This window comes from Thermobia domestica, chromosome 8 (genome assembly GCF_964235325.1).
Source record: "Thermobia domestica chromosome 8, izTheDome1.hap1.1, whole genome shotgun sequence".
NCBI classification, from domain to species: Eukaryota; Metazoa; Arthropoda; class Insecta; order Zygentoma; family Lepismatidae; genus Thermobia; species Thermobia domestica.
This window is the reverse complement of record NC_137461.1, coordinates 1,208,447-1,280,535: the sequence shown is the minus strand read 5'-3', so window position 1 is coordinate 1,280,535 and position 72,089 is coordinate 1,208,447. Positions and strand designations below refer to the sequence as shown.

The 72,089-nt window shown below is 36.7% G+C and overlaps 1 protein-coding gene across 1 annotated transcript; it reads right to left on the bottom strand.

Annotated features, from left to right (window-relative positions):
• Positions 1 to 33,066: 33,066 nt before the first annotated feature.
• Positions 33,067 to 53,536, bottom strand: LOC145691526 (phospholipase A2-like). Its single transcript, XM_081766936.1, has 5 exons — positions 53,392 to 53,536; positions 47,671 to 47,929; positions 43,036 to 43,195; positions 41,297 to 41,452; positions 33,067 to 33,416 (listed from the first exon to the last, which is right to left on the bottom strand). The coding sequence occupies exons 2-5, from the start codon at positions 47,909 to 47,911 to the stop codon at positions 33,332 to 33,334; spliced, it is 642 nt and encodes a 213-aa protein (XP_081623062.1). The 5' UTR covers positions 47,912 to 47,929; positions 53,392 to 53,536; the 3' UTR covers positions 33,067 to 33,331.
• Positions 53,537 to 72,089: the final 18,553 nt, after the last annotated feature.

Sequence of the window (72,089 nt, the reverse complement as noted above, 5' to 3'; positions counted from 1 at the left end):
TATGAGTACATAGTTACAGTCGCTATAAAATAAAGAAACAATTAATAAAAAAAAGTACACGGAGCTTGTAACCATATGTGTTCTGAGAATTTTCAATCTGGACCAATTTCTGGTCGGTTAACATGCATCAGATCTTTCTTTATATTTTCTACTTACCTTAAAAATATAATAACAAACAAACATCCAATTATGAGGGGTTCAGCATAAGTTTTAAACACTATTTTTCTAGACCTACACGTTTGGAATGTAAGGTGTGATGCCGATGGTACTAAATAAAAATTTTCCAGAATTATTTAAATATCCGATAATAAATAAACTGACACTTAACGTAACCTCCAAATGCATAAAACACAAAATCTGTGATATCTGGGGAAACATTTCACTTTCAACGTTTGACATATTTTAACATATTATTTACCTAATTGCTTGCTTTTTCTGTTTCCGTAGTTTCATTCATTGGAATCTTTTTAAAACATATACAAGTGTTTCTTTTACTCTGATGTTTGTAATCCGGAAGTTAACAAGTCACTGTTTTCGCTTTGTACTTAGGTTCTAAGGCCATGTTCTTTAGAAAATAAAACTACGATCACCATAGCAACGAGACGGATGTGACGTCACACCATTTCAGTCTATAAATGTATTTTTGTCACTCAAAGATTCGATGCTTTTTGAACATACCTCGTATAACTTAAGTTCTGTTCGAAAAGTGGAAGCTAGCAATGACGCAATCTTTATTTTTTCTTCATTCAATTATAAGGATAATTATTTTTGTGTTGTTTTTGAAATGAAACGGAATTTAATGTTTTGATTTTTACACATTTCTTCCTCAGATTTCTTTAAATGTCTCTTAACAAAAATTAAATTTTGTTCTATATAGTTTAATATTTAAACCAATTTTAAATAACACTAAATTTATATAAAATGTAATTTTATCTTAAAAAAACAAAAACAAATATTTAAGCCTACTTGCGAAAAAAAATCAGTAAAATCACATTTTTTTTAAAAAAAAACTCGTTCATTTAAATGCATGAATAACACTACTAAAGAATGTCGTAATAAACAGGAAGCATATGAAGTTCTGCAAGAAACGAAAATTCTAATTTTTGCTCAAGTTCATCGCCAAATTTCCAGTTGTGCATCATTCACGTCCAAACACTTTAGCAGTCTTTTTCTTAAACTGATAATTGTGTACTGACGGTACTCTTCCGTGATATTTACAATCATATCGCTTATCTTGTCCTTCTGGTCGTCCAGATTAGACAGTTCTTGTGCATACACCTCTGTCTTTAGATGTTCCAACGATCAGTCGTCACAAGGTGTAGAGGCTGGTTACCTTTTATGTCAACATGTGGATCTTCTTTCGTCAACCCATCTCTTCCGAAATTATTCGTTAAGAAACTGCCGAACCTCAAGGGCAAAATGTAGTTGTGTTCTATCTTCTTACATGTAGAACTCATTGATAATCCCTAACTTCTCAAGTTCTGGAATAAGGAATACCTATACCATTTTCAGATAGTTGTTGCTATTTACTATATCTTTCTCGAAGAAAAATGGGCCAATGATGTGGTCCACTGAAATCGTGCATCACGTATTGATTTTGGGACTACTCCAGTTATACTTCTCGAAACCATGTAGACTTTCAACTCCCTAAATTTGGCGGTTGTGTTTGCTCACTTTTCCCGAAACACAAAACGTAGAAGCTGAAAAAAATGCGAGACAGAAGGTTTGTAAAGAGTAAGTATTAATTTACAAAGTTCCATTTCTATAACACAGTCTTCGTCTTTGAGACCGTGCGACCGTGAACCTTTTTGCGAACAATGTTATGCAACGTTGACCTTGGCATTCTCAGTTCCAAGGATCTTCATTTAAGGGATTTTATAGGACTCCATTCCACGGTTTCCTCTTTGCGTTACGTGATGAATCACATTACTAGTCGTTCTGGTTTTCCACTGCATAGCAAAGCTAAGACGCTTCCCGTAATCTTGAACTTGTCTCATCGTATCTTGATAATGTCTCTGCTGGAGATGGTTAACCCTTTGATACTTTCTTCGGATTGAAACGCGAGGTTTTAACTCTGCAGACCACAGCATGTTCCGTACCTTATCCTGGGTAGATACCATCTCGAGTTACCTGATCGCCAGTGCAAGCACTCTGAGCAATGACAGAACAAAACTTAACCGGAGATGTGGTCAATCCTCCTGATTATCCGAAAATGTATTCTTAAGCATAACAGTTATAGCGTTATTCAGATTTAGTTTTCTGCATGACTTCATGTATTCTCTGTATTAAGTACTAAAGCGAATCCTTTCAATTTGTGATAGACAATTACGAACTTACATGTTATTAGTACATACTTCATTGGAACTGGCAGATAATTAAACCAATAAAAACTAGGCATTATCAAAAGTATAAACTATCTCTACTTCCCCAGAAGAATCGCGTTTGCATACATCAAATTGTTTATTGTTTAGTACTTTAAAAGCTTTGAAAATTCTCGATGAAGATCAAAAAAACAATTTAGGTATTATTTCTGACTGGAGTTCATCGTCTCTTTAATTTAAAGAACTTCCTATTTTCCTTACGATGCTGGGTCAACGCTGCAAATTATTTTCTCACATGAAACTTGGAACTGCCCGCATCGCGCATCAACCATTCTGATACTCGGGAGCAGGGCTGGTCGTTGGAAGTGCGGGGTCCAATCGGGAACAGTTTTATTCGACCTAGGTTCACTACCTACTTGCAATATGTTGTTGCTTGCACGTTATAAGCCGAGAGTATATTAAACATCGACACTACTGCCGCCACGAGGCTTTAAAACCTTAGTAGTTCAGCCTCTAATTAAGGTAGGAAGAAAATTTTGGTACCAATGTATTCCTGAGGTACGAAGCTTCCCGCCAGTATGCATTTCATGGATGTGAGAAGTACAATGGTCGAAGGGGAAGAGTCAAGTTCGTTTTTTTCATCATGTTTTGGGGCCTATTCCTTTCTCTCTGTGGTACTCCCATAAAAATTGGTATTCTATTGCAGCAATAGCTACCATTTTTAAAAATATTGTCAAAAGTGTCTGTCCTACATATTAGCATCATTTTGTAGGCGTAGGCAGGGCTCCACAAAGTCAATTTTTTCATGTTTTTAAAGATTTTTTGTTTTTATTCTTCTACTTCTACGATTATGGCCAGAATTGCACAAGTGTTACCTCATTGGAATCTGTGGTCTATAAGCTTTCCAATGGTGTATAAATGATGATAACCCCTTTATTTCATGATGTATAAATGATGTGATAATTACGGGGCTTACCTAGTGATGGGTAAATTTCCGGGAAGATATTTTTCGGGAATATTCCTTGGAAATATTCCCGGGAAGATTCCCAAAATGGGAATTTTTCCGGGAATGTATGTGCAATCACAAAGAAAATTGCATTCTATTACTATAAAATTTCAAATTTAAATTCTTTTTTTTTTAATCGCAGTATATTATTAGAGTTGTCTCTAGAGGATTTTTTAAACTGTATATTCTGAACGGTGCTATGTTACTTTATTAATATTTTATTATATTTCGAGAGTACGCATAAATGTATATTTACTTAGAATATGTTCTATGCAAGTAAATATGTGGGGAAAATGGTATAGTAAGACCACATATTTTAACACCGCTAAACAGTTTAAATTTATAAGTAAGTGGATTTTCTATACTTGACTCTACTACTGATATTATAAACATATTAAATTTTTAAATGTTATAAACAAGTTAGATTTGGTAACTGCCAGAAGATACATGTCTCACCAATTTATCAACATTTGCGCATACATATTTATGTCCACAATATTTGCAAGATACTGACTTATCTTTATAATTTAGCACGTGACATCGCCACACACGACTTTTCTTCCTACCTATTTCTCGAAATTTCATGCGTTAATTCACATGTAAGAGAAGTCCGAGTACCTCTTCAGAAATTCGAGTCAGAGACAGGAGACAGACCGGCTTCTATTACTAACGATGGTTCGGGGTGTATTAATTGTACTGCATGTCTATTTCTACATGATTCTTAGATTACTTTACAAAATGGTTCCTTTTCATCATTTGTAAATTAGTACTTTGCTACTTTTAGTGCAAATGGAAATGGAAATAATAAATCATGTGATTAGTTATATGAAGTACAGTAAACGGATTTGATTTTTTTAACCTCCAAATTATTTAAAGCCTAGAAGTAAATCATAATAGATGAAAATAAAGTTATTAGACATACGGTTCTTATAATTTGGAAGATAAAATAGATTACTGAAAATAAAATCCTTCCCGGGAATTTATATGCCAGGGAAAAAAACCCGGGAATATTCCCACAGCCCATCACTAGGCTCACCAGAGCTCCCAACGCGAGAGCCTATGATTTTGTTAAAATCCCTGGCGGGCGTCTAAAGGTTAAATATTTGAGCTATTTTCTTGTAATCTCTAAAAATTTGAATTACGTGCATCCCTTGGTTGGTTGCTTTCATTGGAGTTAAGCGCCTCTCTCCAGTGCCCAGGCTATTTGAGATGTGGACCTGCAGTTTGAGATGAAATCGGATTCATTATAGTAATGCGTTCAAATTTCAAACCCCTTTCACCAGGAATATTAGGTTTAGTAATAATGATAGTCATGGGCGCCCGAAGCGGAAGACAGGGTGGGGCCTTCCCCTGGCTCACGAAAATGTATATGTAATATAGCAAACAAGGGCGGATCCGGGGAGGGGGCGATCGCTGCCCCACCGCCCCCCAGAAGCCCGTCCTTGATCTGCCCCTGATAGCAGAAATACAAGACATAATATAGCAACCATGGAGATGGGCCCCCTCTAGAATTTTTTTTTCCCGGTACACCTAGTAATAGTAAATAATTTTGAGAATAGCTCCTCTACTAAGTTTACTAAACAGTATTTTTACGTTTGGTATGACACTGGTGATCTATTAAAACATTCAACAATTAAAAACGAACGTTTTTTTCAATGTAATATATGATTAGTTTCTATATGAACAACATTTTTATAAAAAAATATTTCATATAGGAAGTCGTGTTGTGAGTTTACATTCTTCTTTTATTTTTAATAATTTTAAATAATGTTGTTTTAAAAACTAGATAAAAATATAATCGTATATTCGACTAAATCATGCACACTAATATAAATAGAACTGTATTTGGTAGAATCCAAAATTAGGCTGCTTTCAAATGTATTGATTGTGCCAGTGGTCGAAATGAGACGGTATTCAGTGCTATTCCATACCGCCTTTTGTTTTTAGTGATCAAGACATACCGTCACTGGAGAGTAGAAGCTAAATACCTTTAATAAATCCGTTTTATGCACAGCAATTGGCAAATAGCTTTGCAGGTTGAAGATTTTATTTCTTATGTAGAAACATTTTTAATTTGACAACACCAACATTTTTGTTACCTTTTTCTCATCTTTTGTTTTTAAAATAAGGTGTCTTCAAATAAATTCATCTAGTTTATATTTTGATCTGTTATATTGAATTTTCTTTCTTATATATGCCTTATTATCTCTCCGTCGAGTGAGGTGTCCGAGAGTTTTCCCACAGGAAATTAATATAAAAACACAGTTTTAGAGAATTTTCGTGTTTAATTCTCCATAATAGAACATAAAAAGATGTTTTTTTAAAAATATTTTTTTCAGAAAGTTGTTGGCGGGAGATCTAAATCTGTATGTTCCCCTCCCCCGTAATTACAGAGAAGCTCTCCAATGATTTTCAGTCGTTATTTAAATATAAATGCAATCTTTTAGGCAACACCACTGTATTTCAGCATTTAGATAACAGGTATGTCGAGTCAAAATCGTAATAAAACGTAACGACTCTGCTTTTTTTTTTCCACTTCGAACACTGGATTGAGCTATTTTTCTTCCTATGCACACCTTATATCTACGTAGATACAGTAGTAGACCTCCTGGGAATTTCAAGTTGCATCAAATTGTCTGCATTAAAAATGATCTACAAAAATATTTTAATAAAAACAATAATATTATTCTTAATTATGATAAATAATCTGCTTTACACTGTAATGACTCTCCTTTATATAGGAGTGTCTTGGGTTCGTGCCTAAGTCATCAAGCGAATGATGAGACGGTACTTTATAATGAAAACTCTTGTAACTAGTATTTTCCAACACATTCATTCTCATTTTGCATTGTTAGTTCATTCCAGTTGTATTAATCTTTTCAAAAAAAGAAAAATGCTGGAATTCTGTTATATTAATATTGCATCAGATGTGAGTTTTTGCTGTCCCGAGACATTGTAACGTGTGTGCTGTTGTTAAAGTAGCCGACATGAAGAAAACATTCAAACTACCGGAGATCTTTTGTCCTACTTCACTACACGGAGAAAAATGCATAAGCCAGTCGGCATGTAAATGCTGTTTTTACCAGGTTACGCGCGTCACCACATTAAGTAATGTTGTTTCATCAGTAGTACAATCTACACCACCGTCCAGCGAAAACTTTCTATTGTGGGACCACCATTTCAAATCTAGGATTAATGTCAAACCCATTCCGACAGTGCTAACTTAGGTATATAATGTTGTTACCACCTTCCTACGACTGCCCTCTCTTGGTTCTTTCTAAATCTGTGACTCCCTACCTTACGAGAGTAATAAGACGTCATATCATTCTGTGAGAAGGAAAGAGAGGAAAGATGTTTTTAACACGACGTTGAACTCCAGACTTGGCACGGTGTTCCCACCTTCTGTACTTTTATACATGAAATTACATTACTTTACTTAAGGAGCGCACCCGAGTAGATACGATGTATCCTCACGGAAATCCTTGTCCTTTTTTTTTTTCAGTGAACCACCATTAATGGGGTAGTCTAGTGGTTAGAGCGTTGGACTCACCTTCACGTGGTCCCGGGTTCGATTCCTGGCAGGTGCTTCCCCAATTTTCAGCGTTCACCCAGCGTCGTGAGGCAAATCGGGAATAAACGACGTGACTAGGTGTAGAAAGCTGCCGACCACGCGTTCATGGCTAGACTGGACGTAATTCCACCAATCGCTAACAGATGGCGTTGGAGTGACTCAGGCCCTCAAATAGGATGTTAGGCCAAGTCTTTGACTACCAGTATTAAGTTTGACAACCCTGTGCTTCCTTAATTTGCTCTCTGACTAACAACTGAAGTCGTTTTCGACGGCAATACACGTTCTTACCAAATCGTTGCCGGGGAGAATTGCGAATTGTTAACGCTTTAAACTTTTACAGTTTCATGTGTAGGACTACTGCCAGGAGCAAATTTTCTTTTGTGTTTATCGAAAGAGATTAATTTCTTCCGCTTGTGTATCTGTGTTCAGGGTGGCGTCACTTCAGATTTTGCCAGGGAGGGGCAACATTGTTCAGCTACATAAGAGTTCTACGTTTCATTATAGCATATTGCATAAAATTTATCAAAAAGTATGTGTTTCTCAAACTGAGGGGGAAGTTGCTCCCTGCCTTCCCCGAAAGATGCGACTCTGTCAAAGGGTGGAGTTCAAGTTCATTTACGGTAATTTCAGATCTTTGTATGCTATCTTAATATGATAAATATTTTTGCAGGGATTAAACATCGAAACTCTTTAAGTACACCATTGCGTATGTACAGATGGTGATCAGAAAAATGAAAACACCTGTAGTTGGCAACACGTCAGATGTATGGGTTGGCAGTGGAGTCGTGGCGCCCGCAGCGCCGGACCGCTGGTGGTGGTGTGTTAGGTCGGTCTCCATACTACGTCAGGCTCAGTGGAACAGCACTGTCCAGTGGCTGCAGCAGACGGAGGTAGTGTAAAATGGGAGACCTCTCAGATTTTCAAAGAGGGCAAATTGTTGGTGTGCGGTTATGTGGAGTGAGTGTGACGGCACTGGCTACTGTGTTAGGTGTGTCGCGTGGGACAGTGTCGAAGGTGATGACGGCCTACACAACACACGGGAAAACCACATCGGGGAAGCGGAACAGTGGGCGGAAGAAAATCATGAGTGACAGATCACGCCGGGTATTAAATCGCATTGTCACGCAGAACCGTCGTGCCACTGCGGAGCAAGTGACGGAGGAACTCAATCAGACCCCCCCCCACCCTGTTTCGACAATCACAATCCGCCGCGAATTACATGACATGAGCTTACGGGGTCGTGTTGCACGGACCAAATTGCTCATCAGGGACCATAACGCTTTCGCACGCCGCAAATGGTGCCGCGACCATGCAACTTGGACCGTTGAGGACTGCAAACGTGTGATATGGTCGGATGAGTCATTCTTCAACCTATTCCCAACCACGGGCCGTGTTTATGTGTGGAGAACGCCCAAAGAAGCTTATGATCTGCGTTGTCTCGGCCCAACTGTGAAACATGGCGGCGGCTCGGTGATGCTGTGGGCCGCCATATCATGGTCTTCATTGGGTCCTGTGCTCACACTTAGCGGTCGAACTGTGGTCACTGTGGTCACTGCCAACGATTATGTCGCAATTTTAGTAGACCACTTGCATCCTATGGTCCGGATGTTGTTCCCGGACAATGACGCCATCTTCCAGGATGATAATGCACCCATTCACACAGCTGGCGTTGTTGCAGCGTGGTTTGAGGAACATCGGGATGAAGTTCAACACCTCCCCTGGCCCGCCCAATCCCCAGATCTTAACATAATTGAACATCTGTGGTCCGTCTTGGAAACACGACTCCGGCGACGATTTCCACCTCCATCCTCTCTCACAGAACTGGCCGATGCCCTGCACGAGGAATGGTGTAAAATTCCACTTGCTACCATTCACGACCTCTATGCCTCCATCCCACGTCGCATCAAGGCTGTTCTGAAGGCGAAAGGTGGCCCGACACCATATTAATCTGGTAAGTTGCAATTTCGTTCAGGTGTTTCCATTTTTCTGATCACCATCTGTATGTGTGAGCTCATGAATTTTGCTGTATAATAATAATAATAATAATAATAATAATAATAATAATAATAATAATAATAATAATAATAATAATAATAATAATAATAATAATAATAATTTTCTAATTATTTGCAGATCCTCTATTACTATGACGTTATCTGATGAATAAGAAGTCTTCTTTTGTTTTCTCTATTTTGTCTACCATAATCTCTTGGGGGCCACTGGGGGTCCCGTGCGACGTTGTGGCAGCTTTTATGGTAAGTCAATAAATTTCAATTAAGACTTCTTTTCAATTAAGACTAACCTATTTGTGTGTTTACATTGTTATATGCTACACGTGCCTCATATTTGTCAACAAAGCCACATCCTTCTTTATTATTACTACAAGCAAGCAGGCGACATGTATCACCAACATGTGACCTGGAAAAGGACGAACGTCAAATATATCGATTGCATTGCGCAGAGCCAGATCCAGAATTTTCTGACGGAGGGGTACCAGTAACTACCAAAATAACCAAATCAGACTAATACTCTTCAATGACATGTGACAATATTCTTTACCCCTCACAACGCTGATGCATAAAACGGAAGGGAATATTTTAAAGGGGGTCGCAAGTGGAATGTAATAAAAAAAAAAGCTCTTCTCTCCCCTTGGCTTTCATTTTCTTCCCTTTTCCTTTAACCTTCAGAAAATCGACTTAAACTATTGCTTTTGCAAAATCATGCTTTCTTTTAAACCCCAAACAGAAACATGATGGCAGAAAGCTTCGGAAAGTGTTGCTATGTAGCTTATCATTTTAGATAGTATATATTTACAACGAAGGGTGGGGGGAGTCACCCTCTAATCCGGCCCTGGCTGTATGTCTCATGTTTGGAGATTTTCTCCCGTGAAACGAATTCTGCAGAATTTATATTCTTCTATATTTTTGTATTATAACAATGAGTTTTGTTCTATTTATTCCACAAGAGAAAATAAGTTTTCACGGTGAGCTTTACCGGGGTTTGAGTCCGACTGGAGTCGAATGTCGGTTCAGCAGAAAACGCTACAGTTGCGAGGATTCCTGAATATGACTTCCCCTCCTGCTTCACTCCTAGACCAACCCCTCTCCGAACGGATTCCAGGGCTTTGGAGAAAGGAAAGTTTTAAAAGTGGAATAAAAAAAATTGTGAGCGCCAAAGAAAATGCTTTGCTCCCGATCTTCTTTCATATGACACATGCTGCATGGCTGAAAAAGGAAAATGTTTCTCTAATTTTGACTTTTAGGGAATAGCTGCACTGACTTTCATTGTGCTGTATAATTTATACAAAAAGGAAAATGGGTAGCCAGAAAAATTATTAGAAATTAATTAACGAAGAATATTGCCAAGTTACTTATAAAAAAATAATGTTTTAAGTGAAAGTCAGCTCAGCTAGATACCTAAGTAGCAATACTCAAAGCTTTGTTGTTCTGCCTAAATTGAGATTAGAGGTAATCTGAACTTGATTGAATAGAAAAGATAACACTGAATTTGGATAACATTGATAGAATTTTTAATTGAATCACTGATTGGAAAAAGGGAATAAGTGCATCAGACCTAAGTTTTCAATAACGCTAAAAAACCTTCTAGAGGCGTTGTTTGTATTTGTTGCAAAAAGTGTATAATTGATTACTTGTAGCAAAACAACTAACAAACACTAAGACAACAAGAAGAATCTTGTATTGCAGCACTGCAATTGGTTAGAAAAGCTTAAAAATGGAAAAAATATTCCCTTTTTCCAATCAATTAAAGTTGGGTGCAATTGTAATTGTGTGTAGGGTATGTAATGTGCAGTTTATGATAGAAAGCTATGAAAATGTACATGTTGAATGCAATGTTGTATGTTAATCTTGGATATATGTATTCGAACTATCACGCATATTAGGCTTCTAACACTTTTATTGTCACCGTTCGTTTTTCTGTACAGCACATGTTATTCGTACAGCAAGAAAAGTAATACAATAGACAACTGAACAAAATACGTAGCAAAATACCTTGCCACAATAGAATGGGTTTACATGGGGTCCTATCCGTCTGCATCTTCGTCTTCTACAGTTTCTTGATCAGTGGTTTTCCATGAACAAATCATCCTATAAAACTGTTTGTATTGGTCAGGTATGTATTTGATGATTTGTGAAGAATCGTTGATCTTTTTCTGATTGATCGAGACTTGCCAATCGTATGCCTTTGACGTTGGCAGTGCAACGTTTGTGACATTACTTTTGAGTAATCGAAAAATATCAGTTCTTAGTCCATTGATAAACTTATGAGCTTGGACATAACCTGGAGATTCTGCTTTGTAAACAGTGTCTCTATTTACTTACTTGGAATTTCACTGTTTTGTCCACAATGCTACCTGAAGATTTCTAAAGCGGTTACCACCAATGTTTAAAATCTAAGATTTCTTCATTGACAATTTCGTAAACCTGAAATGGAGGATCAGTATTTGTTGCATTCGTAATCATGTGGTTATACTGTGCTGGTAAATAAATGCGATTGTGTCGTTTGAGTTCTGGTTTGATTACAGCAAAATTTCGGTCACATGGTAAAAACTGTGACCTCTGACAGGCAAATATTGGTGTATAGTGGGAACCGTTATGATATGGACAGGCTGAAAAGCATTCATGTCATTGAATGATTGCAGTTTTGACCACCACTTGTATCACTGAAAATATGTAAATCTGTAACTGATTGGGGCAAAAAGTTCTCCATAGATTGTGCAATGCAAAAAGAAGGCGAAGTATCGTAACGAAAGCAGAGGGCTCTGGTGGTTGTCTACATACACACAGTCTCACAGTTGTGGTGGTGTCCTGTAGTGACTGGAAGAAGAAAATAAGAAACGTAGTTATTCCCTTTTTCTAATCAGCGAAAGATTTTGTCTTCTACATTGGTCACATAGAGTTGCCCAAACATTCCAATTTTCTACTCAACGATGCAACTATCTTAAAGGAACACATCTGCTATCTCAGGTTAAAATCGCAAAAAATTGTACTTATTCCCTTTTTCCAATCAGTGGTTCAATTTAGATAAGAAAAATAGTAACAGGTAACAACATCTGATGAAAACATTTGCATTAAAAATATACTTATTCTATTGAACTTTTACTGTAAAGGTTATTAATTTTAAAAAAAATGAATTTACTACATGCACATTGAAATAGCTTTCTAAATTTTGAATGTCTGCAAAATTATATACCACTGATATGTAATATTAATACAAACGGCATTTTAAACCAATTACGATTCTTTAATTAAAATACAAGATTGTAACAAGTTTTAAAGTTATAACTTGATTGCCATAATTTTATCTGATAGAATTTGAACAGTTTTCCTATCGTATGCAAATTACTTGCATCGACAATACCAGAATCGAATCTATGGAGAAGCTGTTTGATTAGTCTGATCAGTTACTTAAATGACGGAAAATTTTTAGAAAAGTAATTAAAGAATAGCAAGATAGAATATTGCTTAATGAAAATTTAAAATATATAGGGGTCATGACCTTTAATTTTGAGAGTTACTTGAAAGAAGATTGACAAGGAAAATGAAGTACAGTGAATGATATATTTTTAGAGTATATAAAACTCAGTTTCACAATTTGCTTTATATTTATGAAAGCAGTTAATACTAATACAAAAATACCATATTTGTATTTACACATTTCACATAGATGATTCACACTTGACATAAACATACATTACTATAGATCAATACAAAAGAAATGAAATCACAAATCTACTTCTAGAGATCGATCTTTCTTGGCCAATATTTATACTCTAAATTACTTTAGGTCATGGACGCCTAGTTTATCTAACAACTACCTATAGAAAGACTAAAGTCTAAATATGATTTTAAAATTAAACGTAATACTTTATGTTCGGTTACAAACATTCCGTCATATGCATTCCATTTTCTTTACGTGGTACAATAACCAAGAGTCACCTGTAATACTTTATTTCCAACATAATGGAAATATAGTAGTAGTCTATCAATAACAAAACAAATATTTCTTGTTTTAAATAAAATCTATTCCTGTCCCTTGAGATACCTTTCATCTTAGCGGACTGAATAATTTAATAGTAACCAATTATATTCGGAAGTTATTATTTAAAATAATTTTTCGTAAGTTACATTTCGATTTTTTTTATAGATTATATTAATTAGCAATGAATGTGTATAATAACTTATGTTTCCAACCTTCTATATAAAATACAGTAAAATGATATTTAAAAACAATAAAGCTAGTTTTCGTGGTGACGAAGATACGATGATTTATTCGCGCTGAAACTGCACTTGAATATTTTCGTAACTCACTTCAGGATTCTCTCTAAAACACATAAAAAATGTATTTCAAATAAATTTATTACTGCATGATCAAACCATAAATGAAAAAATGAGTAGCGTTTCTGGGAAGTTTGCCACTAGAAATCCCTCAAACATTAATGTTCTTTCGTCACTTCAATGTTGGTCAAATGACTGTTGAGTCAGTACAGTCAACACCTGAATAAATGGGCCAAGAAAAGGAGTAATGTAAAATGATAACAGAAGTCTCATTACGATCATCTGGACACTTCCTAATTGACCCATATAACACAAATAGCTTGGTGTCCCTTTGGGTGTCTTGTAAGTATGCGTGCCAAGAAAGATTAATAGGAAAATGAAAACGCCTCCCAATATGAAAACATGTCTAGATCCTACCTTGTCTTTTAATTTCACACAAAACGTCGAATCCTCATATTCTACTTTGAGTCCGGAGTTAGAGCATCCAGCTGGACCTTGCACTCGCTTCGTGAAGACACAGAGTCTTTGCGCCAGAGACACACACAAACTGTCCATTTTAATAACGAGAGAGAGTTCGAATTGTGGAGAAATGTGGGCTATAAGCACATCCGTTGCAGCGACACTAACACTAAGACTTTATCGTAGACACATACTTGTATAATAAAGATAAACAAAAATATACATATATCTGCAACGATGTTGTGAAGGCATTTCTTTTTCTAGTGTTGTCGCTGCACGTTTCCTGTTTTAAAAAATTAGCCGTTTCTCTCTTCTGTTAATTTTTTAATTTTTCTTCTCTCTGTGTTTGTGTGTCCGTTAAAATGGCTTGGGTTTCTCCGCCACCCGAGAGCGATGAATTGCCATGGTGACAGCAAGGGTCCTTGGATCTCCAGTGAGATGACCACTGCTCTGGTTCTTAAAGATATTTTCTTCTTTATCCAGACTCCAAACAGAACACGAAAAAAAAAAAATAAAAATACATACAAAGTGAAACAAATATAAAAAATACAAATTTTATTAAATAACACATACAGAATTGTGGGAGGTGACGACTGTCATAAAGTTTTTGATGAAATCTAAGTGTTTACTGCTGAAGACTGTAAAAGCAACTGTAATATTGCTCTTGTGAACTGTAATATTACACTTGTGCCCACAAATTAAAAGATATCATGGGAAAGTGATGCACGAATGAAGACTGTTGGAATGGACGTGTGGAAGAGACATCCATGGACCACGCTGAAGGTTAAATGACACAAAACAACAAATTTCGACTGTAAGGCACTTAGGAGTTGTCCACTTATTACGTAACGCGGCAAGGGGGCAGGGATTCAGCCTTGCGTTACGAAGCTTGACAAGTGGGAGAGATGGGGGTTTATGTCTTCGTTACGTAAAGCATTTTTCTTTTTGCTGTAACTTTTATTTTCATTCTCATCTCTATATGAAATTCAATTCTTTTCTTGTTATAAATAAATAAATAAATATTTCTATTGTTTTGGGAAATTGTGGACATATGGCCTACAGGCCCGTATCCAGGGTGTCTAGGGGGGCCGCCCCCCTAAAATGTTCACGGTAGGCTTGCAAATGAACTATAATATTGGGCTGGCTACCGGCCTGATGGCCTATATAAAATGAATCATGCACAAGAGATTCGAAGACGCTACTACACACCGCATATCACTGGTGACGAACCCTGCGTGTATTACAACACAATAAAATTTTGTTTTGTGGCTATCGCCGCATAGTATTTACGGCACACGAAACTCTTCAGGAGATAAGAAACACAGAGAGTGCTCACCCCGAACGGTAGTTCCCATACTGTGGATGAAGTCATCCGGCAGCTTCTATGATAATGAGTCTCACTCTTGCACAAGCATCCGTCGGAGGTCATCCAGAATCCGTGGAGATTGGGCGTCTCAGGCATGCTCAATCCGATTCAGGTAAGGAACGCGTGGTGGCTACTCCAAACAACTGTTCCTGGTATCCTCCATCATCTGTGGCATTTGTCGACGGACATTGTCCATTAAACCATGCCTAAGGCCAGAGGCATCACGGAAGAACGTACAAATTGTTGCAGGATAGCATCTCAATACATAACACATGTCACGGTATTCTACGGGAACACATGCAACACTAGGATGGTGTCCTCCCAAATCATAACCCCAGTACAATCATAACGATCTCGTTCCACAAAATTGGCAGGGTCATAATGTCTCTGGCTCCGTCAAATGTAAAGACGTTTAGAGAGAGATTTGAACAGGGACTCATCACTGAAGACTACCCCAGTCAATTCAAGGTGGACTAGATACCATGTTAAGCGATTCTGTCAATATCGTGGTGTAAATAAAACGCCTCTAGAGGATCACTTTGCACAAAGGGTCATTACCGTCGATACACTCGCATTCTCGCTAGACGACTACTGAAACGTCTTGAGCTGATGCAGATGCAATTGAGGTTAATGTATTCAGGCATTTAACACCAGAACAGTTTACGTGGGATCCGAACCACAAGAGCTCCCGCTGGGAATCGAACCCGGGTCTCCCATGCTGAGGATGCGTTAGCTAATCGCTTAGCCATGAGGAAGGTTTCCCTAGCATCAGAGAAATACTATTTAATAAAAGCAAGGAATTCTTTCCTACTTAATATATAATTTATTCGGAAGTACTTTCTCGAAGTTTAGAGTTTCTCTAATTAAGACTCTGAAATAAGACTCAAGGTCTAGGGTCTAGAAACTATTTCTCATTACCTGGAGAAAATAAACACTTGAAACTAAAATAAAATATCAAACTAAGCTTCAATCATTTCTAAGTTCCTCTAATATTTGGAGATCTACGAGGCCACTCCCTTTTTCGTCCATTTCCAAAATGGGTGGTGCACCTGTTAATTTTCAAAGGTTTGTTTCAAATTTTATCTCCTCTAAGGTGAGTTCTGTTTGCTAAAGTGTAGAAATGAACTGCCATCTTTGGGTATTAAGCAAGAAGAACATGGATTATAAAATAACTTTAACACGGTAGAAGTAAAAACGTCGGTAATGACACAAAAGATACCTTCTTCCTTCTCGAATTTTAAAGGCATCTATTAACACGATAGAAAGATTTATTGCGACTATTATCACACATAAAATAGAACTTTCACTTCTAAAATATATTACTGAACTTTTAAGGAAGAAATGACATTTTTAGTTTCACGTCCAACGGTTATGGACATTGGGCTACAAAAGAAGAATAAATAACGAAAGTGAATAATTATGGAACAATTTGTGGAATGTGAATGTGGAAGGAAAGGAGAGAATCCTGAGGAAACCTACAGAGACGATGTTATCCTTCACAAACCCACATAGCCTGGGATTGAAGCAGAGACTTCTTTTATCATAGATAAACAGTCTTCCACTCACCCAACTACAGTTTTAATTTATATTGAAATTGTAAATGGCAATTCCTGGAACTAAATCTAACCAATATATTTTCTGTGCCATTATGTTTTCAGAATTTGTATTTATCTTTTTTTTATTCTATTGACTGATATATACTCTTTACTTCTTGAAGGGTCGCAGTGGCTCAGTGGTAGAGCATGGTTCCTCCGTTCTTCCGTTTCGTCCCACTTTCTTCATTCCACCATTTCATTCATTTCTCGGTGCAGTTTAACTATGCGGATCCTCAGATTGTAAAATGTACAGAAAAATTCTAGCAAGTCTGTAATTTCCGCATTTTATGTCGAGAACAGAACCCAACCAACCCCTGCGGGGCTTGTAACCCGTTCCTACTACTACTACTACTACTACTATTTTTTACACCTACTACATTTACCTATACTATGGATCCACGTATTTCTGCACGTATTTCTCATCATCATCGTCTTCTTTAGTCTAACCGGCATAAGCGTGGGACGTACGATTAAAGATTCCATTTCATTTTCTTTACTTCTTGAACATTTTCATGTTCTTTTTAAGTGTTTTGAGTCATAATATGCAGAAGAGGTGGGACGAACTGTTATTTTCTCAATAAAATGTTGAAAAGGAAGTATACAGTTTATTGAACTAGGATATCATTGCAGAATAATAGCTTTCGAACTTAATTAGATTTTCTTTTTTAAATTTTGAATTCCGTTCTTATGAAGACATTGTTGAAATGTATTATAATTTTTACTAACGATATTTAGAATTATATACATATACATACATACATACATACATATATATATATATATATATATATATATATATATATATATATATATATATATATATATATATATATATATATATATATATATATATATATATATATATATTAAAATAGAATATTTTTTATCTATAAATTAGAACATATTTGACATTTTTTTTTACAGACTGATAAACAGCAAATTCTGAACAGTTAGTTATAAAAGAAAAACTTCTAATAATTTTCCAGGAGGTAATGTACCTAAAATGGAAGCCACATTTCCTCGCTGAACTGCTATGCTGATACGTTGGATCAGAAAAGTAGTAGCCCGCTTGTCACCAGTAAGGTGTGCTATACGTTGGCCTACTTTTTTTTTTTTTTTTTTTTTTATGAAATTGAGCACCTCGAGGCCCCAAATGCCGCTCGATTCAATGGCTACGGGCACGAACATATATCTATTGAGCAGATCTTTATATTTTCTTCTTTTCTCGCATTCTCTGCGGGCTGCAATTGCTCCTTCTCGAGATGAAGAAAGAGTGAGATTAGATGATGAGAAAGTGTCAGAGCAGGTGAAATCCCAGAGAAGAATCCTTCCCCTCTTCCATGGTACCAGCGTCATGCCATCTGGTTTTTTGCCATCAGATCTGTTACACCCCACAGGTTCACGAACAGATGGAACTTCCGCCGATGTGAGTGCTCTCCAGATAATGTCATTCACGTTCGAATGCCTCACATGTCTTCCGGAGCTACTTATACAAGACAGACCGTGTAGACCATTCTGCTTGACTGATGCACCACATTTAGAGCAGTTGTGTGATTCACAGATGTCTACTCCTAGGCGAAGTGCAACTGCAATTCGAAAACTTTCGTTTGGAAGGTGCAGTCCTAGGGTGTGTGAAGGTAATGCCTGTAGCCAAGCAACTGAAATTGCTGATGAGGAGGCGAGAAGTCTAGCCTTATCCTCTTGACTGTCTGCTTCTTGTAATAACACTGATTGATGTAATTTGATGATTGGCTTGTCCCAAATTGATTGCGAACTTCTGCCCGTTATTTCAGGAGGGCTTAAACCAACTAGGTTAGACCAGTCAGATATGCAGTCTTGGACGTCAGATTCTATGTGAGGCTCATTCAGTTGGTGAGGAGTATCTCAATGGTATGCCGGGAGCCATAGAACGACGCTAGAAATGAAGGATACACCAAATCGACAGCCCGACGAATACCAAGACCTCCAGAATCAACTGGAAGGGAGGCCTGTATCCATGCGTTACTATTTAGGTTACAGTTGAGTAACGATTCCAGTCCACATTTCAGAACGGTGTCAAACTTCTCTAGTAAATTGACTTCACGCCAAGAAGTAGAACAGCGTAAAAAATAGATTATTCTTGGTATAGATAACGACGCACGAAGGAGATAAATAGCTGAATGTGCGGAGACTAGGGCCAGACGTGACAAGAAAAATCTAACTTTTTAGTTTTCTCGACTAACAAATTACGTGTTGCCTCAGGTGAAAGGGCTGCTCCAAGTAGAAAGGCTGACGAGGTTGTGATAAGTTGTATTCCCGGTGCTGAATTTTTAAATTGTGAATATAACACTTCTATTTGATCTTGCCGATTTCCTAAAAATCCTATTTCACACTTCATAATATTTAAGTGTAGTCCGATGTCTGCTGCCATAGTTCGAATAGTGTGTAGTTCACTTATAACTGTGTCAGGATCTCTTGCTATAGTGCCATCATCTAAGTACCAGATATCTAATTCAGTGTTAATCCTAGACACTATGGACTGAATTGTTATGGCGAACAAAGCGGGACCTAGAGGATCGCCTTGTTGTACTCCACGTTGCGAGAGTATAATCTTATCACCTAGAAATAGGTTACTTGGTTGCGCATAACATTGATATACATATTGATAAATCGATGGAAAATTAGTTTTAACTGTGAGTAGCATAGCGTCTCGGTCCAGTTCATTAAAAGCATTACGAAAGTCTAATTTCAGAAAAGCCTTTTGTTGTGAATGGGGAGTAGAAAAGTAAATGCGAGCTGCATGTGCTGCGGCTTCGGCTCCATTCGGAACGCATACTCCCAATTGGTGAGGGTAAAGGAAACTTACGACGGATTCTTTAATTCTGGAACATATGACTTTTGCTGATATTCTTCTCCAAATGTTCCCCACTGCAATTGGTCGAATTCCACCGCTCTTCTTATTAAGCGCAATAAGTGATGCTCCAAAAAAGATTGGTCTTATTTCCTGAGGTATATTATCTGAAAGGATTAAATGAAGTAATTCTAGAATCATCGTAGTTAATCTTTCTTTTGAATCTGACTCATTATGTAAAAGTAGATCCTTAAGAATCGAGGGACGGAGACCATCAATACCTCCAGCTGATCCAGATGGGAAGGATTTTACAGCGTATCGTAATTCAGAAACTGAAACTCTTGGTATATTAGGGTAATCTTTAGGAGGGTCTGATAATGAAAAGGTGTCTGAATGTGAAGGGTGCTTCTCCTTAAGTGCTTTTAAAATAGATGCATTAGGTGTGGCGATGATATCTTCAGAAATTAGTAAACTGACTGCACCTCTTATGTCTCCATCGTTGAGTTTGTTTTCGACTCTTTTGGTGTTAAAGGATGTTGAGTCAGAAGAATTTTGAGATTTTCGTTTGTATTTTTTGGAATAATCATGGGGTAACGCATCTTGGTGAGAATCATCCCATTCGCAAACTCGTTGCTTGACCCAAGTCGTTAAGTTGTTAATTTGATCTGATTGTGACGGAACATTGAGTACTGCATACGGGAATAATAACCGATCCATCCATGCGTCTAGGTCGTTTCTGTTTACAATACGACGGATGACGTCATAGAGAGAGGTAGCTACAGATGACCGAGCACCTCTTGGGACTCTTCTTAGTAAAGGAACGGAGGATTTTAGTTCGACTATTAGGTTGCAAAAGTTGGAGATCAGATGTTTTTCGTTGTGATTATCGCATTCAATTCCATTTGATGAAGAAGGATTATAATTTAGAGATGACTTATGTTTTGACATGGAAGTCTTACTTTTTTTACGAAGAGTTTGGTGACTTTTGCTAATGTGGATAGCAAGTCCTCTTTGATTGGCCAGATGTTTTTCACAATGAGGGCAGGATACATATTATTTATCGTATGAAAAATTATCTAATTCATCGTTGTTTGTAACTGACACGCTTCGAATGTCAGACACTTCCTCTATATTGTGACTCTCCTGGCAGCAATCATTGGAGATTAGATGATTTACGTCATCATAACTTTGATCAAGCCTCTGCTCGTCAGCCGCTACGCTGCGCAAACACAATTCTTGATTGTTATATTCGTGAACCGACTCCATCCACCATTGTTGATTAAAAAATAAAATATATATTGTACCTACGTAATTTCTGCATTGTTTTACAACCCAAACAATAGTTTATTATTTTAAAAAATCGTTTCCATACATACTCCGATTATTTATTTCTTGAAAGTTATTCAATATTGTGTTGTGTCTGCTACTAGATGTCTCCCAAAATATTAAGTTTATGATTCAAAAGTAAAGACTGGTTTCACATTGAATCTATTAGGGTCCGTGCTCCGTGAAACCAACATTTTGGTGAGGTTTTTCCTTTTTCAATTAAGAAAAAAATATTTGAAAATAAGTTGTAGACCATTTTGCTCTGTGGTGCCATTTATGGTACGACAGTTTATGATTGTAAGAAAGGTAATAATTCAAGCTGTTTCTAAATGCACATTATTATTATTATTATTATTATTATTATTATTATTATTATTATTATTATTATTATTATTATTATTGCTGCTTTTCTTTTAAAAATCTGCCTACCCAACATGAATACGTTATTTTCTACCTATATGTGATTGGCTGAAAAGGCAAGCGTCAAAATTAAAGCACAAATGTGAGAAATGATTATGTACTGCCATCTGTTGTTTTATTGTCCTTTTAATTTTTGTAATACACTCTTGTTCCAGTCTTCAAATCATCTTAAACTGAAATTTTTTTTTTTTGCTCAGATCGCGCCTTTCAGTTTCGGCACCTGAAAGTTTAACCGAAACAGGGCTATCATCATTGCAATCTTCTTTGCTTTATTATTTTTCATCATTCATTTGGTTTTCAATTTGGACAAGGGAGGACAGGGACGAGGGATGGAAAAATGGACGAAACCACAACACTAAGAAACAACAAAATAAAATTTAGACAAAATCAACAAAGAAAGAAAAAAAGATATTTTTTTTATATATATAAACTCCTAACTACCTAATATTTGTTCATTTTCTAATTTTCCTATTCTATTCTATTCTCGACTCAAGTTTATCTTACTCTAGTCTTCAATTGTTTCATCCTCGTTCCTTTTATCATACTTAGCCTTTCTCGTATGTTTATCATCATCTTCATAGGTCTAGGTTTCACCTGTATGATAGGCTTTCCATCTAGGTTTTATGATCATCTTCCTCATTGAGTCAGGTTTCTCCTGTATGATTAGCTTTCCACCTATTTTTGTACTATCATCATCTTCATTAGATTTAGATTTCACCTGTGATGGCCTTCCACCTGTATGATAGGCTTTCCAGTCTTAAACTGAAATATTAATTTTGTAAACGGAAAAAAATTAAAAGGACAAAAGAAATGGCTATTTTTTAAAAGAAATGCTGGTGCAATAGTGTGTATCGCCAGTAGAGAGTTCTGATTTACACTATTATTATTATTATTATTATTATTATTATTAGTAGTAGTAGTAGTAGTAGAAGTAGTAGTAGTAGTAGTAGTAGTAGTAGTAGTAGTAGTAGTAGTAGTAGTAGTAGTAGTATTTCTTTTGTTCCTTCCGTACAATCGCCCAAATTAATTTTCAGCGGCAAATTGAAAGGTAGGAAATAACGGTCCAATGTCTGTAGTATGATGTCTCCTTTTGAAACCGGAAAATCGCTGGATTGAAACATGAAAAAGAAAAAATGAAATGAAATAAAACATCTGAGTTTTACGTCCCACGATTATGCCTGTTAGTCTAAGAAAGTGGATGATTAAAACAAGTGAATGATGATGGAAGAATTGGTGGAATGATAAAGTGGAAGGAAACGGGAGTACCCCGGGAAAAGCCAGAAGCATGATGTTGAGTCCACCACAAACTTACTTGGCTGGAATCGAACCCGGGACCTCACGCGTCAGAGGTATGCGCTCTACTACTGAGCCATGGTGCCATCGGGATGAGGGGTAACATGTAGAAGTAATAAAAAATGAAAGATATTAGTGTCCAATCTATAGTTTTGGGATCATTGAGATGAATAGTAACACTCTCGATCTCGATTCAATTCCATCTTCCATCGATATGGGATGATTGATGGAAAGGGGTGACATGTAAAATAATCGAAAACAATCGATATTAGTGTCCAGTCAATAGTTTTCAGTGATACTGAAATAAATAGTGACCTTTCAGATGCCATTTAATTCCAAGTTCATTCCCAATTGATATGGTAGCTATGTAAGAAGGGGTGAGAAGCAGTGTTTCTTCCAGACCTATTTTCGGGGGGGGGGGTCACTGCACCCCGGAGCTCTGAGAGTGCGCCCTGGAGCAGACCAAAATAATACATTTAAAATATAATAATAAATAGAATAGTATCAGCAGTGCTCCCCCAGAATACTAAGTGTGCCCGCGTAACATTATTTATGAAAGAACCACTGGTGAGAAGTTTGGCGGGAAGAGGTGTTTTATTTTTTTACGAATTTCTATAATCATACTTTCATTGAAATATGTATCCAAAGGGGGAAAAGAGAGTTCAAATTCTTTCCACAAAGCTATTTTCCCCGTGCAAAGAACGGAGTGTTCAGATAGTAAATTATAAAATCAAAATATTTACTTTGGTATTGCCACAATGAAAAACTCGTTTACATCGTATTGATGGTTTTTTGTTTCAAAGTGTTAACAGTTAGAGCAATTTACCCTCCGCTCTTATACGGTATGTAGTGAGATGTGAGAAGAGGCCTTAGTTATGCGTGTAGTAGCAATCTTCAACCTTTTTTCTATGGTTGAACTGTAAATGGCTGAGCGAGACAAACTTTCTTCCTGTCGATCAACTAATATCTCAGATCAACATTGGAAGAAATATTACATGAAATATTTAAATTGAACTGAACTAAATGCTGGATCTTAGTCATACAGTACAAGTCAGTAGATGCTTGTACACTGTGGAGTCCATTGCGGATTCGAAAGAGTATTTTCGTTCGTGTAAATTTTCATACGCTCATGCAATATAACCAGGAAGTAATGGGATATATATAAGGGTATATGGCGTATACCCAAATAATATTTTTAGAATCCATCCGGAGATGCGTAAAAGTTATTTTTGAAAACCTACCTACCAAAAATTCTAGCGTTACATCGCTGAGTATGTCAAAAGTGGGCATCCAAACTTCTTTCAATAGTTTCCTTATTACACTAGAATGTATGCGAGAGAGAGGGATTGTGACTTGAGTTTCCCCTAAATCTTCCAAACGTCTCATTCTATCGAAACGCCATCTTTCATAATAGTTTGGCACTTCAAATCCTTCCTATGTTCAAGAGACAAGAGCCATCGTCCTGGTGTTGTTTTTGAAGTAACCGACATTTGCCGTTGTCTTCCATTTGTTTCTTGCTTGCTGGATGGTGTCGGAGACGTAACTGTTCTGAGTCCGCAACTATCGCTGGCTCCCTGCCTAGTAATCGGCGTTGTTATGTAGGTCTAAGCATCTGCATATTTCGGTGTGGTTCTTGAGTTGCGATTATGATGAGATGAGAGATGTCTGATCCTCTGACTTTTCGCCAGATGGAGGTTGACTGGAGTTTACGGAGCTTTGTCAATAGAAGTAGGTTCAGATTCTCATATATTTGTGCCCTGATATGGCCCTGGCGGCCTTGTTCTCTACTATCTGTAACTGTCTGAAATACATTTTTGGAGCGTGACTCCATGCTTTGGTGTGCATACATCAGAACTGAAGGTATGAAGGTCTTGAATACATGTAGTTTAATTTCGTATGCAAACTCAGGACTTCGAAAGAGCGGGAAGGGGGCTTCAAAACGTTGAGTTACCTTCTTGACGGTGGAGGAAATGTGAGGGAGGAAGCAGAGACGCTCTCTATTCACTGTTGGGACGCCCAAGGGCGCCCATGTTGTGGTTTCCAAGGGGGGCAAATATAAGCGAGGTTTCAAATATAGTTTCAAATTTTGCTATAACTAATGTAAAAATTCTTTCGATATTCCCAAGTAAGATTTTCTCTTATGGGGGGCAATCGCCCCACCTTGCCCCGCCTGATGGGCGCCCTTGGTCCGTCTGTCGATAGGTATTAGAGCAAAAATTGTATACAATATCGAAAATAAGATTTTTTTGCAATCGACTCAGCATTCTAAGAATAGGTTCCATTTCCTCCGTTAACCCTCAATTCAACCGGAAGTAGTAGAAATCAACTGTTTCCGGTTCCAGTATTGACCCTTTAGAGCAAAACAATAATAGATAGCATTTAAAAATAGATTCAGCGTATAAAGGAAAGATACCATCGCTACTCGCATCACGGCACTAAAATCGGGTCTGTTAGAAATTTACTAATGCTTCCGGTTTTAATTCTCTATAGAGCAAAATCGGTAACAGATATACACAAGTAGTTTCCTGGAATGGATTCAGCGTCTGAGGAATAGGTTTCATTTCCTCCGTCAACTTTCTACAGTAATAGAAAAAATAATATCAATTCTATGTAATTTTATTCGTTTAAAAGATACATCAATGCAGAATGCAAATTAAGTTGCAGAAGTTATCTGTATCTGCAACAATGGGCGTGTCAAACCATAAGTACTGGAAATCTACATTTTCCAGTTTCAACACTGACCACAATAGCCCAAAACATTAATATATGAAAAGGGTTTTTCCAATGTGAAGTTAATATCGAACGAATAGGTTTGATCTAGTTCCTCTATCGCAACTGAGAGTGGTAGAAATATATTACTACGTCCGGTTTCAATATTGATCAGAAGAAAGCAAAAATGGTAAAACATAGTAATTAATGGTGCAGGTTTACTATACGGATCCAGGCCGGTAGCCAGACCAAAAATGTAGGGGGGGGCTGATTTAACCATATTATAGTTCATCACCATATTATAGTTCATTTGCTAGCTTACCGTGAAAATTTTAGGGGGGGCCAGTGAAATTTTAGGGGGTCCACCGTAGTTTTCCGTGGATACGGACCTGTACGGATCCACAGATTGTAAAATGTGGGGAAATCTTTAATTTGCCCATTTTATGTCGAGAACAGAACTCAACGAACCCCTACGTGGCTTCTAACCCGTTCCTCCTCCTCCTCCTACTACTACTACTAATACTACTCCTACTACTATTACTACTTATACTATGGATCCGTATAGTAAAACTGCACGTAATTAACTTCCTTCTGATGCGAATTCAGTGTCCCAAGAACAAGTTTCATTTCCACCTTTGTCTCTACTGAAACCGGAAGCAGATGTTTTATCGGGATTCAGTACCACAAAAAGAGTTTTCATTTTTACTTTACTCCTCTATCTATCGAAACCGTAAATGGTAGAAATATGTTGTTAATTCCAATTTTAATATTGTTTCCTATGGATCGAAAGCAGTAATAGAAGGAGAGCGTTTGTGGATTCAGTATCAGAAGGACAGCTTTATTAATTTACTGAAACCGGAAAGAGTAAGGAATAGTAAAACTTCGATGTCAATATCAATAGAAAGAATTGTTTTTGGTACGTATTCAGCGTCAGATGAACAGGTTCCATTTCACATTACCCATCTATTGCATCCAGAAGTTATAAATCTGTTTGAATATTGAATTCGTATAGTTTGAAAGTCAACCGTAACTTCACAAGTGTGAAACGAAGCTAACTTGTTTTCCTCTTTTAATTATTTTTGAATATTCGATATCTCGGGAACGAGAAACCTCGTAGTTTATCATTGTATAAAATCAACATTAAAAATATTTTTAAACCTAAGTATTTGAATCCATTAGGAACGTACCAAGTTGAAAAAAATATTTCTTTTTTCAAGTCTCCCAAATTACTTGTCCTACCGAAATAAAACTTCTATCATCGTCTGCTGATAGCTCTGCTGATCTGCTGATAGAGCCGATAACCCAGGTTCGTCCTCCCACTTCTCACTATACAGGGTGGTCCAAAAGTAGGGTGTACTGATCAGCTCACTCCATTTTATATCATTTCATATTGTTATCCATCAGGTAGACTTAGTTGCTTTATTATTTGATCGTAATGTCATTTCACTTATAGCTACCTTAAGCTCGGAAGAGCAGAAACAAATAAACCTATAAACTAGAATGTTATACTAGGTCAATGCAGAGGTGTATACCTACTTTTGGGCCACACTGTATAAATCAGACGGTCCACTTCCTGCTCAGAACCCACTTTTGAGGTGATCACAATCGAGTTTTGAGGTTTTAATTGATAACTCACTCTATATTAGGCAACCTACTGTTTAGAATTCTTGCATCATTGTCTGATGGAGGGACAACCACAGATTTTTCTTTACCTCTTCTGAACAAATAGCGTTATCGAGACAATACTTCATCATTGAGTAGGATTCAAGATATTGTGGGAGCGCGTACTCCACACGATCACGACTTTTGTTTCTTAAAATTTTCAATTTTTGACCATCTTGGATTGAGTTCATTTTCAGATGATTCAATTCATAGGCCAGTGAAAATTTTCATACCCACAATTTTTAATTTCTGTTTCAATATATCAGAAGGCATGCAGAAGGGGATTCTCCCATATCTTCTGAATGATTTGTTCTTTGGAATTGATCTTTCATCTCTGGCCAGTCTGTCTTCCACTACAGGCATCAACGCACACCGTTTCTTATGTCATCATCTCTGCTGCGAACACTTCTACTTTATATGTTCGTTTCCAAAATACCAAACTCAAAATTTTTATATGGTAACTATAATTATTGTTAACTTATTGTAAATTTATTGGTACCGGTACTGGTATCTTTCTTTGACAACCGTCAATGATAAAATATTCTTGCAAATCTTTGTTTCTTAACATATCTCTTTTTCAATAGGATCTGGAGTCTATTGTCTACTACTGGAAATTGCTTGTTTTTGTTGTACTGAGGTTGGAATGAAACAATCAAGATATTAAATCAACCAACTGCTGACTGAAGATGAAATACATATAATCACACATAGCATTGTATGAAGACAGTATGGAGTTTCCAGGACCAGAGTAGCTGGATTTATAATTAATTTTCAACAAGGTATGTAGAATTCTTTCCTCAGAGGATCTTTATAAGTGATTCACACTCTCTGAATGATTTTCTATTGTCATCAATGTGGAGGCTCCTAGACAGAAACTCTGTTATTGTGCAGAAAATAAAACTGCAGTGTGTGTTCTCCATTACTAAGTGATAATTGGTTTTGGTAAATCAGTAATTATCAAATTCTGTCGAAACTCGAATCTATTAAAGATATGGTCATCTGATTTGGTTCTTGTCATATCATCAGAGTCAATTATGTCGTCGTTGAAAAAATCAGTTATGAAGATGTAAAATAAACAAATTGTTGAGTGAAATCGACTCACATATGTCGCCATGTGCCAGTGATTTGGAATTTCCAAGGACCACATATTAACCAGTCAACAATACTAAATAATATACAAAACTGCATTCTCTGTTGTTTCTGAGAGCAGAAATAAAATTGCAAAAGAATCAATAGCTAAAACAAAGCACTTAAACTTCTTGTTATTCTCGCTTAATCGCTGGTGACAGTACTCTTGATGAATTTGATCAACCAACTGAGCTGTGAACATTGGAAAAGGAAGTTGGTAGAAGAATAAGCCACTAATGCAACGTCTCTCCCATGTTAACGGTTGAAATATTATGTTAGCTGAGTGTTCTGAGAACGCAATACCACTACACCAACTGTTTGGTTCTCTTAAAAAAGCTGAGTTGCTGGACGCTGTGTGTCATTTGGAATTGCTACAAAGGAGTTCAAGATTCAGAAGTGCCTATGACTGTTTTCGCCGCTGGATTGAACCCAAGAGGAAAACACCAACTCAATTATTGTAATGTCTAATTTATTAAAATGTAATGTTTATAAGAAAAAAGATCAAAAGAAAAAAATAAACAAAAATCCTCCTTAAGACATTTAGCTTGGGGATTTAAGGGTGGGTGCTTGATTAAGTGGGGTGGCTGGATCAATAGATGGATGGGGTATGTCTACCACCAATCTTCCTACGATCTCTAGGAAGATTGGTGGTGACTGGATGGGCAGGCAGGGGAGTAGACTGGTGGACAGGACGGGTGTTTGGGCCGCTGGGCAGACGGTCCGGTAAGGGGGAGATGGGCTGACGGATGGGTTGAGGGGGCCTTGGAAGAAGGGAGGGTGGGGGTGTGGGTGCTTGGCCGGGCGGGTAGATATACACAACATATACACGTACGCACATCCAAACGCCTACATTCCTCATCACCACCAACACTGATGCGGCGAGGGACCACGCGCTTCGATCCAGATGGGTAAGTATTGTAGCATTTACAGACTTTTACACAACGACTTATCTTCTTCGGATAACTCTTTTGCTTTCAGATTGTTCTTCAAATAATTCTTTAGCTGTTTTCAATATGTGTTGAATGTGTCTTCGTTCTCTTTTCTCTGTATCCAATAGTTTCTACTTCTTCATAATCTCTCTCTGTATTGCAACAAACATTGGTTCTTCAATCTATATTTGGTCCAATACTATTTCTTTTATAGACTGTGATCATAATTACTCGCTTCTGAATTCATATCTGTTCAATAATATTTCTTTCCTTTTCTCCAGCTTCAATCAGGACGTCTTTCCATCAAAGTATAGAACAGAGTGAAGAAATGAAGAAAAAGTATCACTGTTCGCCATAATGAATATTCTGCTAGAATGTTATGATGGGAGAATATGTTATCAGGTCGAAGTCTGACTAGTATCAAGAAATGAGAAAAATTGAATAGTGGACACATCTCACACAAAACTACTCGAAAGAACCTACTGGATACAACATCTGTAATGTAAAATTTTAGAGAAAGAGGAAGGTAATTAGGATGAAGGGTGGAGACAGTGTGGTGAACCAAATTAATAAAAAATATAAATAAATAAATAAATTAAATAAAGAAATAAATTTCTTAAATAGATAAGTTGTAGTAGCTAAGAAATATAATTAAAAAGTTAAATAAATAACTAAATTCATAAATAAATGCTCAACTAAAATCATAAATCCGCTCAACCATCACCATCATCAGCATCATAATCATAACTCTAATCACGAATCACACTGTCTCTAGTTTCCTTTCACCCGAATCTTTTCTTTTTCTGCAGTAACTCATATCACAGTTGTTATGTCTCATTCTTGTCTAGTGATATTTTGCGTGCCCTGTTTTCATCATTAATATTTTCTCATCTCTTAATACCCAGTCAATACTTTGACTTCGCCACATGTTCGTTCATATACACCTTCTAGCGCAAGATTCAATATGATGATAGTGACACTTTTGTCTAGTATTCTCCCTTTTCTTCTGTCTTCGATACATTCTGATGACGAGAGACTGAATCTTGAAAGCTAAATCTTTTATTCTTTCAGTGTGTTTTTCTTCATAAGCATCACATATAGTACCTTTTATGTCTACAGATCGCACACAAACATTGTTCATACACAGAGGTGGCTCGAAAGGGAAGTCACAGTGGTAAACGTTACTTCTATCGCTTGAAAGTGAAAGAATAAATAGCCTCTAATGTATTAATTATTATATCCAACAATTAATACATTAAGAAAGTTATCTTTTTTCACTCTCAAGCGAAAAAACTTAACTTTTACCGGTGTGAGTTCTCTCACGAACGCATCCACAAACAGTTAGTATTTCTTTTTCAGTTCTTTCGACGAAGAAGAAAGAAGAAGAAGCCTTACCACGACATATTATCTGTCTGTCTGGTTGGGTGCTTGTGCTTCTGTCTGACCTGACGCTGGGGTTCTTGATATCTGTCTTGACGCCTGAATCCTAAATGTTGATCCCGACCTGATGCCCTCTGTGCCCTTATACCCGCCCCGAAGCCAGCCTTCTCCTCTGCCTGCTTTCCCCCTATCTATCTATTCTTTCAGCCACCCTATAAAGCCGGTGGGTACTTGGGGTGGAAAGCTGGTAGGGAATAGGGAGGGAGGAAACTGGTCGGTGGGACTGGTGAGGTGGGTGGAGGGAAATAGCTCTCCCTGAAAAAGGAGATAAATAAAAAAAAACATGAGTGTTTTCATTTGCTGGTGTTTTGTAGTTAACGAATTAACATTACTAATATTAATTAATAAACATATGATAAAGTAAAGTAAGTAGAGTAACTGAGTAATACATGTTTATGTATAGTAGACGATCAAAGAAGTTTATGTCCAGATCTGGTTTCTCTACCCTGAAACATAGCGTGTTCTGATGATAAGGGCCATAATTTCCCGGTATTCGGTGGCCCTGAGATTAAGTTAATAGGACAGTTTAAAATTTAGTGCATTATACGGTTCAAACGTAATTTCCAAAGATAACAATATTTCAAGTCACGTTGCTGGAGCTATAGAGTTGTGTTTCATTGACATCGGATTGAGCATGAACTACCTAGTATAACACTTGCTTTGGCCCGCCGAAACCCCAGGCCTCACCGTTATGAATACTTGTGGTCAGTGCTGCAGATCAGACTCTCGAGCGGAGATTCTTCTCCACCCTTGTTGACGGAGCTAAATACTCAACTTATTAGGAAATGCTGTAATATGCAAACTAGAAGCAACGGATTTTAATGTTTTTAAATTTGTTTTGAGTAAGCACTTTATCCAGAACAGATTCCAAACCGAACGTGTAATGCTTCATCAAACCAGATGAATTCCTGCGAAATTTACCCAGAATAGATCAACATTTGGTTTACCTTTCTATTACACTTTGAGTAGTCGACTCTTGATTATGTAAAATATAACATCAAAATGAAATTGATATACCGGTATATGAAATAAATTTCTCTCTCTTTCTGTGTATTTACAGAGTGAGAGAAAGACAGAGGTCTAAATGTACACACACACACACACACACACACACACACACACACACACACACACACACACACACACACATATATATATATATATATATATATATATATATATATATATATATATATATATATATATATATATATATATATATATATATATATATATATATACAGGGTGTTTCAGATAAAACGTCCAGTGCTTATAAATCCGAAATGGCTGAGAATAAAAAGATGAAACAAAAACTGAGATAGAAACGATGATAAGGCATATCAAGTGGTGTTGTTGTGGTGACCCTCAGGAAACTCCGTGAAGGGGGCCCAGGTGTCAACTTCAAACTGATAAAGGACTTTTTGCGGCCATTTTGAAAACGGTGCCCCAAATCGAAAATTGTTTCCTACAAAAGTTGTTTCGTTTTTCAAGTACTATTGAATGAGGTATGATTCAATACGTGTTCCCATTTGAAAATTTGAAGTTGGCCCCTGGGCCCCCTTGAAGGAGGGCCCTGTGGGTCACCACAACAACACCATGTGATGCGGCCTATGACATTTTCCTATCTCAGTTTTTGTTTCATCTTTTTATTCTCAGCCATTTCGGATTTATAAGCACTGCACGTTTTATCTGATATAGGACCCACTTTTTGCGGCCATTTAAAAACGGTGGCCCAAATCGAAAATTGTTTCCTACAAAAGTTGTTTCGTTTTTCAAGTACTATTGAATGAGGTATGATTCAATACATGTTCCTATTTGAAAATTTGAAGTTGGACCCTGGGCCCCCTTGAAGGAGGGCCCTGGGGTCACCCCAACAACACCATGTGATGCGGCCTATGACATTTTCCTATCTCAGTTTTTGTTTCAACTTTTTATTCTCAGCCATTTCGGATTTATAAGCACTGGACGTTTTATCTGATATAGGACCCACTTTTTGCGGCCATTTAAAAACGGTGGCCCAAATCGAAAATTGTTTCCTACAAAAGTTGTTTCGTTTTTCAAGTACTATTGAATGAGGTATGATTCAATACATGTTCCTATTTGAAAATTTGAAGTTGGACCCTGGGCCCCCTTGAAGGAGAGCCCTGGGGGTCACCACAACAACACCATGTGATGCGGCCTATGACATTTTTCTATCTCAGTTTTTGTTTCATCTTTTTATTCTCAGCCGTTTCGGATTTATAAGCACTGGACGTTTTATCTGAAACACCCTGTATATATACAACACCGACAACGTTTGCGACGTGATTTCTGACACCAAGATAAGACGAGAAGTATATACCAACCTGGGTACACAAATGCTTCCTTTCGGAGTTATAGGTTGCCGAAAACATAAAAAAAAGGGACCTTAAAGCTCCGTCGTCGGTTCAAGACTTCACTTAGGAACTAGTATGTGCCCTATCCAAATATCTATGTTTCAGAATCCTGTGGTACTTTCGCAACAATTTTTGTAGAGACTGTTTGGCTACGCGCATATAATTTGAAGTACTCACGAGCTACGTTTATAAAAATTGTTGCAGAAGTATCGCAGAATAAACGTTTCTTGTGGAAAGGCTTCCTTATAACGGTTGTCACCCAATTAATAATGGGGTGACCTTTTTCATATTTCATCACTCTGAGGATGAGGATTATTTTTAATAAAATAAAACATAGATGAAAGTCGTAGAAATATATTTAGTACGAGTCATATGAACAATCAACAAAAAAGCGTTTTAAAAATAAAGAAACGAAAATACAAACATTTTTTTGTTTATGAAGTAAAATGTCTTACATTCATCAACTTTGAATCGCTTAAATATGCAAATGAAATTACAACCGCTTTTTTATTTGGTATGCGGGTATACCTTTGATTACTCAAAGCTTGATTGTCAGTTGGTTAATTTGTACAGAGAGCTGATGAGGAAATGTCATGACATCTACTTTAAAACGCTGGATTGTCAAACCACTGCCATCGCTTCGACTTCCTTCTGTCCATGTCGTACTTAGTACATCTTGTTCGGAGAAACCTAGACAAAGAAAACATTTAGATGAAAGACATTCATAGTTTCACTCATACCAAATACAGGGTGTTCTTAAAATCTAGAAAGAAACTTTTGCAAAAGTAGTGAAGTCAGTCCGTTTTAACTACGAGTTGAGGGGAATCCGGTTAAAAATTAAATTTTATCCCTAAAGAAGAAATCTTAGTAGAATAATAAGTTTTGTATATAATTTTCTGAAGCTGTATTAAGCTTTCTTTCCTTAGTTTATAGCGTTAAAATTTAACATTTTCCCGATGAGAATTCCACCCAGAACCGCCACTTCGATAGACAAATCTCTGGCGATAAGATAAGTACGAATAGTCATGGAACAGGTACGCTACCAATGAATATCTCGTACGTGCTGCGCTGAGAGGAAGCTTATCTCTGACGTACAGAGACTCAGGGCAATTTGCGTTTCACAGTTGTACAGCGAGACAACACCAAGATTACTCCTATTCTTATTACGAACCGAGCAGTTACGGTTGGCTTTCAATTCATTCATCTTCAAATGCAGTACGTAACATTGAGGGGGGGGGGGGGTCTGAAGTGGAAAGAGACGGAGATTGAGGAAAAGTAAGTGGTTTGAGGTTGAGATTGAGTTACGTTCGCAAACAGTATCATGCACAATTGAAGGGCTCAATTCCAAAAGAGCCAAAAGTCAAAAAAGTAAGTTTTTCAGGAGACGAATATTTTGTGTGTGTTTCCATCATTCAATTTCCGTAAAAGAAAAGTAATCTACATAAAACAAACTTGTAATTGCGTACTTTTCGTAAAATAACTGTGAAATAATCATCTATAGCAAGAGTTTTATAACTGTTTTTAGGCATGATCAGAAAATAACTTCAGAGAATATCGCTGACTAAGGACATTTTAGAAAACAACGTTGTTTTCTTTTGCCTACAATTAATTTGACTTATGGAATTTTGACATGAAACCCTGTTTAATATAAGGAGATGCTGAAATAGAACTTAATAGAAACAATATTTCAAAATTGACAAAAATTGACTTAGGCTCTTTTGGAATCCACCCCTTCAACTGTTAATAGGAGGAAATCGATAAATATGAAGGGGCGGTACTAGGTTTTCGTTTCTGAACCAGAACTGCTTTCTTGAGAAACGATTTCGACCTACGAACTGAAACCTATCGATTTTGGTTCTGGAACTGAAACCTATTTCTTGTAGAAAACATTTATTGGGTTCATTACCGGAACTAATTAATTTTAAAATGGAAGCGAAATTACAGGGAAAAGAGAATATGCTCAACGTTTGGTTGCTGTAAGTGATTCCCACGAGTTATCAACTCACAGTCGCTCAACTTCGTTTTACAGTTTTTAATGAAATTCAGTAAAGGACAGGAGCGCCTGGTTTTCAAAATCAGTGGATGGTGCTTTAATTTACAGTCCATAGCCGAGAAATCTGGTATTATGGAATGCCATCCAGACTTACTGGGGATCCTCTACAGAGAATTTTGAAAATTGATCCCTCTGAAATCTCAGTTTTAGGTATTTTGAAAGAAAATCGATTTGTTTTGTTTTTAGTGTTTTTCTTTTCATATTCAAAGTAGAAAATCTGTATTCTTGAACGAGAATAGAGCGGCGTAACCAGGGAGGCTCTAGGATTGTAACCCTGGATCTTACTTTTCGTCACTCAATTTTGAATGAACGCCTACCATTTGTGACAATGTTTAGCTAAAAATAGTACGAAAATTGCATGTTGAATGAGTTACTTACTAAGGAATGATCGTCTCGTCAGGAAATAGTTACAGCGGAAACCATTTTGTAACTTTTTTTATGTTCAGCGCCAGTATTCGGAATTCTACATGTTCCCTTCCTTGGTAAAGTATTTGATTAATCTTTATAAAATCTTCCTGTGTCTGCTCTATAAAAAATCAGGCCCTTATAATTTAACAAATACGACAAAATATTAGATTATTTCTTTAGCTCTTTTATTTTCTGCTTTCTTGTCTTTCTTCTTTTTTCGTTGAGTGGGTGCTCAGCATACGCACAAAATTTCTGGGCTGAGGTGAAGCACCGGAGCACCCCTAGAATAAGGGTGCTTGGCTAAAAATGTTCCAAAAACACGATAATAAAATTGTTTGGAAAGTTGAATGTAATTTTAGTTTTCGGTTTCGTGAACAGAACTGATATGTCAAAATATATTTCGGTTTTCTTCTTGTAGAATGACGAAGTAAAATGTTTATTTAGGTTCTGGGACCCGAACTCAATACATTTTCGGTTCCGATACTATTTAAAAGCCTGGTACGAACAGTTGATTGGATGATGATGCTTTCTGAACGTTGAACGGGATCTGTTGAATGCGAACCACGCGATATAATGTAGCGACATAGGATATTGTGAAGTTTGAAGCGTTTGCTATGACAATCGAAGGTGAATCATCTGTGCAAGAGGAGAATGGCTTTTCTCGATCCTCACAGGTTGAAAAGATTTTTTTTTTCAAACAAGTAAGGTTCGTTTTACGTTGTCAAGTTACGGCAGACTTTCAAACTATGCGAGTACGTTAGTGAAACCGGAAATAATAGATGGACACTTAATCCATATGCAAAACAATTTTGCCGCCCAGGAATTAATGTGAAACCGAAAGTTGTACTGGTTTCAGTTTCAGTACAAGAATAACAGCTCAACTATGCTGAATCCGTATCCAAAAACTGTGTTGCCCTTTTCCTTCCACGGAAATCAATATTTGAGCCCCAAATAGTACTAGATTTCTTCCATTTCTGGTTGTAATAGAGAAATGAGATCGAAGATGGAAAGTATTCTTGCGGAAAACTGTTTCTCGCTACTTTTAGTTCTTTCTTTCACTACGACGATTGGTATTAAAACCGCAAATTACAAATTTGCACCACTTCCGGTTTGAATCAGGGAGACAAGATGAAATTTAGTTTTGGGACGGTGAATGCATATAAAAGAGTCATTTGTCGTTATTTCTTATCATTTTTGCTCCATGGAGTGAATATTGAAGCCGGAATTGTGATGTATTTCTACCTTTCCTTATTTTAGTTGAGGGACAAAGTTAGAAAGTGAAACAGTTCTTGAGATGACCGATTCCAAAACAACCTGCTTTCCTTATTGGTTACCGTTTTGGTTCTATGGAGATCAACGTTAAAACAGGAAACCGTTTCGATTTGAACAGAAGTTTGAGAGAGGACATGGGAGGTATTTTTGACACGTCTGAAAAAGAGCTTCTCGCTACCTATTACAACTTCTGCTGTGATACCTGTCACTACACAGACAAACTGATCTATCCATTGTATAACCCTTGCCATTGCTATGCATAGCAGTGTTTGGAAGTGTAAAATATTGGAACATTTCAGAAGCTGTGTCGACAATGGTAACGCACATATGAAGCATTATGATGTTGTCTGTTCGTGAGATTTTCCTCGGCTACAAACTTCATAACCACTTTGTTGATTCATTCAGAAACAGTCTAACATTTATTAATTAATCTGAAAATTTAGAAAAATAAACACACTGCTGAACAAGACTGCACTTATTTAATATAAAAACACATTTACACTTGACGTTTCGATCTTCTAGCCAAGATCCTCATCAGACTCATGAGTGCAGACTGATTTTATTTGCAAGACGTATGACTATGATTGTGTGTCAGTCTGCAAATTTAGTGACTTCTTTCCTGAAATAACTTACTGGCTGCCTTCTTCTTCGACTGCAGTTAAAGCATACTTTACCCTCTTAAAATGTTAGTCTACAGTGTATCATATAATGCCTTCTTCTCAAAAACATTAGATAGATCATGAATATGCATGAAATAGTAATATTTTATAAATTACGAATCATCACGATAATTAAAGAGACTTGCAGACAACTATCGGCTATTACTCTAGTGCATAACGAAAAAAATATCCGAATATGAGCCATGTATCAATCGATTAATCTGATTCAGCTGAACAAAGTGATATGAATGAGAGTAAATTCTGATGCGGAGTTTTTCAGAGATGAATAAAAAACTATTTTTTGTAAACTACACTGACAAAAAATGTAGGTGGCGTACTTAAAAATATAGGTTACATGCGTAATTCCTGTAGTTTTTGGACTTAACGTACAGCAGACGTATAACTGAAAACGCATGTTTTATTATACTTTCTGTGTAAGTGTTCCATCTATACGTACTTTCCGTATGACACAATGTAGGCGGTCAGGATCTCACATACAAATGGACGTATATAACATATAGTTGACGAAGGCAACATAAGTATATGCATGTGATATACGGAAAACTGTTAGATGCCAGACATTCTGCAACGGCATGATGTAACATCTAAGGGCAGTGCCTATGTAGCATACGGATAATGTATGCTCCGTACTGATTTCTGTAGTAAGCAAGAGGATTCCGTATATTTGTACAATATACCGCTGTCCAGAGAACGGATTTTTCTCTGAGTTGTAATTGTAAAAGACTTCCTCCTACATTTTCAGAAGAAAAAAATGATAAAACTAGATAGTTTTTATAAGAAAAAGAGTACAGATGAAATATGAGATCAAATTTTCATGCTACATCAATCATTTGCCTGTTTAACAAGTATAATTTTATTAAGAAAGTCTATAAACATATGTTAAGTTTGGAAGTTTTGGAGAATGTGGATCGGGTGGGCCCCCTTGTAGGTGCGTCCCAGCGCCTATTAGGATGAAACTGACATAAAAGCATAGCCTCCATTTTGGCTCTAACAAGATGACAGTATCCATTGTACTTAATGCGATATATCTGAAAATTATGGTTCACTGTCCTTAAAATTAATAGTTATTTAAATAAGATTAAGTCGAAGATAAACGAAATGCCATGCGTGAGGATTGACAACAACCAACTGCTCTGACGTTAAAAAGTGTCTATTAGTAGCCAATAATAGTTTAATTCGTGATTTTTACACCTCCAAACTATGTTATGCATAAGTTTCTAAAGTGTTATAATACGGCTAAAAACGTTAGTCTCCCTGTGGACAGGTATCACACTGAGGAAAAAATATCTGGCGTACATAAAAACGTAGATTACATGTGTTAATCCTGTAGGTTTTGGACTTAACGTACAGCAAACGTATAACTGAAAAGGTACATTTTATATATACTTTCCGTATAAGTGTTCTGAATAAACATATTATCCGCACGAACGAAAGAATTGTATATAGGTGGTCAGGATCTCACATACAGACGGACGTATGCAACGTATAGCTGACGTACGTAACATACGTATATGTATGTAATATATGGAAGACTGTTCGATATAATACATCTTGCAACGGCATCATGCAACATCTAAGCAGGAAAAGTATGTACCATATGGATAAGGTATGTTCCGTACTGATTTCCGTAGTAAATATAAGGATTCCATATATTTGCAAAGAATACCGCAACGGATTTTTCTGTGCAGAACGAAAACGGTAAGTGATGTCCAGAAGTTTTTTTTTCAATCGATTTAGCGTCCGAAGAATGTTTTATCTCCTCCGGTAACCTTCTAGTCAAACCGTAAATGTGAGAAATCATCTATTCTTACAAGAAAACCTTACGTTTGGGTGAATCGAGTTGCTGACTGAGACACATATGAGAAAGTAGTACTAAATGTGGTCATTATTTCAGTGAAGTTGTAGGTGCGAAGCTCCAGGGGTTTAGGAGATACAACTACCAGAACATCACATGGAAGTACAGAATAGTCTTTATACAGTTGGAGGTAAAAGCTCTGTAAGACCTCTTGTAGCGACAAAAGGTGAATAACAATTATATGGGTACATATTAGGACTAGGGGGAAGTCATATAGTAAGGGTATACCTGACGGCGGCCATCTTGAAATCCGCCATTTTGAATTAAGGTTAAATTTTTATCAATTGTTGTTATATTGTCATATTGTTGTTATATTGATACTATCAAATTATTGTTAGTATCAATGATGATCCTCAACACAGTAAAAGTAGGAAAAGAACGACAAACTGTTCTTTTGCAACGTACACAGCCTTTCAAGACAACATACCATCGCAGTCAACAATACTCGATCAAAACCGGAAATGTTGAAATTTACTGTTACTTTCGGATTTGATGTTGATATTTATAAATCAACAATAATATATATCGAAAAAAAGTGTATTCTTAAATGAGTATTATCTGCAAAGCGAATTTTCACAGTGGACATTTTCTAAATAAGGGGAAATGTCAACATTATAGAAATACTGCTGTTTTTACTCCTTATGTTAGAAGTAGAATTTTCAAGAACGTTGAAATACGTATTTTCTTATTTTTAACCTTAGGAACACCAAGGTATTTTTGGGTTACATGAAAGATAAAACACCAACGCGAGGTGGGGGGGCCCTCTGAGACTCACAACTTAAAGGTCATTATTTCTTACGGAAAATAATTTAACTTGTCTGATATGAACTTGCAATGTCTAAAACATCATATATTTTTATTCTCTATTATTACTAGGTTTCTAAGAACAGTGTTGCCAACTATATGAGTGTAATTGTTTAAGTTACAACTTTCTTATGTCAGTAAGTATGACTACTTATTTTATTTGTTTCTATATAAAAAAAACTATCATACAGATGAATAACAACTTAGTACAGTATAGTATGTGTACAAAGGTGGCTTCTAATCGCATTTAGATGACGATACGGAAGAGTGGGGTGGAATGGGGAAGACTGGGGTATGTTTCAGTTTTGCAATGAATTCACGATTATCCTTTCATACGTTCCATCCTGGTTATTCTTAGAATTGTGAAATTCTTTTAAATTTTGTTTCCGCGAGAAAGTATACAGTGTAAGGGACTTTCATTGGGCACTATAGGGGATGTTACCAGAGCAGCAGTGTTGACAACCGAAGTTACAATTTCTCTATTAGCATAACGTCAGGTTTTAGCACCTGTGGAATGCACATGCAGAACGTGAGCAAACAAGCCAGCACTTGTCTGTCAGTGTTGCAACTGACTCCACTACAGAGTCACGAATATTACAAGGTATTCACTGCAACATACGTACCACTGCTTCCATTTGTTCTATTTGCATTACCGAATAAAATGTGCAAATCAAGGAATAAACTAATAGAAAATAAGAATATTTTAGTACCAAGGAAATAACCAGAAAAATATAAATACTAAATATTTATAATGTGTAGTTGACAACACTGCATCATAATAGTTTCGATGCAAAGTGTTCCTGCATGTTGTAGTACCAAAATTGTTTCAAAGAAAAATAAAATAAATAGCCAAAACACTGTAATCTAACATTTAGTGTATCCGGTAAATATCCCCTTAATACTACCAAGGAGGTGGTCTCTGAGGCCCACAACGTTTTGTTTATTTATAAATAGTAAAAACAAAACACTAGAAACGAAGCAGGTATGTTTTATGACGAATGGGGTCGAGCCTGACAATATCCCTTTTTTCAGATGTTTTATCGAATTAGAAATGTTACAAAATGTAAATAATAATAATAATAATAATAATAATAATAATAATAATAATAATAATAATAATAATAATAATAATAATAATAATAATGATGATGATAATAATAATAATTTGTGAGCCTCAGAAGTCTCCCCACTTGTTGCTCCTAGAGTTAATGAAGAGTTTATATGCAAAATTTCATCTAAGTTCAAGTATTTGCGACTATGCTTAACAAACGAAGAATCATTCTTTTCCCCGCTTAGGATAAAATTTTCCAACAATCTTTCCTTATCAATTGAATTTCTGACGAAAGAAGTATTCTCTCCAAATTTTGCTTTTCCACCTACGGAGTATGGCCTAGGCGAGATGAGTGAGTCATTTCTACTCTTATATAATAGTATATATTAGCGTATTCTTTATTACAATGCCTTATGCGCAATATAATTAACATACAAATCCTCTTACCATTTCTCTGTCTTTGCGCATTGCCTTATGGGATGATCGAAGTCAAAACAAACGGATTTCATTAAATTGAAATAAATTTTGCCCAGTTTCGTAGAAATGGTTGAGCCGTCTTTCTTAAGGCAATCATAGAACTCCTTGTCACAGCGACAACTGCTCCTGAAATAACAAAACACTAATTACGTCACAGTTATGTTTACATCTCTGCAAAGCCGTTATTTATTTCTTCTATTGATTTACTGACTGTTAACAACAATATTGCGATGAAGGCCTATACTTTTCCATTTCACTTATTGTTGTATTGTCCACTAAGACACCTCAGGATCGCAGCGGAAGATGTCCCTGCTATTGTTCAAATTGTTATTTGTTTAGTTTGTGATCCTTGTTTAATCAGTAGTTACCGTCTCATATAGCCTGTGCCCTGAAAAGTAATGTTAAGTGAAATCAACTAGGCAAACAGAATCAAACCCTGTGATCAGAGGTACTGTTAGGGCTGGCTTTGTCTTTTGCCATAGAAATCAGGTACATCTTCACATTCTTATTGAGGATTAAATTATTGGGCGAGAGATACTTCAATCTTGCAATAAGCAAAGTAGGGAATAGTTTATATTTAGTGTATTACTTACAGGAGCGTCATTTCAGATTTTGCTTGCGGGGGGGGGGCAAAACCCCTTGATATAAGTAAAATTTCGCGTATTTCACTGATTTACTACTATTTTATTGATAAAATCTATGGAAATCACAAACTCAGGGGGCCAATTGCCCCTCCCTGCCCCCCCTAAATGACTCCCCCGATTACTTATGATGATGTTGAAGATGATTATATAATTAGCGAAACCGTGGATATCAGGTTTTAAAAGATAATTGGGATCAACGTTTTGTATATTGGCCCTAAGCCTACTGCAAGTATACAATCGCTTAAAGATATTAGTACCATAGTATTATCGTAATATCGATTAATATAGAGCAATCTGGATATGTAAGTTTTTTTTGGGGGGGATACAGTAGAACCACGAGCATCCAAGCTAATGTGGATATGACTGAGCTCGGATAACTGATGTCAACCTGAAACATTATGAAATCTCATCTCGAGAGGCAAAAAATCCCATTTTAATTATACTAATTATACTAATTAAAAGTATGCTGTAATATTAAAAATTAAATTTCTCTGTGATAGTCACTTTTTACAATATCTAAATGAATAAGCCGTAAATTTCGATCTTCACGAAAAATCCCATATATGCTGCTTTTTATCCCTTTCCAAGAAAATAAGGTTAAAAATTCCCATGATATGGGAAATTTCCTACAGGTTGGCATCACTGGCTCGGATGGTAAAATACTTTCTGCAAAGAAAAGGGAGGGGGGAAGTGCGATACAAGCCTGAGATAAGGAGTAAAGGCACGAGATATACAATAACTGGAGGTAAACTTACATTAACTGTTGTACATCACGTTCAATCGTTGAGGCTCGGATAATCGGGTATCTACTGTAGTCGTTTATGTTATTAACTGGCTGTTCAGTATAATTATCGAAATTCAGCATCTATCAATCCTTGCAAATACAATTTAGTATTTGCTCTTCAACTTTTTTAAAAAAAAATCAAACTACAGTATTGACTGGGAGAAAGGAAAATTATATGCAGAGAAAGGCTAGCTGACAAGGTAGATATATTCTCAATTAGTTTCCCAGAATGACACGTTAATAATCTCTTGGATTGGAAGAACCAATTGTTGGTCACCTACCTGGTGAAAGCGTAAGTGTTGTTTAATCCAAATCTTTGTTCCCCAGAAGGGATGTTATCAGGGCAGGAGTCGTGGTCTCTGCAGCATTTGTCCGTTCCTTCCAGAACTCCAAGATCAGAATATGTTTTCGCTTTGTCTCCAGCGCCACACCACTTCGTCCCTGGAAAATACATGTATTACCTCCATTTGAGGAAGGAAAAAATACTTATCAACAGTAAATACGTTTAAATGTCTTATACTTGTTACATTCCGGGTATGACTTAAGAAATTACTATTTTAATTCTTTCAAATATACATATATTCTGGTATCTTTCGGATGTTAAAAGTAACAGCATTAAATTCGCAAATTTGATCAAATGCTATGTTTTTACGTATGGAAGCCGAGTTAAAGATCTCTTACAAAATAACTGCGTTACTCTGCGCATCGAATCATCCTTGTAGACCTGCTGTACGATGACTAATTAAAAACAATGTTGCCAGAACACATCTGTTTATTGGTTGTTGATTATCGAACAATTGTCGATTTCCACTTGGAACTAATTGGAACTTGGGACTCTTACCTGTTTGGATAGTAAATGTTTCGGATTATGTGAACTTGTTGCCGTAATTAAGACACATACACTGCGTGTTCTAGATTATTTGCAAATTACTTTCGAGAACTAAAGACCTTTAAAGTAAATATATTTGAAAGGAGCAAAAACAGTCATTAAGAAGATAAACCTTTTAAAACGTTAGAAAGTAATACAGAAATATCAAAATACAAGTGAGTTTTGCGTTTGTAAAAGTAACCTCTGTATAATTGATTAGAAACTATAAGATGTTTACTTGTTTGAATATTCTAAAATTATATTTTGCACAGAATTATTAGAGGCCCTCGATACCCATACTCTGTACTTTATTTAGAAGTTTAAATAGTAATTATAAAATTGTACTATGTACATTGGATTGTAATTGTTCCTTTTCATTAAAAGTGCATGAACATGAACACTCCACGCCATATGTACCGTGTTATGCAAAAATGAACTAAGCGCGAAACTTTGAAAATCCACGTAAATGCGACGATTGGTTCCTGATAAGCATTAGAACGTTTTGCACAATCGAAAAGAGAGGAAAACCAACACCTTTCCAAGAAAAGAAACATAATTTCACTTTTGATTACGGCTACATTAGTGCTGGACATCAACCTTTAAACGTAATTTTCTTAAAAGTATGAAAGTGGCGCTTAGTTCGTTTTTGCAGGACACGGTACATATATGAACTTATTGACGACTTATGTAGGCTATTGAACACACGCAAAAACGTTACGGGTTAATGTTCTTAATTAATTTACGGCTTTTGGTTTCAGATATACGAAATATCGGATTAACGGGTCTCAGATTGTCACCTCCTGTACGCAACTCATCAGCCACAGGGGTAGGGTTGCGCTCGAGACTAGATTTGAGACAGCCTTGTCTCGAAAAGGCGTATTGAAAGTGTTTTCTTGTTTCGAGAAGCATATTTGATCCTATTAAAAGAGTTCTATCTCCTCACGAAAATTCTGAAAAAATTACTTGAGACCCTTATAAAGAAAATCTTCCAAACACTAAATTAAATCATTATTTATTCAAGTATAAAACAAACATAAAACGCCTGCAACTATGGTAATCCCCAACAACCTCAACTATCAATTTCATTTCGTATGCGGTATGAATAATACCACTGACGTTGAGGTAGGCCCGTATCACTACCCCATCACACCGTAGAATAACAAACAAATGGCTTGCTTATAAGTACTAGCGTCAATTATTTGGGTTAAAATTAGAAAATTAGTAATGTGTTCCGTTAGTCAGTCACTTTTTAGTATTACTCAAGCGCTCTCTGATATCGGTCATTTTCGGTTATTTTTATATCGTCGCATGAGAACCAGAGGAACGTAACTCAAAAAAAAAAAAAAAAAAGGCGGTTTTTGGTTCGTTTATGTTTCGACATAATTTTGAAAGCCCCGCTTAGTGTAAATGGAAGCTAACGGCATCTGTTCTCCTTGTCGATGTTTTGTTGTAATATAGCTCAATTACCATCTTATTAAAAACACATCTTTATAAGAAAATAATATTTTTGTCCTCTCGCCTATAAACCTACGAAAATAGAGTTAACGTTCCTCTGGTTCTCATGCGACGATATATCCCAACTCCCCGAAGTTGCCGGGCTATATTTGGATTTAAACGTCATCGAAAATGTCACAGTCCATCTTAGCGACCCTGAAAACTATGAATTAGGCACTAATATCGGCCATTTTCAATCATCTATCCCCTCCCCGAAGTTGCGGGACTGAATTTGGATTTAAACTTCTTCGGAAGTGTCACTAATCATCTCACCGACCCCGAAAACTATAGATTCAACACTAATATCGGTCATTTTAGATCATTTATATATATATATATATATATATATATATATATATATATATATATATATATATATATATCCCCTCTCCTTTCCATAAGTTGCATCGTCAAAGTGAAATGATAAAAACCATCCCAGGCCCGAACCTCATCTATGTTGAAAATTTGGTTGATATTGGGCGGGGGTTCAAGAAAATGAAATGAAATCTTTGAGTTTTACATCCCACGGTTATGCCGGTTAGGCTAAAGGAGACGATGATGATGAGAGATGAGTGAAATGGTGGAATGAAGAAAGTGGGAGGAAACGGGAGAGCCCCGAGAAAACCCACGCACACGGTGTTTGTCCACCACAAGGTTCACTTGGCGGGGGCTGGGATCGAACCCGGGACCCCAAGCACCAGAGGTGAACGCTCTACCATTGAGCCACCGCGGCCCCGCGGGGGTTCAAGAGTTATTAAGTCCCAAACATAGTTCTTTTATTTTTATATAGAAAAAAATAGTACCGGAAAGTGATACCATAATTCATGTAATATTTATCTTACTGTTGTAGGATGTAACTTTGCATTAAAAAGATTTTACGTCTTATCTAATTGATATTTTTAATAAGAAATAGTACGAAAGAAAATATATAACTACAAATAGATACGTTAATTACAAATTTCTGGAGACAAACAAAATGAAATGACTTTTACGAATTACTAACAAAATTATTTACTGGTGCCTTTTTAACCTTTATGTAACAGATTTAATTTTGATTTTTGTGTTTGCGCATTTTGTCCATCTACGACCTATGAAATATGAGTTGGTCTGATTTTAGCCGTAGTTTGAAATTTGCGAAAGGTATTTTCTTCCGTTTTTCTTAAACACTTTTTACAACATTGTCTACTACTGTATTCGTTGAATAATGCTTTATGATACATATTAGTTCCAGCAAAATTTACCAAATATTGAAGCCTATCGCAGAAATTATGAGATGAGTCCTTCCATGAACAATACGGAAACTCGTGACACGTTTGCTCACTAACAACAGCTGAAAAAGGACTAATTCAATGCATGCAAACAGTGGTGCTGTTCAGCCGCTTTGCACCAATTCGATCCCTGATTGGCTGAAAAGGTCAGGTGACTGACTATGTCGCTTTATAGGTAGAAGAAGGGTTTGTATCTCGAGCCCGTGTGAAATAATCAATTCCTCATAAAATTACGAACAAAAAGAATATTGTCCGAGCGACGACACAAACTGTGTATTTTCCTGGAACACTTGGGATTGGCTTCTCAACAGGGTTGTCATAACTATTTAAGATTGTCCAAATTAAAAAAAAATAAAGTATTTTACATTCCTCAACGCCAAAAATGACTGTGGACTGCTTATAGCGGCAGCAATTCCGTCTCGTGGAGAACACGACACACAAACCATAATGTTTTGCCGACGGCTGTTAAATCTGTCACATTCTGAGGCCAAGCAAATTTGTGGTGGACAAGATCGTGTCCATGGGTTTTCTCGAATACTCCCTCTCTTCCCACATTTTCATCCTACTAATTCTTCCATCTTCATTCACTTGCTTTAATCATCCGTCTCTCTTTGCCTAAAAGGCACAATCGTGGCATGTTAAACTGAAACAAAGATAATCGGTAACAACCATATACATCACAAATCATCAAATGTCTCTTTGAGGCTGAGCATTCTCTTCGCGTGGTTCCGGGTTCGTTTCCCTGTTAAAGTATTTGGTTCGGATACCTATGTAAACCTGATTAATATTTCTGATTTCTTTTTAAAAAGAGGTCCCGTCTCATATAGGTACGGTGATTAAACTTCATCAACTAAAATTACATAAAAGTAACTTCATTAGATACTCGCGTTTCATAGCGCTACATAGCATTAGGTATACAGTATAAGTCCAGAGCAACTACAGAAACAAACTAACTCTTATCTAAACTATTTCCTCTAATTAGTATGTGCATAGTTATTTAGCATTAAACCATTAACAGTTGTCCTGACAGTACAGCTCACAGATCACGAGAAGAAGCCTAGCAGAAATAGTATGACGTAGGTATGGACTCGCCCACTTTTCGCACGGGGGTTTCAAATGACGCGACGGAATAGCACACATATAGCTTTACCCGGAGTAGCAGACGACATCTAAGTATAGATCACACCTCCAAAACCGAAAATGGACTTGACCGTGTCGTTGACCTTTCTCCGCTTCCCCTGTTTTAGGGTTCTTCTCGTCATCTGTGAGCTGTACCTTTCTCTTACCTGGATAAACAGCTTTTATTCTATCCTGATAATCTTCCACCGTCTCTATGACTGTGTCCCCAATTGTCTTTGAGATCGTGGAAACAGCTTGTGGGACAATTTTCACTGGATTTGGAACAGGGATATTACTCGTGATATTTTCAATGGAGTCTGGGATGAGACCATCTGGAAGGAAACAGTTCACGTAACTGTTTTGAGTGACAATCACTGTCCATAGGAGAAGCCACACACACTTCGTCATTCTTTTCCAATCTTATCTCTGAAATAAAACAAAAATCAACAATAAGAAATTAAGTGCGAACACGTACTCACTACAGAAGTGTACTAGCTACAAATTTTTAGAAATATGTTATAATTCTTTACTTTCTTAGGACAACCAGTCGGATAAATGGATTCAGTTTGCCGCAACCGGCCCGGGGGCCCGCTGTTGCACATGGCTTATTTAACACTTTTAGGATTTCCACTTTTTGAGGTAAATTTTAGACTTTCACTCAAACAGCTACTGCTTCCTTACTATTTATTGTAGGATCATGGTTCATACGTAATTTTTTTCCCAGGGTAAAGCATACTTTCTAACAGTATAACACGCTTGTCCGTATTATGCACCAGAAACGGGGAAATCGGTAAAAACCGGGAGATTTTTCGAAACAAAAAATTCAAAATTTTTGCGCCTCTCTGACCCGGGCGTGGGTTCACGTAGGGATCTGATTTAAAAAAAAAAAAAAAAAAACAATGCACTGTTATGCACATAATATGTATCCAAAATTTCAATCTTGTATCTTGAAAACTAAGGTCGCAAGAATTTTTTGAAAGTCTGAAGGTGATCCATTTTTTCACACACACACACACACACACACACACACACACACACACACACACACACACACACACACACACACACACACACACACACATATATATATATATATATATATATATATATATATGTGTGTGTGTGTGTGTGTTTATAAACCCTTTAAAAATATACTGCGTCATTACTATTTGATTTAGAGTCATGGTTCAAATGCCATTTTCTTCAGCATAATGAGCCCTTTCCAACGGTACCACTCACATGTCCATATCGTACACCTGAACCGGAAAATTCGGGAAATATCCTGATTCTTTTTGAAAAATTTCGCCAAAACACTTTGCCCCTCAGGCTTGGGCCTGGGTTCATGTAGTGTTCTGATTATTTTTATGTAAAAAAATACGTTGTTATGTTCATAATACGTGTACAAAAGTTCAATCTTGTATCTTGAAAACGAAGGTCAGAAAAAATTGTTGAAAGTCTGAATTTAGGCCCTATATATATATATATATATATATATATATATATATATATATATATATATATATATATATATATATATATATATATAAAATTATTGCATCATTACTGTATGGTCTAGAGTCATGGTTCAACTAGTATAACGAGTTCTTTCTAACGGCACCACTCACATGTTCGTAGCGTACACTTGAACCGGAAAAAGCGTGAAAAACAGGATGTTTTTGAAAATGTCACCAACTCGGGACACTTGTGTCCCTCAGTCCCGGTCCCGGTTTCACGTAAGGATCTCAAAAACTTTTGTGAAATACGCAAAGGACACACAATTTGTATGCAAAGTTTCAATTTGATGTCTTGAAAACTAAAGGATTAAAAAAAAATGAATTTTGCCTTAAGTAAAAAAAAAAAAAAAAACGCCCCCGCGTTCCCACTTGGAGCCGCCAAGTTGAATATCCTTTTCCAAAACGCATCTGGAGTGTTCTTTGGTTCATCCTTGACTTGACCAATAAAAGAAAACCCGGCTTAAATACCTTTTATAGAACCTAAATAAGCAGTCAAAGACGATACTACGCCATGGTATAAAAATATACCATAAATCCTAAAAGGGTTAAAACAAGTACAGATTGGTCCAAAAGTTTCCATACGTACACGTTTCCGTACGTTACTTACATTATGCTAACAAATTACAAGATTGGCTGAAGTTATGATTTCCAGCAGCTTTTTCTGGAAGACTGAATCCCGTAGATTGGCCACTACTATCCTTTGGCTTCTACCTGTTAAAACTCATGCTGGGAGGTTAAGATTATCAGCATGGACCATCTGAAGCAATATCAAGGTTTCTGCATTCGTAGTTCTGGAAATCTTGATTCATTGATTAATCCTTTGTCAGCAATTAGTGGGACCGATGGCTCTATGTTTTTGAAGTGGTATCTGAACGAATGTAGGGTACACGATGCCTCGATAGTAGACCACTCACTTCTGGTGCGATGGTTCCGAGATTCAATTCCAGATTATATGAGTTTGTGCTGAATACCCTGTTCTTTAGTTTTCTTGGTGTTATCCCATCATCTCCCACATTCTCATTTCACATTCATTAATCATATGTCTTCTTTAGCCTAAAGAACATAACCATGTGATGTTAGACTAGAAATTTCATCTCTCTGAGTGACTGTAATGCATTCTATGGTGTTCCTCTAGTAATAGAACCCAGGACCTCATGCAGCAAATGTTAGTGCGCTAGATACTACACTAGCGAGAAAGGCGAACTCAGGATAAAGTTTGCATATATGTATCCTGAATAATGGCAGATGTATTGATCTAGCTTATCCAATGTAGATGGAGATACTTACGTATGTATGGAGAGTTTTGGCCTAGAATAAGTCTTTGAAACATTTTAGTTTAACGTCCTATGATTATGTTCTTTAAGCTAAGGGACACGGATGATTAAGGCAAGTGAATGATGATGGAAGAATTAATGGACGGAGAATGTGGGAGGAAACGGGATAACCCCCGAGAAAACCCATGGAAACGATGCTGTCCACCACCCATCCTAAACGTTAGCACTCATTTGAAACTAAAGCAATACATAAATATTGTTATTAGTAAATCGTCATAAATTGTTCCCTCATAATGAACTCTTTATGTAGAAATATAAAGCTGTATTTAGTTTGCACGCTCATTATTCTGCTATTCAACTATTGTGTTTCTCCAAGGGCCTTAAAACTTTTTAGCCTAAGGGACAGACTGACTTCCTCTGATCTCGTCACTGTGGTAAAGCAGTCTACGGCTTATCCTCGCCTCATGAACAAAACAATTTTTAATTCATTATTGTCCATAGTTACCTTCCCTTCAATGATTCACCAATCATAGAGAATCAAAGATAAAATAATCTCCTGCCTGGGTTCTAGTTTACGAGGAACTATGACCAGCTTTACAACTTCTAGCTAGGTAATGTATGGTCAGCACATCGGATGCCTTTATTTCTAGCTTTGTACGCTGGATTTCGCTAACTGTTAATTCAAGATGATTCTCAATTGCCTTGTAAAGAATTAATCACACGTATCAAAGGTACGCGAATTAACAGAGCCGCAGCTAGAGGGGGCGAGCAGAGCGATTGCCCCGGAAACTGATAGCAAGAGAGCGCAGAAGGAGCAAGAAGAAATGTTGGAAATGAATAAACGACACGTCACCAGGAAAAAGTATTGAAGCCCTATTAAATAAATATTGTCGCTTTGCAAAGAAATAGATTCGGTAAAAATTTTCTTGCTCCCTCTACTCGCAACCCAAGCATTTTAATAAGAGTCACAAGTTTTTACTTATTACTTAAAAAAAAAAGTTATTATATATGATTTCTTAATGAGAATGTGATATAAAGGTGCCGAGTAGTGACATGGTTTAGGCAGAATCGTTTTCAAAATCAGAAATGGTCAAAATATGAAATACGTGAAATCTTTAAGTTTTACGCCCCACGATTATGTCAGCTAGATTAAAAGAGACAGTAATGATGAAATATGAGGATGGTGGAATGAGGAAAATGGGAGGAGACGGGAGAACCTCGAGGAAACCCACGCACACGGATCTGAAATACATGTTCGGCGTTTTGATGCTGATGATCTTGCTTAGTTAATCACGTTTTTCTACGACAATCAGAATAAAGGCATCAAAATGAGAAGGGTAAAGAGACATACGAAGCTTCTGTTTGCGCGGGATTATTAAAAATAAAGTTAAACAAGGGGAATAATAACATTTTCCTACTTGAAGCAGTTGTAGAATAGGAGCTTAAGGGGTCAGAACTTAACCCAACAGTGTTATTATTATTATTATTATTATTATTATTATTATTATTATTATTATTATTATTATTATTATTATTATTATTATTATTATTATTATTATTATTCGATTGACATTATGAAATGCTTCCAATTTGAATGAATTTATTGGGATTATTTCTGCATCAACTACTTGTATCGCCAGGATTATTTTGTGGGTACGTATTTAGTTGTGTGATGTTTTTACACACATCATATATATTTTACCGTAAAAGAATCGAAATTAAATTCTCTTTGTATGGTCACATACAGAATAAAATTACAAAAGTTTACAATTATGACTGGAAATTAAAGCTATCTCACATTACGAACATTTTAAAAGCACATAGTTTCTAATGTTTTGAAATTTCCCTTCTTATCGAAAGTAGGATATGTTGTAAATAGTTGTAAATTTCCATAACTGTGGATTTGTATACAATCAAAATTAGTTTGTGAAGTTTAAGCCAAAATAAGCCTCCTGAAAGGAGCTCTCATTTGTAAAAGAGTACATAATGGTCATTTTTAGCTGTTGCAATGGTCTTTCCAAGTTGCTAGATAATAATTCAGCATAGCATAATAACAAAAGCTGATTCTCTTATATGAAAAAAAAAAAAAAGAAAAAAGAATGGAAGGAAAAGTTTGAATAGGTGATTGTTCGGAGGCACCGGATTCTACTTCGCCCTGGGCGCCAAAATCTCTAGCTACGGTCCTGCGCATTAGCGAAACATTTATATTCCACAAGTTTACAGAATATCAGAAGAGAATTACTTCTACTATAATAAATAAGGTTTAATATAAACGAGTTCGTGTATTACAGCATTAGAGTTAAACGATTGTTTATTTGAATATCGATCTTGAAAATTGATGAGGACATGCGGTCGAAAAAGTGTAAAAGAATTTTCGTGAGTGAGGTTTTCTTCAGTTTTCCTCATTCAAACCATGCAAATACCGGAATGGTATCTAACATATAGTTTCCAGACCGCTTCCTTCCTTCCCGAATCCTTTCTTTCCTCCTTTTCCTCGAATAGTGTACTCGACCAGGGCCGGATTTCCCAATAGGCCCGGTAGGCCCTGGCCTATGGGCGCAAGCTCCCAGGGGGCGCACGGCCGAGAGAAAAAAATTATCTAGAAATAAAAATAAATAACCATAATTTAACATTTTTTTGAATTGATTTTTAAAAATCAGGCTAATAAAGCACTCTGATTTTGAAGTTCATTGGAACAAATAATTGTTAGTAAAGTTCACCAATCTTTTGTTAATACATTAACCGTATTTTGTTAAGCCCAGAACCAAGTAAATTCCTCAAAAAACTTGCAATATTGCATCGTGGAGTGATGTTTAAGCAATTAACATATAGGCCTGATGTAATTTTTTAATAAAGGTTTTTAGGAAAGTAACTTTAACCAGACTAGAAGGCGGAAAAAATTATTGGGCCTAGGGGCGCCAAAATGCTAAATCCGGCCCTGTGCTCGACAAGGGAAGTCATCCCTCATACGTGACGGGCTAACATAGTCATAAATGCCGAAAGCCCAAAAATCTAATTCCTAGTCCTAATTCTTGAAAATTAATGACACACAAACATTCCTAGCTAAGAGTGAACTAGAATAACCAAATTCCTTTCTTACCTGAGCTGCGTATTCAACTCAAATTCTGTCACCAACAACACCTGAATCCAAAATGAAAACTAGAAGAAATGGTCACGCTAAACACTGACTAATACTTGGTTATTTCTAAGCTTCTTCCCGGGCTCCTGGCTGTATTTATCACAAAATCTATTTTTCAAGTTACACCAAGAAACGGGAAATCCCACAGCCAAGGTCGCTCCGTGACTGGAAGGATTCTCAGATAATCTCCATATTTTGTTTTTTTAATTGAACTTCCAGCGGAAGCCATTAGATATTCGTGGTGTGTCATCTCCCGATAACAACAACCATGTTATGAGAACGTTTGGAATAACGAAGTAGCCGGCGAACTTCAATTATGTTTCTCTCATGAAGGTCAGAGCATTACAAACGAAGCTGAACTTGAGGAATGTCAAAGATGATTATTTTATCGCAAAACCACGAATTTTGCTGTTGATGGAGTCACGGCTTCTAGCCTTGTTCACTTGGCCTACTGTGTCCGGTGTTGTCAATGACACGCACGTTTGTTGTGTTTTGCCTAAGGGACCATTTACGCAACTTTTATGTCAAAGATACCCAGTTGACCGAGGTAGTTGTATAGTAATGGCTGGATCTCCCTGAAACTTTAGCCATGGGTTTAATTATTGGTTGGTATCTAATTGTAACGTGTTGTTATTGTTGGGAAGCAAACAAAAACTTCAATCGGCACGGAAGAACCGGGTTTGTTTCACAGCGGAAACTCATACGATTCGCATCACACGTTAAGCTATAGGCAGTGATGCCAACCTGAAGCATTATAAAACCCCATCTAGAGAAGCAGGAATTACAATTTTGCTCTTAAATTTCCCATGTTATACTTATAAAATTAAGAAAAAAGAAATTTGAAACTATTTTCAATATATGAGAAAACTGCCCATAAATTTCAATTTTCTACGTTTATCAAGTATTTTATGAATAACTATTTGTTTTTCTTAATTGAAAGAGACGTTGAAAATTTTGGTGAAAACAAGTACATTTTATCGTCAAATTGACGCTATTACTTTCTGTCATGATATTGTAATGATCGTATGGATACTAGAAGAACTTTCTTCTCCATTTATTTTGTCTAGAACGTTTTCGAGGTTGGTTGTTTCTCACTTTGCATTTTAGTATTTCCGCGTTAATTATATTCGTGGTACTTGCTACATGTATTAAATTTCTTGTATATGCTGCAGTAGATAGTTAAACATAAACTTTCCATATAATGTTAGGCTTATTAGATAGGCCTAACTACACATAAACATTTTCATATATAAGTAAGTTATATAGTCATGCTGCAAACAATTCATTATTAAAATATAGCACTGGGTATGCACTTTAATACCAAATACGATTTTCACTTAAAATGACTTCAATATAAACATATACATAAAATTTAGGCAATATAAACGAATACTTAATACAATCCTGTAAAAGAGATATAAAACGAACATAATATTGCACAGTGAATATAGCTGTTTCTTCTTTTAATCTAAATTTTCATATTGCCGTGAGTCGGTACCTACTAACGCACTTAATACATCTTAATCTCCCAATATATATATCAGTAGATCGAACATGTATCAACACATTTGATTTATTGCCTGTAAAATTATTATTATTTTTTTTTAATAGTAGCTGAATCTGCACTATTTACACAGTGCACAGTTCTAATATCAGCGGGAATCTCCTTCCCAGTTCTCACTATATTTGTGTAAGTCCTTTTACGGACACAAGTAAAGGACAGGAAGACTCTCAAAGGGAGTAAATTGTTATAGACAAACATATAGATGTAGTATTATAATATATAGAATGTTGGGGTGAGTTTGTGGTAAACTTGGATAAGTGATAGTTGATACTAAATGCAAATATTTTTTCTTATAATTCCATATCCAAGTACGCTTCATTCTGGGTCCACAAGTTTTCGCAGTTGCCAGCTTGCAATAGGTTTTGTCATTCAGATTAAAGCAAAGCGCCTGAAATGTCCATCAACCCGCTATACATAGCTCCTTTACTGGTTGCCTTTCATAAGGGTATCAACCTTAACGTCCTAGGGGCAATATTAAACTAATAGGGTCAAAACTAGGGATGGCCAGAACCGGTTCCTGGTGGAACCGGTTTTCGGGTCTGAACGGATCCGGTTCTAGAAGATCCGGTTCCGGAACCGGTTTTTCGGATCCAGGTCTGGAACCGGTTTTTCGGATCCAGGTCTGGAACCGAAACTTTGTGACCATCCCTACGCTAAACCCGAGTTGCTGGCAAGCTGTGAACCGTATAACCGCTGCCAGGTTATAGAAGGATTTTTTGTGGACACTCTGTATATTTCGTCAAGACAGTGATCATTATTTTCAATTTATACTTTATTCTGCAACGCACATAAGTTCTTTTTTGGTGGGAATTGCTTCTTTCCCACACAATTGGACAAAGAAGTCTTTCATCGTTTTTTTCATATATATATTTTCAACCTCCCTGCATCGGGTCTATAAGTTAATGAGAGCGAAATTGCTTAATTCGATGCAGTTCGGCCGCTTCTGTCCACTATCCAGAATGGACAGGAATAACCATAATTTCAGCGAGAGGTTAATAACAAAAGAGTGAAATCAATGATCTTTAAATATCAAATATATTCTCATTAATTAGTTTAAAGTATATTGTGTGATGTTTATGCTATTGGGTATAACATGACACTCCCAGTCGCAGAACCTATAAACCTCTGAGAATCTAACATAGGCAACAACACAGCCGATGACATACCTGTTGAGACTGTTGATGGAACCATGGACGATAAATGAACTGGAACTCGTTGTTTGGTATTCAGTTGTCACCCGACAACTGAAAGTCGGCTGGTGTCGAACCTGCGACCGAGGTATCGTGGAACCTCGTTCAGCTTCTTCTTATGATGATCGCACTTCCAACGCTCTATTCGAACTTCCTCCTTCTGATCCTAAATCCAACAAAGAATAGGTTTTTATTCCATCTTCCAGACGATGGAATGTGTCCCCTCAACTTTTGAATGACGTCAAAATGTCACAGCTGTTGGAAACTTTCATTTCTCGATTGTTGTGCCATGTCCAAAATTCTCAGACAATTCATTTCTGCTTAACTGCATATTATGTCATACCCGAAATGTGTATTTGTGAACAAAGCTGAGTACACAAAATATTTTATAACAACATAGAGCTTACACGCTCTTTTCTTAAATTCTGTCATTTCATCGTTATTAACACATTATGTCTAGACGACATATAAACAATAACAAACATCATGTGTAATTACTTACAGCATGACATTGTTTACTTTTTCTGATTCTGATTACACACAACATAATTTTATCTTATGAAGTTTTTGAAAGAGATTAACTTTTACAACAATAACAATAAAATGATATTAAATATTGATTACTTATAGGATCCATCTACATGCCCCCTCTTCAAAACTAAGGTAGCCCTGATACCGATTAGATCTCCGTGGAGATCGACTTTTATTTATTTATTTTAAAACAACAATAATTATTTCATTAACATAAAATATCTCTTTCAACAAATGCAATTAATCATTTTTAAACATGTAAAAATAATGCTTATTTGAACTATTAAAAAACAAAAATCTTTTTCTATTTTAATCACAATTTTATTTCATTTCAAGTTTATATTTATCTTTCAATATGGTTTCAGTATATATCATGTACAGGGTGTTTATAGAAAATCGCCCTCTTACGATGTCGAATTTGGTTTGCGGAGCAACCAAAGTTTTAAGGGGAGGCCATGTGGCAGGACTCGATTTTCGAGGAAAATAATTTGTATATTTTGATTTTATTTTATGTTTATGTCACGAAATCATTAATTAAGGTTATGGGATTAAATGTTGTATATGTGAGTAAATGCAAGCTGCACAATCTTGCTAATGTTTGTGTCAGCAGTTTATTGTAAACACATGTGTATAAGAATGTCATCGTTGAGTGTCTGGCAATGTAGGAAGGAAATGTTGACAATGTGTCTTTCCTCACATTAGCCAGATTCTAGAAATTGTATAAAGTGAATCTGTAAGATTTCACGAATTTCATGAGATTACGGATGTACGGAGAATTGCTTAGAATCGGGAAATCAGAGCGTGTCGAGGATTGCAATTTTGAGTTTTGACACATGGAAGGAATTTGTCTCTCCATGTGAAAACGGTGTTACACGTGCCGCAGCAGACGAAAAAGCAGACGATGGTAGTTGGACAACGCCAAACAAAACCGGAGGACGAGAAGGTTTTGGGACAGTTCACCGACAGTTCACTGACAGTTCACCGACAGTTCACGGACAGATCTTGGACAGTTCACCGAGATTCTACGGTGTACAATTTTTCGAGAATCTATGATCAAGTTACCGTGATCATTCTTGGGTTCGAGTTTGGAGAACCAAGTTCTATTGGAGAATTAGCCAGATGATAGGAGGAGACAATACTTTGTATTCCAAAACATCATAACGACGCAGAACTTCGGCAGAGAGTTGCATTGAGAGGAGCCATACCTCAATGCTCATTTTCGTCTTCCACCAACAAGGAGTTTCAGCTTAAAAGGAGCAGAGTTCGACGCCAGAACGACGTGGGAATACACCAGTTTTATCCAGGTATGTGTGGCACCGAGTCAGAATTCAAAAGCTCAATACTTGATCGTTCTGTACCTGTCTGGCAAATGAATCTGAATATCCGTCATAACTAATATTCTGAGATCTTACAGTTCACTCATAAGTTTAACGAAATACAGTGTTTTATTTTAAATGAAGTGGACGTATCTTTATTTCACTAATCCCCAAATGAGAAACCTCTCGCAAGTTAATCTTATAGTTTGTCCCACTCATTCTAGCTGGTGAGTGGAAGGCGCCTAGTAGCACTCATCTTTGCATCCCCAATTAGGCACAGAGTGGCTAGGTTGTCAATATTTAAAACATTGCTTTTGCTGAGAACATTTCAGTTAGTGACTAACCATTTCAGTGTTTCTCCCTGACTTATTATATGCACAGTATATATTCTATAGTTATTGGGAACTGAATTAAGTGCTTTCGTTAATCGTTTATGGAAACATTACAATAGATTAGAGAAATACGGGCTGACCAGATGTCCCAGTAGCCAAAGTGGCACCAGCCTCACAATTTTCGCAGTTCGTTATCTGTACTTTCTCACGCCAGTGTTATCGCCGTGTCTAGTGCATTATAGGCAGTTGACTAAAATTAACATAAATTGTTTTCCGTATTCTGTTTGTATGTGCATACAGGTGAGTTAACCGAGTGATTTTTGAAATGAACTGCCAACACTTTCAGTTAACCATTGCAACCCGTAGCTTGAGCTTGGATGCTCGAAGAGTTTGACTCCAGGTCTGGAAGATGCAACCACGCATCTCGCGTTGAACTTCAAACATAAGTTGTGTTAAGGGGCACAAGCTATTTAGCCGGTGAAGGACGATTTCTTACGGCTAGCCCCAATCAGTGAAATCCCAGGTCCTCAGACCTTGTGCGTTTAAAATGTTACATACGCGCCCTCCAATATCTGTATTCCATTGTGGAGATCTTCTTTTGTGTGTTTGCTGAAGATTCACCTTTACGCTGCAGGACTGTTCAGCGTAACAACTGGATTCATCGTGAAACGATCAAGAAACAGAGAGCGCTGAAAGCAAAACAATGCGAATCCCCCAAGTGTGTTAATGGTGTGAGCAAAGTATTTATAGTGATACCTGAATTATAATCATATATATAGAAAGGGCTCTATTTCCCGTAAAGGGCAAAGCGTAATTTCAGCGGCAAAATTTATTAGTGTTCAGTGTTGTATTCATTTCTCTTCGTTATTTTTTTTATAAAAATAGTGTTCTAATAAATAAGTATAGTGTCAATTAATCCAGTGTGTTTTCGTTGTTTGTATGAGTGATGTTTGTGTGCGTTATGGTCTGGATGACCGTCTGATCGTCCGTGAGGTTTTCGAGACGAGACACCCGAACCTCTCGGCGCCTAATGCTCATCTCATTATTGAGACCGACGAGCTTTTTGGGAAACAGTTTGTAACCTTTCTTGGAGAGGTCTTCGTCGTCCTGTCCAGGTAAGTTAAAGTATCAGGAGTATACTTATTGGTAATACCACGAGCCGAGGACAGCGAACAGAACTACAGGCGGTTACAAATAAATCACAGCCCGAACATGGACCCAGAACTCCAGCCGGTTACAAATAAATGACGCCCGAACTACCGACCCGAATCGAGACCGTTGGTGCTCGAATATACTTGTAAAATCAATATTTTAATATATCACTTCTTTTCCAGCTTAGAACCAGTAATCTGAAGGAAAAAAAAAACTTCTCTTGCAGGTGATTTTAATAATATGTTTTGTGATAGCATATTTTATTCTAATTGTATGTTTTAAGCTTTATCTTGTTCAAGATGGCATATAACGAAGCAGATTTGTTTACTAAGATAGCTTCAGTTTTTCAAAAGCATTTAGATAGGTTAGAACGAAAGCTAGATAAAAATAATGAAAAAATTGAGAGATGCATAAAGGAAAGTAAAGTTGATTTTAAAGAGAGCTGTGTTGAGTTTAAAGAGAATTGTGCTCGCTTGAAAGAGAATCTCGTTGAGTCAAAGAGTGGATTAGGTCAGAAGGTAGACGCTTTACGGGATGTGTTTCGTGAAAATAGTCAGCAAATAAATACAGAAAACAAAACACCGGAATGTGAACCCCAGTTACAGTCAGATGTTCCTACTGAATACGAAACACCGGAAATTGAACCTCAGTTAGTGACTGATATTCCTAGCGTAAACAAAACATTGGAATTGGAACCTGAGCTAGAAACTAATACTCCTAATGAAAAGGAAACGCAGGAATCTGAACTCCAACCAGAGACAGGTAGTCTAAACCAACCTCGTAACAAATCTGATAACGATTTTATTCATTCAGTATCTAGCAACACCACTTGTAGTATCAGAAGTAGTGAAATCCACGAACATATGATTGTAGACGACAGAGGTCGTAAGCGCACAAAACAAACTACCACAAACCACAGAGAGAAAAAGCGTAAACGAAGTCACAGTTATAGCAATAAGCAAAGATACCAAGATCAGATCGTAAACAATACAAAATTTAAAGGGAATCAGAACCAAGAGCGCACACGAAAGAATAACAGATACAAAAGAAGTCGTAAATCACGGCCACGAAATATGAGTTATCACAAACGAGACAGGAACCGCAATTTGTGTGACATTAAGCATAGAGGTAATCATCGTAGAAATAAACGAACAGACTGCAGTTACCAAGGCAGAAATAGTAATCATAGAAAAAAAAAAGTAACCAAGACTTTGTGTGTTGATACAAATTTTTCTCCTAGGAGAGCGACGCATTTCTAAGCGATAGACATTCATTCATTTTTTCTTCCTTTTTGCTTTTAGTTTTTGATCAGAACACCTGTGTACGAAAAGAGAACTACGCATTGTTTTAAAACTCCTTTTTGCTTCCAGCTTTTAACTGTTCAGCAAAGAGCAGATAACACGTCTTTCTTTCTTTATTTTGATAAGATAATCGCTGCATTTTCGATCACCTGTTAATGGTTACGAATGACGAACGACACACAGCTGATTCTTTTCCGCTTTTGGTCTTTACTCCGTGTCGCGCCTCACAATTGAATACTAATGTTGCAAACCTTATCATTGACTTACTATTAGTTTAATGTCATTAATTTTTTCTTGTTTTCATTTCAGATGTTTGAATTTAGATCTTTTAGTAAATAATCAACGTATCATATACGTAGGGAGATTGCATTTATCCAAAAGCAATTTGAACTAGTGGCGCAGTTCCGTATTCCTAGCTAGTGGGAAGATATTTTGGCGTTATAATATATATTTCTATTGTGTTTTAAAATTTAAAAAAAAAAATCTTTTAGAATCCCTTCCCACTTTCCAAATTCTTAAACATGTTATCATACGTATGACTCACAATTAGTTTGATTTCCCTTTAAGAAAAGTAGAATGTATAGATAAGAAAATTTTAGCTGTTAATTATATATACTGTACACGTGTATATTTGTCATTGAAACTTAGTATGTAATCTCATGCGTAGAATATGGAATTTTACACTTATAATCAATGTTAAATTTATTTTTCAGTGTTAATCTTAGATTTTCGTTTTCATTTTGAAGTGTTTACTGTAATTTTACTGAACCTCATTTACGTCATTTACCCGATTTTGACTTATTTGAATTTCCAGGATGTGACATGATATATTTTGTTCGAAGAGAAAAGTTTAGAACGGAAAGTAGGCTAAGCCTTAAACAAGTGATAACAGACATTTCCTTGTTAGCTAATAGTGTGTGTAGGAATGTCGTGTGAATAGTATAATTCTCCGAACGAAAGCAGTAATCTTTTTATTCTAGAAGGAACTATATGAACAGATATTCTGATGGTGAACGGTCGTTTTTCCCCTCATATTAATATATATGCGGAAATATGTTTGACTTCTATATTTTCTTGTAATTTCTAATTAACATTTTTTTTTCGTCTTCTCTAGACCACTGAACGACCGTAGGGAAACTTCTTCGGGTAGGATATTTTATGGGGATAAATATTTTTTTTTCAGGGAGGCAATTTTTCCTGGAATTGCAGATCTGTTGCAAAAATGGATGTGGCTAATCCATTGGATATTCCATAGCTAACTGTATTTTCGCCATCAATCGCAAAATATAGTTTTTCATTTCCCTTCTTCTTTTATAGTAACCCGTAACTAACCATGTGTATTCTTAGGTTAGATTTTTTTTTTAGTGTATGTTATTGTCTAGTAACATTTCAGCGAATATTTTAACGTTTATGAATCGTAACTATATTGTGTACTTGTATGCTAATGTGCTATAATGTTTAGTTTATACATTAATTCTGAGAAAGTTATATTTTAGTCACAGTATGTCCCAAAACTATTTGGAATTTTTTAGTAAAATTGTTTTTGTTATGGAGGATTTTTTAAATCAACATGGCCAAAGGTTTTGGATAATGAACCTTTAGGTTTCAGCCATAACAAACAGTATGGAGGATTTTAAAAAAAATCGACATGGCCAAAGGTTTTGGAATACAAATCTTTAGGTTTCAGCCATACTGCCAATGACGGATGATTTTCTTCAAAAATCGACATGGCCCATTATTTATGAGGTTTCAGCCGTCTTAAAGATAGTGATATAGATCCCGAATAATAAACTTATTTTCTTTCCAACAGCGTGAAGCCATAACGATTTTTGAAAATTATTTTGTTAATTATTTCGTATGCTCGATGACTGAATTTTAATATGTTAATAAGACCATTTTGAATATTTTGTAGCGAAGATGCCTAAGAAAGTTTAACTGTCGTGGAGCGACATAACTGTTTTGTAGGGAATTTAATTTGGATGTTTTCAGACCGACCAGAAAATTGTAATGTCGTTGACTATACTCTTGTTTGTATCCCATGTTTTTCTTTTCACCGGTCTCATGTATTTTGTCTTATAGAGACATATCTTTACGATGCTAGGAGAGCATTTGTATTTCGTGTGTTTACACATCTTTTCTAGGTGGAAGACACGTTATGTTCCAGGGAACATACGCGTAGTTTACTGAATATTAATGTTTATATTTCAGTTTTGTGCAGAAACATTTTGTAAGTGCCTATGGTTGCAGGCCTACGCTCGTTTCTAGTTTTGCCTCGCAGGTGTCGATGGCATATTTCGTGTGTAAGTACGTGTAGTATTACACATTTTCCCACCTACGGTTTTGGTCAATTCATGGTGTAATGACCATTTATTTTCAGGAATGTTTGGACTAGTGAGTCAACTTCCTTGATTCAGACCTTCGAAAAACTTGGATCAATATTGAATAGTTTTCAACATTTTAATTAATAAATTTCTTGCAGATAATACCCACATATTCTGGTAACCCTACAATGTTTACGTTTTTGGAAGTGAACAACAACCATTATTCTAGGCCTACGCTAATAATAACTTTGTTTCAGAACGAAACCATTTGTTGTATTGAGCATTATTGAATTAGTCTCGATTTTCACGACGAGCAGATGGCATTTGATCTTACGGCGTGCCAACTTTTCTTCATACATGTCAACGAAATCACGATCTTTTTCTTTAATATGCAGAATCATGCTTGTTTCTTGGAATTACTATGAACGTCAATTTTGACACTTAAGTTTATTTTTTTCTTATTTTTGAAAAACGATTTTTCGTTTTCTTCTGCCAAACAACACGAGGCACAGTTAAAAAAAAAGGGACATACAGGTGAAAATCTTATTTTGTTTATATATTGTCAGTTTATCATGTGTTTACATTTCCATTCATTTTACTTTTTCAATGATTTTCATATTTTTCAAATATATTAGAGTGATATCGAAACCTTAACAATAATTTTAATATTTTAGTACCTTTAACATGTTTTGCTATTTGCTTATTCATTCACATTTTGATATATTAAATACAGATATCAGTATATTTACTAATTTTTATTGAGATATTTGATAATTCTTTAAATCGATGTTTTCTTGAATAGTTATTGAGTGTGCATATTTACTTCATATTATATCAAATAAAGTGATCGAAACGGAACACTTAAACATTTTATGAAAAGAATTTATTAGTGTTTAAAAAAAAAGCATTTAAATAGCCCTATAACGTATTTATTTCATATTATCTTAAATAAAGTGATCGAAACGGAACACTTAAACATTTTACGAAAAGTATTTGTGTGTTTAAAAAAAAAGTAAGAATTTTAATAGCCCTACAAACGCTTTCTGCGAACTTTAAAAAAAAAGTTATCATACAGGTGTTGTAACCGTACTTCGTTTCTCACACCAGTGTTAAAAAAAAATCTCCCCTTCTCCCCTCATCAACTCATCGTTGGAGAACCATGGAGGATACTCACACAGGAAGACAGCATGGTTTCAACATGTGAAGAAACGGAAGATAAGGAAACCCAACTGCACCAATTGTTCAAGAGGATCTTATTACTTTATGGAACATTTGGATTGGACATTGCTCATACAGGAACCTCATCATGTTGTAGTGAGTGGACTAGTTATTTAACTATTTTAATAGCCCTTTTTCAGGTGAAAAAACATTCATCGTTTATACACGTAAGTCTCACACCATATGACAGTGTTGCCAACTAACTTATTTTAAATTTTCAGGTGAAAAACCTAATTTTATTCATATTTCGTCATATGGCCAAGGGTTCTCAACCTGTCCACGTGTGCACTTGACAGGTCGTTCCACGTTTCATACGCCATATATAACCGCTGCCAGGTTATAGAAGGATTTTTTGTGGACACTCTGTATATTTCGTCAAGACAGTGATCATTATTTTCAATTTATACTTTATTCTGCAACGCACATAAGTTCTTTTTTGGTGGGAATTGCTTCTTTCCCACACAATTGGACAAAGAAGTCTTTCATCGTTTTTTTCATATATATATTTAAAACATTGCTTTTGCTGAGAACATTTCAGTTAGTGACTAACCATTTCAGTGTTTCTCCCTGACTTATTATATGCACAGTATATATTCTATAGTTATTGGGAACTGAATTAAGTGCTTTCGTTAATCGTTTATGGAAACATTACAATAGATTAGAGAAATACGGGCTGACCAGATGTCCCAGTAGCCAAAGTGGCACCAGCCTCACAATTTTCGCAGTTCGTTATCTGTACTTTCTCACGCCAGTGTTATCGCCGTGTCTAGTGCATTATAGGCAGTTGACTAAAATTAACATAAATTGTTTTCCGCATTCTGTTTGTATGTGCATACAGGTGAGTTAACCGAGTGATTTTTGAAATGAACTGCCAACACTTTCAGTTAACCATTGCAACCCGTAGCTTGAGCTTGGATGCTCGAAGAGTTTGACTCCAGGTCTGGAAGATGCAACCACGCATCTCGCGTTGAACTTCAAACATAAGTTGTGTTAAGGGGCACAAGCTATTTAGCCGGTGAAGGACGATTTCTTACGGCTAGCCCCAATCAGTGAAATCCCAGGTCCTCAGACCTTGTGCGTTTAAAATGTTACATACGCGCCCTCCAATATCTGTATTCCATTGTGGAGATCTTCTTTTGTGTGTTTGCTGAAGATTCACCTTTACGCTGCAGGACTGTTCAGCGTAACAACTGGATTCATCGTGAAACGATCAAGAAACAGAGAGCGCTGAAAGCAAAACAATGCGAATCCCCCAAGTGTGTTAATGGTGTGAGCAAAGTATTTATAGTGATACCTGAATTATAATCATATATATAGAAAGGGCTCTATTTCCCGTAAAGGGCAAAGCGTAATTTCAGCGGCAAAATTTATTAGTGTCCAGTGTTGTATTCATTTCTCTTCGTTATTATTTTTAAAAATAGTGTTCTAATAAATAAGTATAGTGTCAATTAATCCAGTTTGTTTTCGTTGTTTGTATGAGTGATGTTTGTGTGCGTTATGGTCTGGATGACCGTCTGATCGTCCGTGAGGTTTTCGAGACGAGACACCCGAACCTCTCGGCGCCTAATGCTCATCTCATTATTGAGACCGACGAGCTTTTTGGGAAACAGTTTGTAACCTTTCTTGGAGAGGTCTTCGTCGTCCTGTCCAGGTAAGTTAAAGTATCAGGAGTATACTTATTGGTAATACCACGAGCCGAGGACAGCGAACAGAACTACAGGCGGTTACAAATAAATCACAGCCCGAACATGGACCCAGAACTCCAGCCGGTTACAAATCTTACGGCGTGCCAACTTTTCTTCATACATGTCAACGAAATCACGATCTTTTTCTTTAATATGCAGAATCATGCTTGTTTGTTGGAATTACTATGAACGTCAATTTTGACACTTAAGTTTATTTTTTTTCTTATTTTTGAAAAACGATTTTTCGTTTTCTTCTGCCAAACAACACGAGGCACAGTTAAAAAAAAGGGACATACAGGTGAAAATCTTATTTTGTTTATATATTGTCAGTTTATCATGTGTTTACATTTCCATTCATTTTACTTTTTCAATGATTTTCATATTTTTCAAATATATTAGAGTGATATCGAAACCTTAACAATAATTTTAATATTTTAGTACCTTTAACATGTTTTGCTATTTGCTTAATCATTCACATTTTGATATATTAAATACAGATATCAGTATATTTACTAATTTTTATTGAGATATTTGATAATTCTTCAAGTCGATGTTTTCATGAATAGTTATAGTGTGTGTATATTTATTTCATATTACACAAAATTAAGTGATCGAAACGGAACACTTAAACATTTTATGAAAAGAATTTATTAGTATTTATGTGTTAAAAAAAGCATTTAAATAGCCCTATAACGTATTTATTTCATATTATCTTAAATAAAGTGATCGAAACGGAACACTTAAACATTTTACGAAAAGTATTTGTGTGTTTAAAAAAAAAGTAAGAATTTTAATAGCCCTACAAACGCTTTCTGCGAACTTTAAAAAAAAAGTTATCATACAGGTGTTGTAACCGTACTTCGTTTCTCACACCAGTGTTAAAAAAAATCTCCCCTTCTCCCCTCATCAACTCATCGTTGGAGAACCATGGAGGATACTCACACAGGAAGACAGCATGGTTTCAACATGTGAAGAAACGGAAGATAAGGAAACCCAACTGCACCAATTGTTCAAGAGGATCTTATTACTTTATGGAACATTTGGATTGGACATTGCTCATACAGGAACCTCATTATGTTGTAGTGAGTGGACTAGTTATTTAACTATTTTAATAGCCCTTTTTCAGGTGAAAAACCATTCATCGTTTATACACGTAAGTCTCACACCATATGACAGTGTTGCCAACTAACTTATTTTAAATTTTCAGGTGAAAAACCTAATTTTATTCATATTTCGTCATATGGCCAAGGGTTCTCAACCTGTCCACGTGTGCACTTGACAGGTCGTTCCACGTTTCATACGCCATATATAACCGCTGCCAGGTTATAGAAGGATTTTTTGTGGACACTCTGTATATTTCGTCAAGACAGTGATCATTATTTTCAATTTATACTTTATTCTGCAACGCACATAAGTTCTTTTTTGGTGGGAATTGCTTCTTTCCCACACAATTGGACAAAGAAGTCTTTCATCGTTTTTTTCATATATATATTTAAAACATTGCTTTTGCTGAGAACATTTCAGTTAGTGACTAACCATTTCAGTGTTTCTCCCTGACTTATTATATGCACAGTATATATTCTATAGTTATTGGGAACTGAATTAAGTGCTTTCGTTAATCGTTTATGGAAACATTACAATAGATTAGAGAAATACGGGCTGACCAGATGTCCCAGTAGCCAAAGTGGCACCAGCCTCACAATTTTCGCAGTTCGTTATCTGTACTTTCTCACGCCAGTGTTATCGCCGTGTCTAGTGCATTATAGGCAGTTGACTAAAATTAACATAAATTGTTTTCCGTATTCTGTTTGTATGTGCATACAGGTGAGTTAACCGAGTGATTTTTGAAATGAACTGCCAACACTTTCAGTAAACCATTGCAACCCGTAGCTTGAGCTTGGATGCTCGAAGAGTTTGACTCCAGGTCTGGAAGATGCAACCACGCATCTCGCGTTGAACTTCAAACATAAGTTGTGTTAAGGGGCACAAGCTATTTAGCCGGTGAAGGACGATTTCTTACGGCTAGCCCCAATCAGTGAAATCCCAGGTCCTCAGACCTTGTGCGTTTAAAATGTTACATACGCGCCCTCCAATATCTGTATTCCATTGTGGAGATCTTCTTTTGTGTGTTTGCTGAAGATTCACCTTTACGCTGCAGGACTGTTCAGCGTAACAACTGGATTCATCGTGGGACGATCCAGACAACTTTTCCCCAGTGCGAATCCCCCAAGTGTGTTAATGGTGTGAGCAAAGTATTTATAGTGATACCTGAATTATAATCATATATATAGAAAGGGCTCTATTTCCCGAAAAGGGCAAAACGTAATTTCAGCGGCAAAATTTATTAGTGTCCAGTGTTGTGTTCATTTCTCTTCGTTATATTTTTATTTTCAAAATAGTGTTCTAATAAATAAGTATAGTGTCATTTAACCCAGTGTGTTTTCGTTGTATGTATGAATGGTGTTTGTGTGCGTTATGGTCTGGATGACCGTCTGATCGTCCGTGAGGTTTTCGAGACGAGACACCCGAACCTCTCGGCGCCTAATGCTCATCTCATTATTGAGACCGACGAGCTTTTTGGAAACAGTTTGTAACCTTTCTTGGAGAGGTCTTCGTCATCCTGTCCAGGTAAGTTAAAGTATCAGGAGTATACTTATTGGTAATACCACGAGCCAAGGACAGCGAACTTGAGATTGGTTACAAATAAATTCCGCCCGAACAGTGACAGAACTACAGGCGGTTATAAATAAAGATTTATTTGTAACCGGCTGGAGTTCTGGGTCCCTGTTCGGGCGCCATTTCATTTGGCTAAATAAACTGGGTAACTGGCAAACTCATTGGTTAAACAGGCAAACTGGCCAACTCATTTGGCTAAACACCCACTGGTGGAGCAAAATTTTTTTTCTGGGGGCACAAGCGGGTCTGGGCGGGGAAGGCACAAGCGCATGGTCCTCTTTGCATTATTTTTGAAGGTGAACTTTATGCCTCCTTTACGGGTCTTTGGGGGCTTTCGGATCCAGGCCTGGAACCGGTTCCTAACATCCGGTTCTGGAACCGGATTTTCAGATCCAGATCTGGAACCGGTTCCTAAGATCCGGTTCTGGAACCGGGTTTTCAGATCCAGATCTGGAACCGGTTCTTAAGATCCGGTTCTGGAACCGTGTTTTCGGATGCAGGTCCGGAACCGGTTCCAGAACCGGTTCTGAAAACCGGATATCCGAGAACCGGTTCTTCGCGGAACCGGTTCCGCCGGAACCGGAACTTTGTGGCCATCCCTAGTCAAAACGACGCGACGCCTAAAATGTGGAATCTAAAAATAGAGACAAGTTTTCTGAAAATTTGAATGAAAACTGAACAATATGAAAAAAACTTGAAATCGATTAACGAAAACGACACATTTCTAGCACTTGTGGCTTTCGAGATTTGATTGTGGAAAGGAATTGGACACAAACATACGCGGCCTTATGCAAAGTCCTTTTGACCCATGATAGCGTCATACGAATGGTCTGACTACTGCAGGAAACATATGCTTGTCAAACTCTTTAGTATGGCACTAATCACGTGCCAGAATGACTCTGCATAAGGCTCATAAACTTTTGTAGCATTCTAATATATAGATTTATTTTTGTTCAGAAATAAGAGATAATTTAAATGCATTATTAGAAATAAATTGTATTTGATGAACATTTAAAAATAAATCATTCAATTAGATATGACAAAGTAATTTTTGTTGTCTTTTACTCTGCAAAGTGTTTTAAAATTTTGTCTAAGTTCAAATTCCTGTTGATTTCAGATTCAATTGACAGATTATCAAACAGTTCAAACTTTGTTGATGTCTCAGCGGTAGAGTGCTTATCTCTGGTGCTTGGGGTTCCTGCTTCGATCCTCAGCCAAATAGGCTTTCTCGAAGTACTTCAGTTTTCTCCCACATTCTCATTTCACCAAGTATTCCATCATCATTCCCTTGGCTTAATCATCGTCTCCCTTAGCCTAAAGGTCTTAATCATGATGATGTTTCAAACTTTGTTGCTGAATCGATGACCTGAAGTAAGTTTTGATCAACTTCAATCTGGAAAAACTCCTTTTTCCAGATGCTACAGTCGCTGAAATTGTTAAACGAACCGTATATTGTTATGTGTTCTTATGTGAATTTGATAAGGGGAGTTCGGTGCGAGTGGTCCCGGGTTCGATTGCCGATGGCGGCACTCGGTCGAAAAGGTGTCAAACGCTTTTTCAGGCCAGCCACCCTGAATGAGGTTTTCCTGGGTTTTCCTCATTCACACCAGGCAAATGCCGGGGTGGTACCTAACTTATAGGTCCCAGGCCGCTTCCTTCCTTCCCCCATCCTTTCTTCCTTCCCTTTCCCCGGATAGTGTGCTCGCCGAGGGACGTCATCTCTCATACATGATGGGCTAACATGGCCATAGATTCCGAAAGCCTTGAAATCTAAATCCTAAATTCTTGATAAGAGGAGGGTAGATTACACTCTAGTGCGGGGTTCCCTTAGGCGTGGGACTAGATTGGAGCAATTGATTTAACTGTGGCCCTGCAGGTAGGTTCCAAAGAAACGAAGTTTCCAGTGCAAGAGGAAAAAAAAAAAAAAAAAGGTGACGTATATAGCAATCAATAAATCTTATTGAATTTAACAAAATGAAAAGGCATGCGTAGTTTTCGAGAATAACGAATTTCTTTGTAAACCTTAAAGTTGATGCAGCACGAGAACCACGCCCCTTAATGAAAAAATTAAATTAAATATTAAGTTTAACCTCCGACGATTATACGGGCTAGGCTAAAGGAGACGGTGATGATGAGAAATGAACGAAATGCTGGAAGGAAGAAACTAAGAGGAAACGGGAGAAACCGAGTTAACCCACGCAGATGGTGTTTGTCCACTACAAAGCTCACTTGGCGCGAGATGGGGTCGAATCTGGGACCCCATGTACCAGAGCTGAACACTCGACCAGTGCGCCATTGCTGCCCCATCCCTTATTGAGATGAAACGGATGTTGAGGTATACGCTCATTAATCTCTTAGTTACGAGAGTATCGAAAGGAGAGTACAAGGCGTAGTTAGTGAGATATAGCGCAAAATTAAATCCAAGACTAATTTTTGTTCAACTAGAATATCATATTGTTTAGTGACGAGATAGTAGTCAATCCATTGATCACATTGAGCTGATGAAAGGGAGATGCTTGAGAGCAGGGGCATACGCAAAGTAGCCGTGAGTCACATAAATCAAGTGTATCAGAATTTGTGAGTGGGACAATGGGTCGTGGGTCAACTAAACGTGACCCACTGTGACCCATTATTCACCGTGACACATTCTGATCTACTGACCCACGACCCACTCTCCTCAGTGCATTGTAGTCACGATCATTTAGTCTACGATTCACTTTCAAGGCCTCCATTTTTCTGCTTTTTCATTTGTTTCTGCTCACCTGAGATGAGTACCCTAAATCAAAAAGAAAAAATTAAGGGACTTTTGAATATTGATGTTTCCAATTGTAATAGTAGTAATACAATTTGGCTTTCGACACAGAGTTGAATTTTACAGTTTTTTCCTTTACGTTTTAACCTCCTTAACAGCCCTACTGCTAGAAACTGAAAACACATTTGAAACGCCGTTTCGTCGTCACTGGAAGTGAGGAAATCACCTGACTCATCCATTCAGAGAGTTTCTAAATATTTTTCCAAGCGTATCATATGAAACGTGGTAGTTGTAAATGAGTGCTAATGGTTTTCCCGCCTGTTTTATCAAAGGAAGATGATATAGATAAAGCGAAGAGGAAAAATAATCCAGTATAGGAGTCAATACAGCTACTGAGAATTCTTCCTATGGATTGTGCTTACGCGACTGTAACCAAAATACCTCTTTGAGTAGTATTACCATGTCCGAAATTTGAGCAGGTTCTTCCATATATGCAACACGTGTAGTTGCACGGGACAGCAAGTTTCGTGGGGACTTCAAAATATGTCACAACTATATTATTTAAAACAAATATTTCTCCTTGGAAACAGACTTCATAATGATGGTAGTAACATTTATTAA

Excerpts from the sequence above, each read along its gene's own strand:
- LOC145691526 (XM_081766936.1), bottom strand. The coding sequence starts at position 47,911 with ATGACGAAGTGTGTGTGGCTTCTCCTATGGACAGTGATTGTCACTCAA. Across the intron at positions 41,453-43,035 it reads AACACTTACGCTTTCACCAG|GAGCAGTTGTCGCTGTGACA; the intron begins GTAGGTGACCAA and ends TTGTTATTTCAG. Across the intron at positions 33,417-41,296 it reads TGCGCAAAGACAGAGAAATG|GTTTCTCCGAACAAGATGTA; the intron begins GTAAGAGGATTT and ends TTCTTTGTCTAG.